Source organism: Sceloporus occidentalis, unplaced genomic scaffold, assembly GCF_023333645.1.
Source record: "Sceloporus occidentalis isolate IW3139 unplaced genomic scaffold, rSceOcc1.0.p SCAF_4, whole genome shotgun sequence".
In the NCBI taxonomy this organism is placed as follows: domain Eukaryota; kingdom Metazoa; phylum Chordata; class Lepidosauria; order Squamata; family Phrynosomatidae; genus Sceloporus; species Sceloporus occidentalis.
In genome coordinates this window covers 114,823,817-114,895,905 of record NW_028316984.1, presented here as the reverse complement: position 1 = coordinate 114,895,905, position 72,089 = coordinate 114,823,817, and the positions used below count along the sequence as shown (strand labels likewise).

General features: G+C 42.2%; 2 protein-coding genes across 10 annotated transcripts in view; both read right to left on the bottom strand.

Annotated features, from left to right (window-relative positions):
* Positions 1 to 12,273: 12,273 nt before the first annotated feature.
* CCDC34 (coiled-coil domain containing 34) lies at positions 12,274 to 45,962 on the bottom strand. Of its 7 annotated transcripts, XM_089521329.1 has the most exons (8): positions 45,824 to 45,962; positions 42,751 to 42,971; positions 36,264 to 36,393; positions 28,953 to 29,069; positions 19,038 to 19,196; positions 18,412 to 18,553; positions 16,544 to 16,634; positions 12,274 to 12,398 (listed from the first exon to the last, which is right to left on the bottom strand). In XM_089521329.1, exons 1-8 carry the CDS (start codon positions 45,857 to 45,859, stop codon positions 12,359 to 12,361), a joined length of 936 nt encoding a protein of 311 aa, XP_089377455.1. In that variant the 5' UTR covers positions 45,860 to 45,962; the 3' UTR covers positions 12,274 to 12,358. The 7 variants fall into 7 exon arrangements, with proteins under 7 accessions (XP_089377455.1, XP_089377450.1, XP_089377449.1 ...); XM_089521324.1 differs by lacking the exon at positions 12,274 to 12,398 and having other exon boundaries at positions 15,013 to 16,634; positions 28,962 to 29,069; positions 45,824 to 45,848; XM_089521323.1 differs by lacking the exon at positions 12,274 to 12,398 and having other exon boundaries at positions 15,014 to 16,634; positions 45,824 to 45,848.
* A 5,402-nt stretch (positions 45,963 to 51,364) lies between these two features.
* The window catches only part of LGR4 (leucine rich repeat containing G protein-coupled receptor 4), a 154,881-nt gene continuing 134,156 nt past the window's right edge, over positions 51,365 to 72,089 (bottom strand). For 2 of the 3 annotated variants that reach the window (XM_089521319.1, XM_089521322.1), the window contains 3 exons: positions 62,067 to 62,188; positions 61,268 to 61,348; positions 51,365 to 54,409 (listed from right to left, as the gene is read on the bottom strand). In XM_089521319.1, coding sequence (XP_089377445.1) covers positions 53,133 to 54,409; positions 61,268 to 61,348; positions 62,067 to 62,188 — 1,480 coding nt within the window. In that variant the 3' untranslated portion in view covers positions 51,365 to 53,132. The remainder of the gene's footprint in view (positions 54,410 to 61,267; positions 61,349 to 62,066; positions 62,189 to 72,089) is intronic. The other variant, XM_089521321.1, reaches the window with a different exon arrangement.

Below are 72,089 nucleotides of genomic sequence, written 5' to 3'. Positions count from 1 at the left end.
GATGCCAGCCATGAAAACCTTCAATTTCACATTATTCAGGAGATTATAACAAGACTATCCATCCTTTTCAGCAACGCATTTCAAAAGACTGACAACTTTGGCATGTTTAGAGTAATTACATCATCAGCAAAATCCATTTCCAGATAAAATACCATAAGTCAAGCAGTGATCTCAATTATTCCAAACCGATCTGACTCATCTTCTCTAAACAACTTACATTATACATTCCTTTCTTCAGTTTGGGTACATTTTGGATTGTACAGGGCAATTGCTGTTATTGAATCAGGAGTTCAGTGAACCCTATAAAAATGTGCCTCTACTGAAAAATAAAAAAGGCTGCCACAAATTCCTCTTCTTCTAGAATTTTTTCTTGGGGGGGGGGGTCATAACATAAGATAGTTTTAGGGTTACAAAAGGCATGGCAACATATTCTTGTGAGAAAGAAATAAATGGTAATACTGTTGCCTTTTAAGGGGTCATGTTTCTCTTTAATACATTAAAAATATAAAAATCCATTGGAAAGTAACATGCTAGGAAAGCAACAAATAATGAGTTATTTTCTTTTTTAACGTAATGATAACACACTAACCTTTGGAAGTAATACTCCAATAATGTTCTCCTACATAGTTCACCAGCAACTCTACACTGAATGATGATATTGTGTGTGTGAATACATAATAATATAGGCTACACATAATTATATTATGCACATTCACATTGATGTTCAGTTGTCTTCACTTTCCTGGGGAAATATGCATCTGTTCACCCTCCCTGTGCTGGAAATGTACAGCCATGTGAAGCACATGGATGGCCACACATTCAATAATATGCATCCTCGTGGATACTCTGGTAAAACTGTGGTTCATTTTTCTGCAGAATTTGAGGAGTCCCCATCCCCCTGTAAATAGCTTGAAATCCTCCTAACTGCATGTGGAGGGATTGCATCCTATTCAAATAGGATGAGGAGTATTTAAATTGTGTAGACAAGCCCTTCAGTAGGACAATACCTGGAAATTCTGCTATAAACCTAACCATTAAAATCTTCACTGAAGGTCTGGCTTTGGATTCCCCCTACATTTGAAGTAAGATGAATGGCTATCATGCCCTATGAAAATTCAGAAAACTCCTATTTTGTTGGCTTTCAGATTCTGCTAGTAGTTGACTACGACTCCGGAGACCAGGGTCCAATTTCCCATTCAGCCATGAAATCCATTGACCTTGGGCAAGTCACATGCTCTCAGCCTCAGGGAAAGGAAGGCAATGCAAACCTCCTCTGAAAAATATCTTGCCAAGAAAACTCCATTATAGGTTTGTCTTAGGGTTGCTGTAAGTCAGAAACAACTTGAAGGCACACAACACACACACAACCAAATATGGTGTTATTTGAATTTGTGGTCTTTATTGTGATTGATTGATTCTGCTGTTGCTTTAATCTATGAGTTTTGACCTATTATGTGCTGCTACTGTTTCTTCCTATACCTTGCTGTCCACCATGAATTATGACTACAAGACTGGGCAAACATATGTCTTTAAGTAGACAAACAGATATGGCAAATGCAAGCTAGATGCGTAGGTAAAAGGTAAAGCTTTTCCATTGAGAAGGTTATCTAGTTATGTCCAACTGTAGGGGGAGGTACTCATCTCTGTTACTAAGCTGAGGGAGCCAGCATTGTCAAAGATGACCTCGTGGTCATGTGGCCAGCATGACAACACAGAACGGTGTTACCTTCCCACCAAAGTGGTACCTATTTATCTACTTGCACTTTTACGTGCTTTCGAACTGCAAGGTTGGCAGATGCTAGGTGCCCCAGAATTATTCTATGTTCATTGTATAATCTAAATAAAACACAGCAGTACAACTAAACATGATTTAGGAGGATATCTAAATACTACCAACTTAATGAATTTTTGATACAAGTTTCTTTTTTTCTCAGTTCAACGGAACGTGCCTCAAAGCAACTATATAGCTCATTTGAACTGAATTCGACAGCACAATTTTGACAAGCATTTAGTGTACAGCAGGAAATGCATCTCTTTATTAACAAACTCCATTCCATCAAGGAGCATCATTTTTTTCATTATATAAAATACTGATGTTACACAACAAAATGATTGTGTTGCTTTCTCTCTCACACAGGGACATAAGCAAGATATTATTTCACAGAATGTGTGCACAAGGGAGTGAATAATGAGAATCAAACTAGAGGTTAGGAAAATGTGCATTTCCAGCAATTAACATGTCTTTCCTCCAGCAACAGGAGATAAGTGCTGCAGCAATTAGAATTGCAAATTAAGCCCATGTTTATATTGCAATGGCCAGTCACACTGCATGCCAAATGCATGTGAAAGAAGGCATGTGAAAATTTCTTTGACTGCTTGAGGGAAGAACAGGTTGCTTACCTGTAGCTGTGGTTCTTCAAATGGTCATCAGTGAACTTCCACAAATGGCTTGCTTATTCCTGTGCAGTGTATCTTTTGGAAACTTCAAGTTAGAGAATTAAGAATTTTAATGGTAGCCACTCCCATCCACAGGAGACATTACATCATTATGTGCATTATGAAGGTCAAGGGCTGGGACTAGAAAGCCCCTTTACAAATGTATTCTAATGGTACACCTCTCAAGAATGCAGTCAATGCTGCCATAGTTGTGGTAGAGTGGTTTTGTACTTGTATTGGGGGCTCCTTCCTCACTAGAGCATAGGCAAGTCTGACTGTGTGTGCAACCAGCTTGGAGAGGTGTTGTGGAAAGAGTGGCAGGCCTCTCTTGCTAGATGAATAGCAGAGGAACAGCCTCTGGGACTTCCAGAAGGAGGCAGTATGGTTCATGCAGAAAGCTGGCACTCAACAAATGTTCAGGGAGTGAAGGGATCATTCAAAGTTGAATGAAGGATTCCGCATCAGAGCAGATAGACCACCTTAGGTATAAAGGCTATGTTGAGCCACAGAACCACCTTGCCTCTGTGAAAGGGGAGAGGACGATAAGCCTGGAGAGCACGTAGTTCTCCCACCCTCCCCACTGACATTATGGCCATCAACAGTGCCATCTTCTAGCTCAAGAGTCGTATGTTACATAAGCCAATGGTTCAAAGAGCTTCCAGGAGAACTGCAAGAAGACTAGCTCAAGGCTCTGATGAAGCATAGATTCAGAAGCAGGTGAATTGATATTTCTGTATCTCCTCCAAAAAATTGGAGGGGATGCAGAAAGCTTGAACATGTCCCAATTGCTGTGTAAGTTCCAGGAGATCTCTGCCAAATAATAATAATAATAATAATAATAATAATAATAATAATAATTTGTATATTTATATACCGCTTTTCCTATAGATCAAAGCGATGTACAGCAGATAAAATGGAGACAATAAAAGATGAAATAGCACATTAAAAACAAATTAACAGACATTAATACGATTTACAATCCAATATCATTATCTAAAAGCATACAATTCAAAAATATTAAAACCAGGGGTATATATACATTGTAGTCCATTTGATGGATGAGAAAGACCCCTATCTGACTAGGACTTGAGGAACTTGATAACATGGGTGATTTGTACCTGAGTCAGAGAGATTTTCCTAAGTCAATGGTTCCCAAACTTGGGTCCTCTAGATGATGTGGACTTCACCTTCCATCATTCCATTTGGACCCATTTCAAATTGGCTTCAGGGCAGGATACGGAGTTGAGACTGCCTTTGTCATCTCAGTCGATGATCTCCATCTGGGCATTGACAGGGGAAATGTGACCCTGTTGGTGCTCTTGGACCTCTCAGTGGCCTTCGATACTATCTACCATGGTATCCTTCTGGAACGCCTGAGGGAATTGGAGGCACTGCACTCCAATGGCTCTGTTCCTACCTCTTGGGCAGATTCCAGATAGTGATGCTGGGAGACAGTTACTTCTTTAAAAAGGAGTTAAAATCTGGTGTTCCCCAGGGTGCCATTCTGTCTCCCATGCTATTTAAGATTTACATGAAGTCGCTGGGTGAGATCATCCAGAGACATGGGGCGTGGTGTTATCAATAAGCTGATGACACCCAAATATGGTTCTCTATGTCTCTGACTGCTGTAGTGACTAAGGATGACATCTCTCCTCTGAATGCCTGCCTTGGGTCAGTAATGGGCTGGATGAGAGAAAACAAACTCAAGCCAAATCCAGAGAAAACGGAGGTACTTGCGATAGGAACCTCTGGCCTGGGGAAGGAAATTTGTCAACCAGTCCTGGACAGGATCACACCTCCCCAAAGGACAAAGTTCACAGCTTGGGAATACTCCTGGACTTGTCGTTACAGTTGTCATTTCAAGTTGATGCGATGGCCAGGAGTGCTTATCATCAACTTCAGTTGATACGTCAGTTGTGTCCTTATATGGACCGAAGGGACCTTGAAGCAGTGGTACACATACTGGTAATCTCTCATCTTGATCTCTGTAACACACTCTACATGGGGCTACCCTTGTGCTAAGTTCGGAAGCTTCAACTGGTCCAAAATATGGCAGCCAGATTGGTCACTGGTACTTCCAGGTTTGACCATATAACACCTGTGTTAAAATCGCTTCACTGGCTGCTGACCAGCTTCTGGGCACAGTACAAGGTGTTGGTTATCATCTTTAAAGCCCTACATGGCTTGGGCTCAAGTTACTTGCGGAGACGGCTCTCCCTACATAATCCTCCCCGCACTCTCAGATCATCTGGAAAGAATTTATTAGATTTACAAACAACCAGATTAGTGATAACTTCCCAAAGAACATTTACTGTTGCTGTTCCAAATCTGTGGAATAGCCTGCTGAAGGAGATCCAACTTATTACTACCCTGAATGCTCTTAAGAAGGCAGTCAAGACAGATCTGTTCCAGTGGGCTTATCCATCTGATTCTGTATAGGACACCCCTCCACTTATTTTCATTCCTTGACAATGTTTATTGTGTAATTCTATTGTTAATACCTGACACATTATGAAAGAGCTAGTTTTTATCTGATGTTATTATGATATTATATTTTAGTGATTGTATTTGTATGTATTTTATTAGGTTGTAATCCCACCTCAATCCACAGGGAGAGGCAGGAAATATAAATAAACTATTTATTATTATTTATTATTCCTGACTGTTGGCCAAGTTGGCTAGGGCTCCTAGCAGCTGATGTCCAAAACAAATGGAGGGCCAAAGACCAAGAGTCACTGCCCCAGGCAAGAAGAAGGCTGTATTATCGGTGTTATATTTTCTATGTATAAAATATGTATAAGTGGCATGGAGAAGTAGGCCTTTGAGCTACATTGATAATTTATCTGTAGCAAGGAGGCTACAGAAAGACTTTCTATGCTGTCAACGTGAGTGTCCCTAAATTCAGATGTCTCACCTTGCCCTACTCTTAGGAGGTCCAGCTTGAACAGTAGTCTCAAGAACTCTGCCCAAGACGGGTGTCTGATGTCTGAGCCACTAAGGAGTGATGAGGCTTCATCTCACCTTGTCTTATCTGATCTTGGCTATCACCTTGGTGACAAATAGGATGAGAGGAAGGCGTATATGATGGAACCCACCTCCCATGGAAGAGGAATGCATTACCTAATAAGCCCCTCCATTGCTGAATGCAGAAAGTCTGGCATTGAGGCAATGCAAGGAGGTCTACAACTGGCATACCTCAGTGATGTGTGATTCTCTGGAGCATGAAATAACTATTGTTTGGTAGAAATGGTGCAGAGACATGGGAGTCCAGCAGAGCTCCTATAAATTGTACTCTCATGAATGGCTTGACACGAGTCATCAGAGCCAGTCATGAACGGATAGAAAGAAAATGACTCCCTGTTGCTGAAGCCAGGCAGCCACCACTGCACTGATGTTCATTTGCTGTGCAAAGGGGAGGATGTGAAACTAGTAGTCCTTTCTGCCCACATGAACTGATTTTGATGTGAAAGTAAGCATCCTTTAGATTGACAGTTGCAAGCTGATCTCCCTTCTGCACTAAACGAAGGATGGTGTTGAGTGAGACCATTCTGAAACATCTGGAGTCAATGTGGAAGTTCAGCCCCCCCCCCCCCAAAGATCCAGAATCGGATGCAACCCATTGTCCTGCTTGGACACTACGAATTAGTGGAAGAAAAATCTCTGCTGGAAATGAGGAGGGACACGTTCAAACTGCTTGATTAAGAAGACAGAAATGGGAGTGCTGTGATAACACGCCTGGCTGATGGGGGGGGGGGGGATGTCCTTCCAGAACTCTATAGCATAACCCCTCTTCATGATGTCAAATATCCATGGGTCTGAGGTGATGGATGCCAAGGCTTCATGGCATCTGGACAGTCTGTCATGGAAAGGGGAAAGGGAAGAGTGCAAGGCACCATGTGAAAGGTTCCTGATGCCACATCCTGTAGTGCTGTGACCTGAAGCTAGAAGAGCCCCTCTTTGTAGGTGAAGGAGAGGAAGCACACAAGCTTGTCTTCCTACACCTGGGCTGTAGGATCTCTTGGAAGATGTTTGTCTCAACCAAGGGAATTGCAGCCTGGATGACAGTTGAGATTGAGTGTAGATGTCTTGCTGCTTCTTTTGAGTGTGCTCCAAATTATTGTCCATTTCAGCATTGAATAATTCTTCCTCGTCAAAGGGGAGGTCTTCAATAGTAGCCTTCAGCTGATGACACAGGCCAAAGGAACAAAGCCAAGGAAGTCGATGCAGGGCAGTGGACCCAGACAGTACTTTGCCACTGAAGATGGCAGCATGATATTCATATCATTCTGTTCGGCAGCCAGTTTGTGTACTTTGAACTGAAGTATCCAGCTACCAGCTGATTTTCATCTGGCAGCTTAACCAGAGTGACATTTTCTCCCACAGGAGTTGCTTATTCCACAGGGCACAGCTCATAATTAGAAATAAGAAATGACAAAGAAGCTGTGGAATAGAAATTACATGATATTGCATCCAAGCTCTTCTACTCCTTGTCCAGTACAGTATCACAGAATCATAGAATTGGAAGAAACCACAAAGGTCATCCAGACCAACCCTTGTCACTGTGAAAGGGATCTAGGAGTCCAAGTAGACCAGAAGTTGAACCTGAGTCCATAGTGCGATGCAGCAGATAAAAAAGGCCAATGCAATTTTAGGTTGTATCAATAGAAGTATAGTGTCTAGATCAAGGGAAGAAATAGTGCCACTATATTCTGCTTTGGTTAGGCCCCACCTGGAATATTGTGTCCAGTTCTGGCCACCACAATTCAAAAAGGATGTTGAGAAACTGGAGCGTGTCCAAAGGGCTGCTAAAATAGTGAAGTGCCTGGAAACCATGCCCTATGAGGAACGACTTAGGGAGCTGGGGATGTTTACCCTGGAGAAGAAAAGGTTAATAGGTGATATGATAGGCCTGATTAAATATTTTAAGGGATGTCATATTGAGGAGGGAGCAAGCTTGTTTTCTGCTGCTCCAGAGAACAGGACCCGGAACAATGGATGCAAGCTACAGGATAAGAGATTCCACCTCAACATTAGGAGGAACATCCTGACATTAAGGGCTGTTCGACAGTGGAACAAACTCCCTCGGAGTGTAGTGGAGTCTTCTTCCCTGGAGGTCTTTAAACAGAGGCTTGATGGCCATCTGTTGGGGAAGCTTTGAGAGTTCCTGCATGGCAGGGGGTTGGACTGAATGGCCTTTGTGGTCTCTTCCAACTCTACCATTCTATGAAAACATACAATCAAATCACTCCTGACAGACGGCCATCCAGCCTCTGTTTAAAAAATCTTCTGTGCTCCACTAATACTCCTAGATCCCTTTCACATTTATTGCCATCAATCCAGGAGTCACTCATCCTATATCTGTGTACAGTGTGCCTGCGTTATACGCGGGCACACTTGTCATGCCCAGCCTGGAGATGGCTTGGAGGACTCAGAGGATGAGCTAGAGCCCCTGGGACCTGAACCTGTAACGGAGGAGCCAGAGGCTGGCCCTAGTTCTGCTGGAGCAGAGTCTATGGCCCCTCCAGAGATTCAGCAGTCAAGTTTGCCTGGTGCCGAGGCTGTGGACACGGAGGAGGATCTGGGCAGTGTGCCTACCTTCAATGAGCGTCGAGCAGAAAGAGAGGGCCTTCGATCTCGGAGGCTTTATCAGAAGCGTCTTCGTAATCAGACACAGCTGAAGGCCGGCTCCTTGCCTTCTTAAGCACCTGGAGCATGTGTGGTTCTTTGCCAGTGGATATCTGACTCTTTTAGAGGAAAGACTCTGTCTCTGGCTCTTTTGGCTTCTTGTCTTGACTACCCGGAAACCTTGACCTTGGACTGCTTTATTGACCTGCCTATCTGTTGCCCTGAACCTCGGACCGTCTGACAATTCTCTTGGTAATCCCTTTGGTAGAACTACTGTGAATCTCCAGGACTGTGTAGCTTACACTGACTTTGCTGTGCTGGGAGGGGGTTTGTTTGTTTGAGAACTAGCTGCCTTATCAGCCCTTTGGCTGCTTTCCCGGACAACACTTTACATGGTCTTGAGTGTAATGTGCTCAATCTGCGGGGCGTGGCACGACACAAGGAGTGGCGTGTCCCATTCAAATGAATGGGCGCGCTCGCCTGTGGCGCCCCGTGCATGAGCCCCATTGTTTCCAATGGGGCTCGAGCATAGGAGGAATTTGCCATATGTGGTGGGGTCTGGAACGGATCCCTCATGTAAGGCAAGGGCGGACTGTATTTCATTTTTATTACCCAAGTGTAATATCCTACATTTCTCTGTTAAAATTCATTTTTGTTAGTTTTGGCCTAGCTTTCTAATCTGCTAAAGTCATTTTGAATTCTGATCATGTCCTCTAAACAAGAATAAAAGAACAAGAAAAGAAATCTAAACAAGAATAAAATAACAAGAAATAACAAGATGGCATACAAAAAGATAAGACAGATGATAAAGATAGAGATATATAAAGTGTTGAATATTAGAATAAAGAGCTCTGTAAATATGTAAAAAGAATGCCAGAACAAAGCAATTGTATATGCATATATAGGAAGGGGGGAGGCTTATAATGTGGGTAAAAAAAAGGAGGGAATTGTTCATTTAATGATGTAATTTCTAATGGTTTCAGACAAACAATGATATGTTATTTAGAAGAGCAACTGCAGAAAAAGATATGGGACAACAATGTTTAATTTGTAATAGAAGAATGTTTAACAGACAGCAATGGTGACCGCTTTGGATTTTGTAAGACCTTTTTTTTAAAAAAAAATGTAGGTGGTGTATTTATGTATGTCTACATAAATCTATGGTTCTGTTCTTGTAGGTGTTTATATGTTTTTAAAGAAATAAAGAATTATAACTGGGGGGGATTATCTTCAAGGCAAGTGAAGAATGGTTGGACATTAGATTTTTGGCAGAGTTTGACTTCCAACAAATATCAGAATAGTTGAAATCCCTCATTATTCTCCTTTCTGAATTACTCTCTCCATCTCTTCTTTCTAATGTGCTCATCCTTTCCAGGAAGACATCATCCTTGGAAATCTGTAGTAGCCCCCTATCACCACATCCCTCTTCTTTCTCTCCCCCTTAATTTTTACCCAGACGCTTTCAACTTGGCTTCCAGGATTTAGGTCATGTATCTCTTCACAGGTGTATACATCCCTGATGTATAATGCTACTTACCTCTCTTCCTGTTTGGTCTTTTTCTCTTAAATAGCCCTGAATTACTACATTCCTATCCTGAGACTCATCCTACCAGATTTCAGAGATGCCTATTATACCATATCTGCTTTGTTGTGCTAAGAGTTCAAGTCCATCCTGTTTAATTCCCATGTTCAGTGCATAAGTATAGATATCTAAAATCATGGGTCATTCACACATCTGCCTTTTAACGTTTTTTTCCCCAACTGTTGTGTTCCTCTGCTATTTGCCTTGTTCTCTGCATAACATTTAGGCTATTATCTCCAGCACTTGATGAACTCCTGCCCTCAAGAATATTGTCTCACTCCCATACATAACTCCGTTTAAAGGTCTCCTAATCATCTTTCCTACTTTTAGCAAAATCGTTCCTGACAACTGCTGTCAGGTGCAACCCATCTCTTTTCAGAAGGGATGTAGTGTGTTCTATGGATCTAGTCCACCATGCCAAGATCATTGCTAATGGTACCAGTGAGTCTCTGGGAAAATTGGTAGCATGCATGTGGTGATAGAGAAATGATACAATCATGGACTGTGAAACCAGGAGCAAACAAGAGTAAGAACCCGAGAGAGACCTAGTCTGACATCAACAATCCCTCAGAGTGCAGGGCTGCAAGTAAGAATTGTTCTTGAGGAGGAGGAACTACAGGCTGGTATGGAGGCGTACATATACAGTGTACAGGCAAAGTGTGAGCTGGGATCTGTGGAGGAGAGTCCAAAATCTCATTATCCCATGCCATGCCAACCAGAGGAGGTTGTGGAAATCACTCCTGCACTAAGGTGTGGGTATCAATTTCCATCTGGACTGAAGACAGTCTGTAGTCCACAAAGACAGGGATAGAGTCTTCCCTGACACAAATTGATGGGTGAGGAGATTCTGCCTGGGCCAAAAACGGAGATTACACCAGATATCTTATTTTTGATCCTCCTCATCCCATGCCTTCTTTTCCTTCTTCTTATTTCCTACTCTGCATCTCAGGTGGCACCATCTTGGTGCTGAGAGACCTTCCTGAAGGGTTGATTCTGAAGGGTTGATTCTTGGACTGAACAGCTGATTCTCGGGATTGAGCACCTAGTTCCAACATGGGCCAATTCATAGATGCTTCAGGCCTCTTTGGCTTAGATATCAACTCTGGGTGGCGGATGTCTCTTACGTGTGACTTGAACTGAGAAACACAAGGTAGTTGTAATTGAAGTCAAGTGTAGAATGGCACTGAGAAGAGCCTAACTGTCCTGTTTTACACAGGCTGGCTGGGAGGGAACTACCAACTAATAATGCTGACAGAGGAAGTGTCTTACAAGCAGCTAGAAAGAGTCCTTGTCTGTGAAAGTCTGTTAAGAGAAAGGCATTAATCAAGCAGTCCAAGTCAAGGAATGCAAATAGGAATCAAGGTCAACATGGTCCAAGGGTTGAGGAAGCCAGGCAATCTGAAGTAGGAAATGCAGGAATCTGGAAGCAAGTAACAGGAATGCTGGCTAGGAAACAGACAAGTTGCTTCCAGCAACTGCCCTAGGCAAACTCAGCTCTTAAATAGCCTGACACTAGCTGGTTCTAATCAGAACTTGCTTGCTTGCTGCTTGGCCTGCAGCCTGGCTGAGGGTCTTAATTCCATCTTTTGTCCCTTTTGCTTGATTGAGGACTTAAGACCACAACTGTGTGCTCTGACTCAGCAGCAGGTGAGTCTTGCCTTTGTCCTGCTGCCTGAGGATCCTGCACTTCCACAGGATGAGTTGGCTAAGACTCTTCAGCAGGGAGCGCTGACTGTTCTGCGACAGAGAGAGTTGGGCTGTTCCCTGGCTGGAAGATTTGTCTGGGTCCCTTCCACAGCCCCCTCATCAACCTCTTCCTCCAGGTCTCAGTTCTGCAACTTCTGGCCATGACACTAACAGAGGCCAAGTTAAGAGTTCTGTTTTTAGCAGCGCAGCTGCGTTCAAAGCATTCTCCCAAAGGAGAGCCTTAAGATGAGAAGTGCAATTTTCACATGCCAGAGGGGTAAATGCCTGACAATATGTGCAAGTCCCTCCACTGTGTCCCTCCCGCAGAGATAACAAGCACTTTGAGTGGCCACTGTTCTTGGGAATCTTACTCCCACAGGATATATACTTTTTGAAGGAGTCAGTGGGCAATAAGAACTAAGGGCATGTGCAGCCAAAAAACAGATCAAATCAAAACCTGCAAGATGATGTTGGAATCACTGAGGTTAAAGCCATAGTATAAAGCCAAGAAATGAATCAAGACACTAAGCCAAAATAAAAGATAAGAGAGGTCAGGTAACTTAAGGTCTGTAAACCGATACCAGAAAAACGAACAATCCAAAAAGCTCAGAAAATATTCCTATTGACGCTGTTCCTGTGGAAGATGAAAATGAACTGAGGGTTTAGTCAGGAAGCATGCTGATCACATGCAGAGGGGGATGGGAGGGGCTACCACCAAAACACTTATTGTCTTGATCTAGATTTAAAAAGATGCACTGTGTGGGTGCAGATAACCCAATTGTGAGCCACAGAGACCATGAAGAAAAACCACATATTTTAAATACATGTAGCTTGATCCTAATACCTAAGCTATAAGTTTTTACTAAATTGTACCCAAAATTTAGGTACAAAGATAAATAATGTTCATGTCACTGTTACTTTCTCTATATTCCATCAATACTACCACTCACTGTATGTTGCACTCATTTATTTCACTGCATGCTATGGTATGGAAAGCAGAGGAGTTAGTGACTATCCCGTTGCTTCTCTTCACTGCCCAAATAGACGAGCTTGGGTTGACATTGGAACTCTGCAATTACAAAGACCAGATAAACAGTGAGCCAGGAGAACCAACACAGTTACTACTCCTGCTTAGCATACAGAATCAATTTCAAAATGGACTTTCCATTATCCCTATCTAAATTAGGTGTTGGCAACAGAACAGGAGCCAGGAGCAATCTTCCAACACTCCCTCATGAACTGCACCCTCTACACCAAAATACTTCAATTTTACGTTCTAAACAGCAACTGGAAGTGATGCTGCATCATTTCCCCCCACTCTTTTGAAGAGGAAATGGAAGAAAATGAAGGTATGGAGGGGAGGTTGTTCAGCATTTGTGTTCCTTTGTGAAAAACTTCACATAAAAAAATTAACGCGCATTACAGACTGCCCGAAAACGGCGGTCTGCCACTGCCGCCAGTTGCTGCGTTTGGGAACCGCAGCGGTCAAACCACGTGGTTCCCGGACGCAACAAAAAGACGCAAAAAGCGGCTTCTTTTTGTGCCCCGGAAGTGGTGCCGCAAGTGGCCAATGGCGCACTTGCGACGTCACTTCTGTCACGGGACGTGCAGACGCTATGCGTCCACGACGTCAAGATGGCAGCACCCGTGTAGAACGGGTGCCGCCATTTTGTACATCCCCAGGATGTACTAGGGTTAGGGGCGTGCGTAAAGGATGCCCTTTCCTAACCCTAGTACGTCCTGGGGACGTACTTTACGCCCGTGCGGAACAAAGTCAGTTTTGGGTCTGCATGAGCCTCTAGGCTACACTTTCTCCATCCCTGATCTAAACAGAGGCATCTTTGAACCTCTGGAAATTCAAACAAACATTACACTGCACAGCACATTCAGCAAGAGTAATCTATTACAACTATGGTTGTGTAAATAATCATTCATGTACATATCCAAGTATGACACATTAGCTTTCAGATGTTTGTAGGGAAAGATATCTATCTGGAAGTAGTGAATAGCACTTCAATAATTCAAGTAAGTAGCAAAGACATAGAGGCAATGTTGACATCCACTAATGTGTGTCAGTGCTAAACATCTTGGGAGAGCAGCAACTCTGGTTCTCCCCTTTAAAAACAAAAAAATATGGCTCTGCACTCATCATAGCAGAAGGCAGGGAAGTCTTTTTTCTTCTTCTCCATAATGCCTTAAACTGATGTTATGTTGGAAGAACTGTAGGAATTTAAACAGACAGGTTGGCTCACTGAGGCTCACCAAAGAGAACATTTCCCAGGTCTCCCCTCAAATCAGAAACCAGCTTTGCACTGGCTTTGTAGGTTCATGTGAAACGAAACACTTTTTGGGATAAAATGGACTGCAAGCCTGCATATAAATTAAAGGACCCCTGAAATCTGTGAATATCTTATGTGAAATTATTCAGAGGCATGCATGGGAGTAGAAATTAAATACAAATGTTATCCATTTCAAAGACTATCCTCTATACTGGTTCCATCTTTAGATGATTGTCCAAATTTCTCCAATAACGACAGTAAACAGGGACAGGTAAAAGACCTGTAGGTATAGCAACAGAAGTATATATTTCCATGTCATTATTCAGTATTATTCAAATCTTTCACCTTATAAAGTCAATGTTTCTGATAAATAAATAAATACTCTGATAGTCTTCCCTCCATATTCATGGCTTTGGAACTCAATTTTGATCATTTGCGAGGTCAAGGCCACCATGTGCACATGCACTCCCTCTCTTCTCCATCCCCTCCCTGCCGCTCTGTAACTAGTCCAGATGAGCCAGCTACAGTACAAGGCAATAGTGAGAAGAGAGGGAAGCTCTTTCTTTTTCTTTCTCCCAAGGCTTTCCAGGGCAGCAGGGTCTGGAGGAAGAGAGGACCCCTTCCCCCCACCCCTGCCGGCTTGGAAGAGCTTGGCGGAGGCTTCTCCCAAGGTTTTCCAGGGCAGCAGCAGCCAGAGAAAGGGAGAGCGAGTCCCCTGCCCTCCTTCTGGTGCTTTAGAGAGCTGAGGCAAGCTCTCTGAAGCATTGGAAGGAAGGCAGGGGAATTTCATGTGCACTTCTCCCTTGCCTGGGGCAAGGAGGAGGCGTGAGAGTAGCATGCTGAGTCCCCAGGCTTCCTTATGATGCCTCAGAGAACTCAGGCAAGCTCTGAGGCATCAGAGGAGGGAAGAGAGTCAAGCACGTGTGCACTCTTCTCTAGCCCCTCCCTGTCATTCTGAAACTGGTTATTCGCGAAATTTTCAAATTCATGAGGGTCCTTTGCCCCTAACCCCCATGAACACGGAGGGATGACTGTATTCAGAAATATTTCAAAGGGCTGCATGCCTTTGCTATGTCACTACTCATTTCTCCATGTCTAATACAAACACATAGCAGTTTCCGAAGGGAGAGGTCCTTATTTTAGTGTGTGAATGTGAGGATTGTTTGTTTGTTTGTTTTCTAAACCACAAGTTTGTGCAGATGTTTAGATCATATGTGGAAATGAAGGCCCTGGGGGACAAAGTTGCCCACTCTGATAAGTATTTGAATGCCAATGTATGTAAGAGGGAAGACTCACTCATAAATGTGAATATTATAATAAACTTCTATCAAATCCCTAAATGACATAACTGTCAGTAAGAGTCATTAACTTGCAACTGTAGAATCAGTTCTATCAATACCTCCCGTTTGCCTCTGAACATCTGATCTTCACATCTGTTTCTATCATCACACATTAGGTTGATAGAATGATAACCTGTCACAGAATCATAGAGTTGGAAGAGACCACAAGGGCCATTCAGTTCAACCCCCTGCCAAGTAGAACTCACAAACAAAGCAAGAGTGAAAACTGGAGAAAGCTCCAGTACATTTAATAGTTGTGTAGAAGAGGATATTTCAGCAGATGTTTTTTATCTGATTACATGACAAACAACACCAACTGAAATTCCCTTTTTTACATAAATAATGAAGGTACAGGAGCCCTCCCCAGTTTTCCATCAAGCAACTCTATCATATACAGGCAAGTGAAATTTAGACAAGATCTAGTTACTTTGTTGCATGTACTTGTTAACGGCAGCAACATCTTCATGCCTGAAAGCCATCAGTTGTCAGAGCTATAAGATTGTCTTGTCTTGTTGATAATTGGCTTTATTCTATTTTAAAGAGCCATTTTTAAAGAATATGCCACAAAGCAAACATTTGAGTCTTCCCAACTCTATGATTCTATAATTCTATGCCAGCCACAGATGCTGGTGAAACATCAAGAATAAACTCTTCTAGAACATGGCCACATAGCCCAAAATCCCCACAAAAAACTATTTCTGAGTCTATTTACAAGTTACAAAATGTCCACAATGGCAAATTCATTATCAAGTTTGACAATAAATGCTGTGACATGATTAGTTTACAAATATACTAAGCATAGATTAACAATTGATACTTTCAACGCCCAAGAAATAGAGACAAGATGATCTGAAAATGCCGTACAACTAAATTATTAGAGTGTCACATTAAATGACCAGCTGTTGCTTAATTCGTAACAGGTCATACATAGTATGTTAAAAGGACCCACGTCACAAATCATTTGACAAAAGGGGTATCAGAAGGTTCTCCAACATCACTCTGCAAATAAGTTATGCAAACAAAGTAAAATTCAAGCCAAGTGTTGACATTAATAGGACCAAAAGGGCTTAAGTCCAAAAGATCATTCTCAGTGAAGCTGTGATTCAAAGCTCTGCTTTCCTTCTCTGTTGAACTGCAATAATATCTTAAGAAACAGCTGTCTAAGTAATAAGTGCTTAAAGTTACATCTGGAAATATAGTATCTTAAATCTACAAAACATTGGGAAAAGATTGAAAATAATTACTTTTTATTATTAGGATATAGCTCAGAATGCATAGAAAAATACATTAAACATTCAAATGTTGTTTATTGTGTCCTAGATGTCTTATTTCAACAAGATACATACAAAGTTATTTACTAGAAGAAATGTAAGAAATCCCAGATACTTACAAAATTTGGCCTTAATTCAACATCTTATAATATCTGGCTAAATTTTAAAAAAATATTAAATAACTAACAAAATGCCCTGTGCTATCTCTGAATTCTGCACAGTGGTCCAATATAAAGATTGTTCTTGGATTTATGAAAATGAACTGAAGATGATCTATATGTGTGACTGGGTATAGGCCTCTTATTTTTCTTCATGGAAACATACTTCTCTTCCTTCGGAGTAGGCACATGGCTTGGTTTCCAAGGTATTGGGTTGTAAAACGTTGGAACTGGATAGACACTTCCATCAGGAATTCCTGAAATGTGTTAGAAAGCACACAAAATTAAGAGCTCAGAGTCAGGACTGAGAGTTTGAAATGTGTATGTGGTATCATGTACTGAAGACCAATTAGTTTCAACATGACTCAAGCCCTACACAATTTGATTTGAATTACAGCCAGTCAAAACTGACTTGACTATTGCTCAAAATTTAGCTCTAAGTGAAAGGATGATTTTATTAACTGATAAAATCAAGAAGGAAGGGGAGAAAACAGAAACACAAGCATCGAAGAGATTGAACATAGGTGCTGGAGAAACAGTTTATTTTGGCATGCCCAATGAGTTTCAAACACCAAACACATTCAGGGAACTGTAAAAATATTCTTAATGAAGAGCATGCCATAATCTTCTATCCAAATCCAAATTTTGTAAACCAGTGCAGAGTAATCTGTCCTTTTTTGTTACATCTTTGCTACTGCAGTTAGGAATAAAAGACCCCTAAATCAGAAAATGATGATGATGATGATGATGATGATAATAATAATATAATATTTATTTGTATCCCGCCTCTCCGTTTTGGATCGAGGCATCTTCAAGACACTATCCTCAATGGCCCTGCTCAGTTCCTGCAACCTTAGGGCAGTGCTCTCTGTGATTGAGTCTATCCACAGGTGTGCAATCTTCCTCTTTTCATACTGCTTTCCCTCTTTTCAAGCATTATAATCTTTTTTTGGCGGGATACAGAACGGCCAAAGCAGGCGGTGTCCCGCTGCCCTACTTTGCTCCGCTGGGAAGCTGCAGCCTCCAGACCGTGGGGCTTTCCTGCGGAAAATGAACCCTTAAAAGTTGGGTTCTTTATGTGGCGTGCGCGTGACGCCGCAATGCACCAATGGCGCACTGCGGCGTCACAATGGCACCAGGACATGCGGATGCTAAGCGTCCACCACGTCAAAATGGCGGCGCCCATGTGTACTGGGTGCCGCCATTTTGACGTACAGATTACGTACTAGGGTTGCAGGGCGTATATAAGCAGCGCCCTGAGGCAACCCTAGTACGTATGCAGGCCAGCGCTTCCACCGGTCTGTGCAGTGCCTTAGTGAGTCATACTTTCTCATGATGTGACCAAAATACAACAGCTTTAATTTAGTCATCTTATATATTTGATAGCATTACATCACCTTTTTGAATTTTGTACTGATTTATGAAATTGTTTTTGTCCTAACAACTCATGGCTGATGCAATAACAGTATATAAAGATAAATCTATTTGGCTGTATTTTTCTTTTGTTTGATAAACCTAGGATTTTATTTTTATGAATCACTATAAACTGCTTTGGTCATAAATATATACGTAAGAGATAGGGCTAATCACTGCAAAAGGTGAGAGAATCCAACTTTTTTCTTCTTCTCAGCATGTCAATATTGAACACTACTGTTCGAACTGATCTTTTTCAAAAGCAGGAGATATCAAATGATTTAACACTGAACTATGGAAAAGCAACACACCAACATACCTTTCAATTTGTAGTCCAAGAGCAGAACCATCAATGGGTATTTGATAAATTAACACGTCTGTAACCATTCATTCAACTAACCCACCAATTACATTTTAGTGTGATCGAGCAACTGGATTTAGACTGCACTCCTTAATGTGGGGTAAAATTTTGTAGTATGTCTTTCTCATCAGCTGTAACTAAAGACTTCTAGATCATGAATATTTTATAAAAAAACCCTTTGAAAATAAACAGGAAAAATACCAGAAATCATATACTGTTATGCAAGTTAAGGAGGTACTGTGTCCAGTACAAATACAAACCAGTTGATTTAACACTGGTGTAGGAATAGACAGCTGATGCGGGGCGACCCTTATTTCTAGAATTTTGCAGCCATTCTTTGAACATCTTCTCTGATTTTTCTTTTTTCTCCTGCAATTCAGCTTCTTGTTGCCTTTCCTTCTCCTTCAAAAGAACAAAAAACAAGCATGTAAAATGTTCTAACAAAACTGCCTGCCAGCAATTTGTCATACTAACATATTTGTCAATAAGTGTGACATCTACTCGATGTAGGTATCTCATGTCCCTCAGCTAGCATATCCCTATTTGAGAAACAAAAACTAGATCCTTTACATATTAACATATGTGTTCATCACCCATTAATGCCATTGAAGCCATCCACATCACACTCTTACACAGTAAGAAGCAGAGACCACACACTATGTCAGTTGTGCCTGCATGATTCAACAAGAATAAAACTAAGAAAATAATGCCAACAAATAAGCCAAGCCACATGCTAAAAAAACCAAAGAATCAATGATCACTAGCCAAGCTGCACAGGAAAAAAAAACCTTATGCCAGATCACGATAATGCTAATGGATTACACCCCAAACAGGAATCTAAAGTCCTCTAGTTTTTCTTCAAATGACAAACTGGAATAAATTATACCTTTTCTTCTTTCTTCTTCTGAACCTCTTCTTTTTTCTTTTTCTTTAGCCATTCCTGATACACTTCTCTTGCTTTATCCTTTGACTGTGCTTTCTTAAGTTCCTTAGCTGCTTTTTCTGCCATCTCTTTGCTGATCTTGCGTTCTCTTTCCTTCCTTTCCTACAGATGATATTGAGTATATTAGAGAAAACTAGCTTGTCAAGAAGAAACCAATGGCAGAAACATTCTCCTGTCAGTTTGGTTATGATTAGTAATAGCTGATATACTTAAGCCTATTTTAAAAAGAATAAAACTCTTTCTTAGCAGACTGAATCTGCAAATTAGTTTTTAATATAACCAGCCTGAACAGAATTGGCTCACAGAGACCTCTATTATTATTATTATTATTATTATTATTATTATTATTATTATTATTATTATTAACCTTTATTTATAAAGCGCTGTAAATTTACACAGCGCTGTACATACAATCTTTTTAATTGGACAGTTATGAAGAACTTCTGTACAGTTTATCTTTTCCTTGCTCTAATGGATTCTAGTAGTCACTGTGATGTGTAATAATGTGATTTCCCAGCCCTCATGCCTTGTCACCAATGATTCACAGGACTTTAGCACTGATTGTATGTCCATAATAGTTACCCAAACAGGGAAATGGCCATGTTGATATAGAGATCAGACAATTTGTTTTTTGTAGGTTCATTTAAAATAATAGCTGGATGAAAAGAGGTTACCTGCAACTCAGCCAAGGATGAACAGTTACAGAAAAAATGTGTCAACCTCCATCTTGGACCTTTAGAACAAAGGATCAGTAGCATAACTGCTTGGTAACTTCCTTGTTTACTATATTCAATCTCAGATCAGTGTAAGCAATTTTTTCTCTTGCTGTTTTATACTGTGACTGTTTATGTTCATAATTAATAAACTGATTTATGAAAGACCACCTAAATTATTTGGCTTGCCTTATGCCCATATTACCCTGAGGGTACACAACAATCAGGCTGGAACGTAAGAGGGTGTCTCGGGACATAGCCAAGTTCTTTTCACTGCTCAGGCTTGTTTCACAGCAGGTGGCATTAAGACTCTGGCTCAAAGTCTGCCTATTTATTTATATAATTAATACTATATCTAATACTGCTGAATGCTATATCTTTTCGTAAACTGAAGATGAAAAATTGTCTTGCATAATTACAGATAATTTTTGATGGAGACGTTAATAAGTAGTTCATAATTTTATTGCATTTCTGGTCTATGTAATTTCATCTCATCTTCATTGCACAGATCATTATTTGTTAAACAAATGATTAGTTCTCATACCTAATACCACTAATGATATTAATATATTTCTGCCACGTATTAATTCTAAAAATACTAGCTATTTTTAGGATGAAAGACTGGTCCCCACTACTCCATACAAGCACATTTCTAGAGATGATACAAAGAAATGCAGTTTGCAGGAATACCCACTGTTACTTTTAGTTCAATGAAAAACTTAAATGGAATATATTATTTCTTAAAGTTTTTTATATTAATTGCTACAAGCAGCAGCACTTATAAGCAGAGCAAAGCATGCACACATTTGGCTACTCTTCCAGTGCAGAATGTTTCTGGGCTTTGATAACAGGGTCCAGTCCATGCAATATAGCTGCAGTCATACCATATCTGCACAGAGACCTGTAGCTAATGAGCACAGGCTGAGGACAATTTTTGTCCATGCTGACACAGACAACTACAGACTTCTGTACAGTTATGGACCAATTATGCTAGTGAAGGAAGCAACATGAGATGGCACCCAAATAAAGTAAGATTAAATTACAGCACATCCTTGCTATCTGCGGGGATCCATTCCAGACGCACACACACCCCGCGGATAGCAAAAACCGCAGGACCTTAAGTCCCATTCTTTTCAATGCGTGCGCGCTCCCGTTTGCATGCATGCCCACTGAAAAAGCCAGGGATGCCATCCATGGAAGCTCAAACAGTGGATGGCAAGCCTGCCATTGGTACGGGTGTGCTATAGTGGGGTTTTTTAGTTGTGGCAGGAGAAGATAAAAGTTTAGAGAAGATTTCCATTGTATCTCTCTAGTTGAAACATGAAAATGTTCCACAAGGTAAACAGACAATATGGAAATGCCATTAATATATCTAGGCTATGCACCAGGCCCCTGGTTTACTTCAGAGTCCAGTTTAGTCAATCTAACCTGACCAGATCCCATATCAAGATTAAGCAATGCAGACCATCATTTCTCTTCCACAGTTTCCACAGGCTTATACTGGAAAATCAAAACTAAGCTATAATGTCTTTGGTTTTTCACAGATCTGCTCACAATTCATACATGTGGTAAACCCTTAAAAGATACTAGTCAAATTGTAGGCAGGTAACTTGACTTTCCCCCTTTTTTCTGTGCTAGGCACTATAATCTTTGCTGGTTTTCAAACAGACAAAAACAGGAAATAACTTCTAAAACTATTAATTGTTTTTCTAATCCATGCTGCTTTTTTCCTAATCTGTGCCTCAGCAACTGGAACACCTTACTATAGCATCTTGGAATCCCTGATTTCTGGAGTTGAAGAACTACAGCACAGCAGAAGAAAGGGACTGTAGTTACAAGACAGGCAGCAGCCCTTGGTAGAGGTAAGCAGGAAGGGACAGATGCTTCTTGCGTGAGGATGGCAAGCTTAGTGCATCAGTTAGCTAAATCTATTAAAGTTAATGATCAGATACACCTTGCATAAGTATTCAGCCCCCTGACTGTTCTGAATAAAAATATTTTGCACGTTCACACTGTTCCATAACTTGTGTACCTAAACTGGTTAGCAATAACAATTAAATTGATTTCAGTTCTTGGATATTACACAACAAAACTGTTGTCCAAAAAAAAAGTTAAGGGGGTGGCAGAGAATACTTATGTAAGGCATGTATGGCAATGATGATGATAATGAAAGCCTACTTGAGGTGAAAGAGCTTTAGCTTTATTATAGAAGTGCAACTTGTGTGATTCAATGATGCAGGATAAAAAGTAGAAGGGGAAGAAATAATGCTTTACTAGCAATTAGCTTATGAGAGCCAGCACAAATTTCCCTACTCCCTGTTAAGACATTTGGTGATCTGGACTAGTGCTAGAAAAAAAGCACAAACTAGGGGGAAATCTGAAAGCTGCTGTTGCTGAGGGATTCAGCACACTTTGTTCCTACCCTGCAGTTTTTTCTCCAGTGCCTGCATGGAGGAACATTTCTGCCTGTGTTCTGAACAGGACTGCTTTGTGCTGCCTCTCAAAATGCAGGAGGGGACTACTGGTGCTATAAAGCCCTTATAATTTATGCTTGCCCATCTGCTACCTACTGGAAGACAGCTATCATGAATTGTACTTCCGCTTCAAATTGGTCTCTGTCCAGCACCACAGTCTAAAAAGGGTGTTGAGAAGCTGGAGCATGTCCAGAGGAGGGAAACCAAAATTGTATGGGTCTGGAAACCAGACTTAGGAAGCTGGGTAATGTTTAGCCGGGAGAAGAGAAGGTTAAGAGGTGAAATGATAGCCTTGATTAAATATTTGAAGGAGTGTGATAATGAGGATGGAGCAAGCTTGTTTTCTGCTGTTCCAGAGACTAGGACATGGAGCAGTGGATGCAAATTGCAGGAAAAGAGATTCCACCTCAACATTAGGAAAAGCTTCCTGGCACTAAGAGCAGTTTGACAGTGGAATACACTCTCTCAAAGTATGGTGGCGTCTCCCTCTTTGGAGGTTGGATGGCCATCGTCAGGAGTGCTTTAACTGGTATCCCTGCATGGCAGAGTGTTGGACCAGATGGCCCTTAAGGTCTCTTCCAACTCTATGACTCTGCCTTGTGCCTGCTTTACATCTTAGGGGCTGCTACTTCCCGTTTGCGTCTGATCATCAGGCACAAATTGGCAGGAGGGGAAACCAGTCTGCTCCTGTTGTCCACAGGGACACTATGTACATTTATATTACAGAGTATGCAAAGACATCTTGTAGCACCTTTGAGACTAATTGAAAGAAAGAAGCTGATAGCATGAACTTTCATAGAATTGAATCTACTTCCTCAGACACACGAAGTGGAGGGAAAGACCTATATAAGGAGACTGTATAGGAGAATAGCAACAGAAATGCAAAACATGTTGGTATGGAGACAAGGTGACAAGTTCAGCTTTAATGATGCTGATCCTTGGAGACAAAGGCAGGAGGAAGGATGCTGCCTAAAGCCAAGGTGAGCAGATAACCATATGAATGGTGATAAGAGTACTGGAATGCAGTGTGGAAACCAGAAAGGAGATGTTGGGAACTGGCCACAAGAGCCTTCATGAAGCTGGAGGCTTAGCTAGTGTTATGATGTGTATATAGTATGCCAGGCAACTATCGTCTCTGTTCAATCCACTGCTAACAGACCCTCCACTCCATGCATCTGGGGAAGTAGACTCAAGACTACGAAATATCATACTACCAGCTTCTTTTTTTTCAGTTAGGTGCTACAAGATCCCTTTGAATGCTGATTTTTTTAAGACTAACATAGCTATGCCTTTGTATATAACGGAGATTACTGATGCTTTATAATACAAAAATGACTTACAATTAAATTAAATGTGGAGATGTAGCAGTAATATTTCTTAAAACTGTAAATGATATGTAAGTGCAACTACTGAAAAGATCTAAGGGAAATTGAAATTAGTGGCTCACTTGCTGGTTTTTTTTGTGGTTTTTTGTTTTGCTTTGCTTTACAACAGTGGTCCCCAAACTGTTGTTTTTTAAGAGATTTTGGACTTCAGCTCCCAGAAACCCAGACTATTGGCCAACATGGCTGAGGCTTCTGGGAACTAATGCCCAAAATCTCTTAAAGGGCACAGCTTGGGGCCCACTGCTTTACAATATAAATTAAAGTAAAACCACCAACACAAAAATATCATACATTGAGATTTTGGCAATGTATTCATAACAGGGGAAGGGGAGTTATAACCCTTAAAATTCATGCAGGATAGTTCTGCCAATGGCTATTAGTAACAACGTAAGCTGCTGGAAAGCAAGAAAGGGAATGCTGGACAAGATGGACCTTTGGTCTGATGCAGAAGGGTCTTATGCGGTTGTTTTTTCCTGTGTTTTTAAACCAGCTCAACCTTTTCTGGACTTTTAGGGTATCATGTGAAAGCGATCCCAATGTACGCTTTGCCTATAGAAAAGGGATTTGCTCTACTTGAAGCAGAATGAAATCAAACTCTTGGCCTTTTTCAACAAAGGTGGCAGAACTATTATTACACTGATTCCTGTATGAAAAGTTAACAGAACTAGGGAGTGCCTGGTTTAGGATGAATCATCCTTGTAGAATGATAGTGAAAATGTTTTCAACTACCCAGAAGGTAACAGAGCAGAAATGGCTCACAAGCAAATTACAGAACATGATATTCAGTAAATGGAGCCAAAGAAGAAAATGTATGTGCCAGCCATATCTTTAAAATTACACCATATCCCCCTAAACTAGGGGTGGGCAACTATCAGGGGCTCTTGGGACAACTTAAAGGCTGCATTCCTCTTGGGGGTGGGTGGGGAACATACGTTTTTGCCTCAAGCTGCCCTCTGGTGGCATTTTACCATGTTGGGCCCTCTAGGCCTTTTTTTAGCCTATTAGAGGCTGTTTTTGCAACAGGAAGTGACCCAGAAGTCACCTCCTGCTCACAGTTTGTTTTAAATAAAGGTATCTCTTGAGCCTAAAATGCCTAGGGTATAAAATGTGGCCAAAAACATGCCCCCTATTGGGAGCGATAAAATAAATATGACCCCTAGATGGGTGGGGGGCAAACTTTGCCTACCTCTGCTTTAGATTAATGCTCTTCCACATCAAGATGGGTAAGTTGGGGGTAGTTAGTTTTAAAGGAAAGCATGGTGACTTAAATTAGCAGCACCTAGATGAGATAAATACATGTTCCAGTCATGACAAAAAGGTAAAATTTCCAGCCAGTGTAAACTAATGTAACATCTGATCAGGCAACTGGCTAGAGGGGAGGTGATTTAGCATTTAATCCTAAAAGGTATCAAGGTCCAAGTGAGAAATGTAAGTGTAGCTGAACTACTGAAGCAACTAAAAATCTCAGAGCACAGAAAACTGGTATGAAGATGGTTTCTACCAGGCAGAGAAAAACTAGTTCTAGCAGGTTTTCAGGAAAAAAAGCAATTCCTAGAAAGGATGAAATGCTGGCAACAATGATCAGAAGGCTTCTTATGGCAGTGTAATTCAAACTCTGGCCATTAATTTCCAAGAATTATTTATTACAGTTTGTTATTGCTAAGATTGAGGAACACAGATTGAGTGTCCCAAGAACTAATCTTTCCCCACTGCTTGAGAGACAAGACTCTAATTTCTTTATGGAGAAAGGAACTCTATGTAGAGCCTGTGCTGCTACCGTGATCTGTGTGTGGCCGGCATTTGAAACTACATGGGCTAACAAGTTACATCTGCACAGTAGCTTCCCTACATAAATCATTTTGATGCAATATGAAAAGACTATACTAGCTGTGCTACGCGTAAAAGACAAGGAAAAGGCACAGCACTGTAAAAAAAAAAAAAAAAAAAAAAACAAAGACAACCTTTTCCACAGCTCTCTCTCTCCTACATACATACTCTCATACAACCCCCGTTACACAAAGGATGAAAAATGTGACCTATACTCCATGCTTCTGAAGGAAGCAATCAATCATGTGCCATACTACCATGCAGGAAACGAAAAGGCAAGGAATCCTCAGGACAGAGGTACACATAAGCAGAGCTCAATGTCTTGGTATTTTGTTTTGATCTCCATTTTGCCTGTTTTTCTACAGCCAGTGATGGCAGAGGTAGCCTCAGCAAGAACCACTCTTGCTGTTTCTTCATTACTTTCCAAGGGGTATTTCCTTTGGCAGGCTTCCTTTTGGTCCTGTCTTGCTTCCTGCAGAGAAAGTAAATCCCTTCCTTTCTAGACAATGAGCCACTTGGCAAATGAGGTACAAAGTAACCCATCATCTCTTTACCAGCTCAGGAATTTCCATGCTGCCTAATGAAAAAGGGACTTTTATTTTGTGTGTACAGTATTTTTGAAAAGTACAGTGCGCCCTTTTTTTACGCAGAGGATCCGTTCCGGCGCACACCCCATTATTCTTAATGGGATGTGCCACCCTTTGTGCCTCATGCGCTCCCTAGCAGCTTTCAGCATATGCTGAAAGCCGCGTATGGTGCGTCCGCGTATGATGCGGACACACTGTATATCTTGCCTACTTCCTTGAGAATGAACTTAAAGATGCAATCACAGAATCAGTAATATTTGAAGCAATCAATACAACAAAATTTTCTAAGAATTTTGTAAGAACTGTAGGGGAAGCAGGGAAACAAAATAGAGTGATGAAGTACTACCCCAAGGAACAGAGCACTATGTGGTGCCCCAAGGAATAGAGGATAGAAGGATGGCTTTTACTAGTCCCAAGGAACAGAGGTCAGCTGTTATGACTGCAGACGTAAGCTGCCTGGTTTTAAGGCTGGGGAAAGTGTTTATTGGTTACCTTTTGCAGCTTGATAGGAATATTAGCCCATCTTTAATCATAAGGTGGGGATTATTTTTGCCTACCCTGCACTGAGATAAAACTGGCACTGAAAGACTGACTGAGGTGGCATCATTGCAAATAGCTGGTCACCTGTACTGGTGTGGGATAAAGAAAATGTGAAGAAATGGTGAAACCCCTGTGGGGGGCCCTCATTAGAAGAAAAGGTGTCTCTAACTTCATTCTTATATCACAGGGTTGAAGGGTGGGGATGGAGACTATTTTAAGGGCTGTCTAGAGGCATGCCCCCCTTCCCTTTGAGTCATGGAACCTGAGATGGGGAGGTCACCCAGAAGGCCTTCCCCAGGCAATAACAGCATACTGGCTGCAATCTATTTAGTATGGCTAACAGTGTCTTGCCCTTTGATTCACTGAAGAAGAAGCAGGTGGAACCTCTGCCACAAACAGAGTCAATTAGGCAATTCTCCCTGAAGATCTTCTTTAAACAGTTAAATAAAGTGGCCCCAGTTGAATCTGTGCCTGGTCTCTTTTTATTTCCAGGTGGACCAGTATATTGCTGTCTTTCACCTGTTCACCAGCTCATCTGTATGGAACTGCATGCATTTGTGTGAACATTAGATTATAGTGGCTGTTTTCCATACCACTGTCAATATTCTTCAGTAGTTGCTGGTGTTAGCATGGAATGCAACATTGCTATACCCATCCACAAAGTGCTTCTTCAGAAACACTGCTTTGGTGTTAATAGAATGGATAATTCCACTAAGGTTTTACATATTCAAATATGTATAGCACCTTTTTACACACTGCCCTTGGTGACTAAAACCTATCAGTATAAAATTAAGAAAATGTTGTTGCATTAATTAAATTGTGGTAAAGTATGGTAATATATGGTAGATGTAACAGTATGGTAATATATGGTAGATGTAATCTGTTGGAAGGGGGTGAGACTATGGAATGTTGGAAGTGACCAGTGTTAGACTAACTATCTTAGGAGATTTTTAGAAGTCTGGGGAGGGGCAGGGAGAGTTGAGTCTACCAATGTTATAAGTTAGGAGTAGGAATTAGATGTTAGTAGAGTTAAGATCATAGGTTATCAGTGAGAGATGTGGATTTGAGTTAGTGTCAGCCAGGATTTATATGTATTGAAAAAGTAATCTTTAATTATACAAATCAAGTCTCTCACAGGAACCACAAAGGCATCTAGAAAATCCCTAAATTTGATGCCATAGCATTGGGACAGGTGATTGCCCTCACATTGGTGGGAAAAGGGGGGGATAAGTGGAGGCCTCACACAACACACATCTTGTTTTTCCATTCCTTCTGAAACTGAGATTCTGCTTTAATATCTTAAGAGTTTCTACTTTGTAGGTACCTTGTTTTCAAAAAAATATTCAGGGTTGTTTTTATTTACCCTACAGTGCCAAAACTGGATGACACAGTGGCAATTTTGGTGGCTGCTCAACAAGAAAAATAGTCAGATGTATGTGGCCCAACTATTTTCACCTCATTTTTCTATATTCCCAGCAGGAGAACTAGATAAGACTCTTAACCAAGCAGAAGTATTTCAGTTATCTGTTCCATTACTAAAATGTATCTGAATAAATAAGAAAATAACAAAGGCAGGAATCCTACAATCATTTATCTGGCAGTAATCCTAGCGAATACATTGGGACGTACTGCTAAGTAGACATAAACAGGATTGATCTGTTAACTCTCCTCTATAATTAATAGAATTAGTGTCACTGAAAGAACATGGGTCAGAATTTTTCCTAGAACTATGTAAACAATTAGGGTGTAGGTACATGCTGTGAATTTTCATGCTTGGATAGTTGGAGTCATTTTTTCCATTCCTGTCTAGTCAGTTTGCATGTGACGAAAACCTGGTGTTTTTGTGGATTGTTTCTCCTGTCTGTTCAGAGAATGTAGGAAAAAATCTTAACCTGTGCTTTCTCATGTAAGGGAGCTAACACAATTACCAGTTTGAGGGTTGGATCAGGACTCCATGAAAAAAGGTTCAAATATTTGTTCAACTTGGAAACCACTTGGTGACGTTAAGCAAGTCACAATCTAGCCTCAGAGGACAGCAATGGTAAACTGCCTCTGAATACATATTGCCAAGAAAACCCCATAATGGGGTCACCTTAGGGTCGTCATAAGTCAGAAATGACCTGAAGGCACACAACAACAAACTATGTAAGAGATTCGATTTTGGTACACTAAATTATTTATGAAAAATAATGTCATTAGCACTAAAAACGTGTTGGATAGGTTGGTAACCTAGCATGTTATTTTTAGCCCAAGTTAACTATTTTAAAGCAGATACAATTCAACCTGTAAAACACATGAATGAAACTAAGACATTAATGAAATAATTCTTCACCCGTTTCACCTCTTCATTTTTTTTCTGGACCCATTCTCTGTGCTTCTGTGCAGCAATTACTTTTTTCCTTTCACGTTCTTGTTTTTCCTTCATTTTTTCCATTTCTTGACGCATTGCCTATAAAGAAGGGAGGAAACTATTTGTGATCTTGATTGTTTTAGCTGAAAGTTCAGTAAGTTTGGATCTCAATATTTTCATACTAAAACTTCTTGGAAAAAATCATTTTAAAGCAACAAAGATATGATTATTTCTAGTTGCCCCCCCCCCTTAAATATGCTTTTCTGCATCAGAAAGATATTAGTAACATTAATATAACTCAAAGATTATAATGAAGTGAATGTAACAAAAGAAGGATCAATGTGTGACTTGAACTTCTAGTTCTGTCCACATAGAAATAACTATGCATCTAAGTATGTAATTAATGGATGGCTTGTGGAGTTTAAGACTCATGTTCAAAGGACCTGACCAAATGCTTCTACAGAAACACAGTTTGACAGACTAAGATGCGTGCAGCTCTAGTGATGCTCTTATTAGTTATTAGGGTGGCACATAACATGTAAGCAACCAATGGCAGGGGGAAGCGAGAACTCTCGTACATGCAATATCATTTGCACTGTGTATGTAATATTTACAAAAATGAGGCATAATGATTTCAAAAATTCTTGTCATGGTTATTTTTCAGCATATCTATAGTATTTCCCATGAAGAAGTGTTTTGCAATTTTTCTCCTTGTGTGAAAAGATGAAAGATTGTGTTTGCTCTTTTCACCAATCTGGAGCTTCTGCTCCTTCCCAGACATCCATTCACAGCTGTAGGGGGATGGCAGAATGTAACCTACATGTGCAAAAACCAACAGAGGCAAGCCAAAAACTCTGCAATTAACACAGTTTTCTTAAGATATCAACTGCATAAGTCAATGTTCTGTAACATTATGGCCCAACACAGATGTTGCAATGGGTGGGAGAGATATTCCAGTGGGCAAGGGAAATGATCATATTTTCATTCCATTCAATACAACAGACTGAATTGCAGGGAGAATTGTTTCAATTAGGCCAGAGATTTTCCTAAGGCTACATGAAGTAGCCTTCATGGTGATCCATTTTGGCAAATATAATCTTTGGTATTTTTTTTAACATTAAGGCGATGTATTAGAATTTAGCAAAGTACTGTAACAAGGAAGACATTTTCATTATGCTGCTAAAACAGTATTCTAGCAATCAGGACTTTCCAGTGCCACATTTGATTGCTGAATTAATACAGAGCAATATCTACAGTGCAGGCATTTTATGACAATGCCACATAAATTGTATAAACCAATGTCCTTGAGTTTCAACTAAAGATGTAAACTTTCCAGAAAGTTTGAAGCCATGGAAAAAAAATTGTGGTTTGGGGGGTGGTGGTGGTGGTGGAAATTTTGGGGAAAATTGAAAAAAAAATGCAAAATTAGCACTTTTACAGATTGAAAGCCACTCTATTACTTAAGGAACATAGAATATAAATACTGTATATACTCATGTATAAGTCTAGAAATGTAAGTAAAAAATTGACCTCAAAAACCTTACTCGACTTATCCATGGATCAATGTAACTATTGTACCTTAACTCTTATTAAAAACAGGAACTACCCCCTGATGAAAGGCAAGTGTGTAATCTTTCTTGGAAGCACTGACATCCCTCTGCTCTCTTATTCATCCAGCCTTTAGTGTGACCACAGTTATGCCTGCTGGAATTTTGTAACTTCTTTGGCATTGTCTTCCTTTTCTTCATCTTTTAGATGCTTTGTTATATGCCCCTAAATTTTACCTTCAACTTATCCATGGGTCATATCAAAATTTATAATTTTGGTCCCAAAACCTGCCCTCAACTTATGCTTGAGATCGACTTATAGTCATGTATATACGGGATGTACAATTTGATTTGACATAAAATTATTACAACTGATATAGTAAAATACAGTGTATTCAAACAATTATTATGGACAGAATTTCCTTTAATTTTTAAAAAAATATATTTGTAACAAGTGGAGTAATACAGGTAATCTCTTAAACTTTGGTTTTGGTAGTTTGTTGAGAAGACAAAAATAAATAAATAAATAAACAAACAAAAGAGATTGTCAACATTAGTTGACAACAAAGAAAATTATTTATATTTCCTCTCCATAGTATTGAATAGACATAAAGCACCTATTCTTTTAGAAAAAATTGAGGGAGGAAAGTGTGTGGAAGGGAGGAGTGACTAAGATTCAATTAATATGACATTTAATCAGACTCATTTTCGGAGCTCTGGGCAGCATCCACACTGCAGAAATATTCCAAATTGACACCACTTAACTGTCATGGCTCAGTTAGGGAATTCTGGGAACTGTAGTTTGTTGTGACACCAGAACTCTCTGACAGAGAAGACTAAATGTCTCATAAAACAAGTTCCCAGAATTCCATGGCACTGAGCCATGGCAGTTAAAGTGGTGTAAAACTGCATTATTTCTGTGGTGTGGATGCAGTCCTGGTTATCAATTTCTGACGCGTTACAGACGGCCCAGAAGGGGCAGTCTCGCGCCGCTGCTGGTTGCTGCGTCCGGGAACCGCAGCATCCAAACTGCGCAGTTCCCAGACGCAGCAAAGAAGGAACGCGAAAATCGCACTCCTTCCTGGGCCCCGGAAGAGACGTCGCGAGGCACTAGTCGCCCACTCACGGAGTCACTTCCGCCGCACAACATGCAGACGCAGAGCGTCTGCTACGTCAAAATGGCAGCGCCCATCCGTATGTGGCGCTGCTATTTTGACGTAGTCATTACGCGCGATGGGGCAAGGCACGTCAGGAAGCGCCGCCCCTCGCACGTAATGACAGCACGATGAAAGCGCCTCATGGGCCCGTCTGTAACGCGCCTCTGTCTTTGCTTCTGCTTCATTATGTTTGCAATCATCACAGTTATCATGGACTTCTAAAAACCGAAGGTGTATCTGGATTAAAAAAAGCTTCTCTACCATTTCACATGTCAACTTATTTCTTTGACTTTCTTCCTTTTTTCAATTTCAGAAAAAAACAAAAAAACCTTCATGAAAAAAAATGGAAAAAACTGGTTTCCCCCCCAACATTTTCTGTTTTTTCCAGGCCTTCCCATCTCTAGATTCAACTACTTGCCTTACACAGGTTTAATTTAAAAAAAAAATCTGTACTAAAACAGATAAGACAAAACCAGTCCCGACAAACCTATTCCAATGAGAAGTTGAAGGTGTTCATGGCCAGCATCCATAGTGTTTTGTGGGTTTTTTGGGCTATGTGGCCATGTTCTGGAAGAATTTATCCCTGATGTTACACCAGCATCTGTGACTGTCATCTTCAGAGGGTGGTGGTATGGAAGTGAGTGGGGTATATATACTGTGTGACCCTTGGCTGGGAGGAAGTGATTTACATGTTAATCTGTGTTGGTCTGTTGTTGAATGGCAAGGCCTCAGAGTAGAAGGATTAAATAAATTAGCAATCCACTGTCTGTGGGGAAACCCCCTGACCCAGGGTGATATTCATTTGCATGTGTTAAATCTTGATTTTGGTATTTTTCAGGACTGGTAGCCAAACTTTGATTCAGATGTAACAAATCATTGTTTGCCATTATATGAATAAGATGTAGCAAGCCTCAGGCTCATCCATGCTCATCTGCCTGTGCATTGGAAACCTTGGATATGTCATATTGCCAGTTCAAACAGCATTAGCCTCCCCCCCTGATAAATGAAGTTGTGTATGCTGATGCCATTGATTCCCTGCCTTACCTTGCTGTATGACTGTGTTTTAAATTTTGTATAATTGGCTTTTTATCTAGAGATGTTTTGTAACGGTTTTTTATGGTTGTAATGGTTTTCTACGGCTGTAAACCGCTTTGATCTGTGGAAAAGCGGTATACAAATAAAATGTATTATTATTATTACATATAGTCTCTTCTTTCTTCCAGAGGCAGAGCAAAAGCAAGTTGTGGGTTCATTCCTTGGCTTCCCTATGCATAGCATAAACTTTTGTGTCTTACTAGCTGTAGTTAGTAATGAAATGAGTGGTTCATACTCACTGTGATTAGTCATTCTAAAGGAAGCTGAAGGAGCAATCCACAACACATGAGTTAATCCCATGTGCCAACCTGACCAAGGCAGCATCTCCAAAGTTCTAAAGGGTTACAACCATTACATTTCCACCCTTCTCTCTGTTCTGTTATATAGCCTTGCTGACTGCTCCAACAAACTCCAGAAATAGAAGCAGCTTTTTTAATTAAAAAATTCCCTGGGTGGGGGTAAATTGTTCCTACAGCCTCCACAGTGCGGTTTTCTGGCTATGCGGCTGTGTTCTGGAAGAGTCTATTCCTGACATTTCACCAGTGGCTGACATCTTCAGAAAATGCTGGCATGGGAATGAGTGGGGGGTGTATGTGTGTATACACACACACACACGCACGAACACACACACTGTGTGGCCCTTGGTTGAGAGGAAGTGATCTACATGTCAATCTCTGTGTTGGCCTGTTGTTCAACAGGAAAGAAGAAACCTTTAAAGTAAACAAAATTTGGCTACCAGGCCTGAAAAATACCAAAATCAAGACCCAGCCCATACAAATGAAAACCACCTAGGATCAGGGGGATTTCCCAGCAGACAATGGGTCATTAATTAAATACACACCTTGAGGCCTTGCAATTCAATCACAGAACAATACACAGATAAACTGAAGATGCCAGCCGCAGATGCTGGTGAAACGTCAGGAATAAACTCTTCCAGAACACAGCCACATAGCCTGAAAACCCCACAAAAACTATAGATTCCAGCTGTGAAAACCTTCGACTTCATATTCACAGTGCATTATCAACATTCATTCTCAGTGAGGCTGAAGGTGCAATCCACAACACATAGGATACACCCAAGCCAGAACCTTCAGGGAGGATGACTTTCTGCTTCATTCTCATTTGGTGAGAGAATTTTTTTTCTTTAACAGTGACTGCATTCCTGGCTCAGAACCATGTCACTTATTCAGCTGCTGGCTTAAAATGTTCAACTATATAGTTGGTTTCGCAATCTGCAATCTGCTTACTCACAGTCTTGGGGGTAGGTAAAGTTATTGAGTCTCCTTCCACCTGACACCTTCATTCGTCAGAAGGCAAGCAGTCACTCTCAGAAATTTCCTCCAAATCTTTTTGCATTCTTTTCATATTTAACAAGTCAGACGACATAGCTTTTTAAAATACTGTTGTTATTTCATTTTAGAAAAGCATAAAATGTTTGACTGGTTGGTAAAGCAGGAATTAAAAAACTGAGCAAGAAAGGGGTGGAAGTACAGTGCGCCTTTTTTATGCGGTGGATCTGTTCCGGACCCCCTGCATAAAAAACACACGCATATGCTCGAGCCCCATTGAAAGTAATGGGGCTTGTGCATGGCGTGGTGCAGCCCATTACTTTCAATAGGATGTGCCGCCCCTTGTGCCCCGCACACGCCCGCATGGCTTTCAGCATATGCTGAAAGCCGTGTATAGTGTGTCCGCGTATGACGTGGGCGCACTGTACAACTGTTAGAATGTTTTAGAATTTTAGAGATCTTATTTGACCAGGTTGGCACAAGGGATTAACCCATGAGTTGTGGGTGGTTCCTTCCAACTCACGGAGATGGCAGTTTTCTCTTCTGTCCACTGCTGCTAGTTAACAAATAAGGACAGATCAGTCCAAAGAACCATATATCAGTTAAATATACTGACAGAGGAGGGGAAAACAGTGATGCCTGGGCATTTAGTCCCTTCATATACATACAAATGGCTGCAGTTCAAGCAAGTGAATCAGAAAACCTCAACGTCATGCTTTAACATCCCACTTTGTTCCACAACTGGAAACCTTGGCTATGTAATATTGCCAGTTAAAACAAGATCAGTACTACATATAGTTTCTTCTTCTTTCTTCCAGAGGCCGAAAGAAAGCAAGTTGTGGGTTCATACCTTGGTCTACCTATGAATAGCATAAACTGTTGTTTCTTAGTGCTTAAATACAGACATACATGACAATGGCAAAATAGAGGCTCCAATTTCTTGTCTACCTTATTCTATGCCAAGAGTGGCATCAGGCAATATTATGAAGACTGGAGCCTGGTACAGATTGTCACTTTGCTGAAATTAGGGCTGGGGTGCGCGGAGTGTCTGCACACTCCGTGCTCTCCTGGCGCCATTTTGGGGTGCATGTGTTTAGATGGTGCGCGCACCGATGATGTGCCTTGTGCGCTGCCTCAAAATGGTGCGGCACACAAGAGAAGTCACCACACCGCTCCAGGACGCTAATGGAACCTTAGCAGTGACATGGAAAGGAGCTGCATTTCCAGCTCCTTTTTGGAGCGCATTGTTGCCAACACCGTCTGGTTGCCATGGCAGCGATGCGAGGGATAAAGAGGCGGCCTCTGTCCGCCCCTTTCCCCTGTCTGTCCAGCCCCTATGTCTATCAATATTCCCTTAGCCATGATGGTAACAATTTATACCATACAACAACTGTGGTGGATCACCAATGGCCAATTTTCTGCTGCTAACATCCTTCAGGGGCCATACATATTGCCAAAAATTCCACTACCATCCCCCCAAAACAGAAGTGGACACAAGTATTTTAAAAATGAATTCCCGCTCATCAAGACTTCCAAGAAGCAATTCATGTTTTTGGAGCACCACAGAAAGATCACTCAGGTAATTGTGGAGGGGCCCACAGCCACCAAAACATACTTGGAAAGCCCCAGGGCCACACTTTGCCTGCCTCTGCCCTTGCCCTAGAAGAATAAATCAAATGCAATGTATTGTACCCAAAGTTTTTATGATTTACCACATACTTCTGGTTACCTAATCATCCTGTTTTAACGCTTAGTAGAGCCAGGATGGTGTTTTGGCTTGGGTGTGGGACTACAACTCTGGACACAGGGTTTTAAATCCCTGCTCAACCATGGAAACCCACTGGGTGACTTTGGACAAGTCATATTCTCTCAGCCTCTGAGAAAGGCAAACCCCTCTGAACAAATCTTGCCAAGAAAACACCGTGAAAGAGTCACCTTAGGGCCATCATAAATCAGAAATGACTTGAAGGTACACAACAACAATACTTAAATACTGACAAAAATAAACCATACATTTCCAATTACATTAAAAGTGAAACTTAAATCATTACTAGAGCTAGATAAGCAAAAAGCAGTTACCAGTTAAGTAGAACACATAGAATATATACACTTGCAAACAAGAAAGGAATCACAACAGAACGGGCAAGTGAATAAGCATCTATAGAATCATTAAAATATAAGAAAACTAGTAATTTAAGTATTTACCGCCATAGCTTGTGCGTGTAAGCGGGCACGTAGCTTTCTTTCTTTGCAAAGGAACCATTCTTCCCATGGTGAAAGGGTATTTTCCATAGATGACACATCTTCCCTGCTTGAATCTGTAATGTGTTCAGCACTGTGGAGTAACACTTTATAAGTTAGATGCAATAGCTTAGGTGAACACTATTATAGAAACATCATAACATTATCTGTCTTGGGTTGCATAATGGAAAAAGATAGGAAATAAATTAAATAAATAAAAACAATACAACACATTAAAACATCAGAACAGGATTTAAACCATTACTCACAATTTAAAAAGCCCAATTTAAAAAGTTGTGTCTTAACAGCTTATTAAAAGACCTCTCAGCTCTGAAGTGAGAGCATCCCACAAAATGGGAGCAATGCTGGAGAAAGCTGTTTACAGGATCTGTTTAAAGGATCTCTCCCTGATAACCATGTACCTTGCCTTTGATGACTGAGGCACCTACAGAAAGCCCTTTTTTGAAAATCTTAGTACAGGTATATGTATCTAGAGACAGGTGATCTTTTCAAACCATTAAGGACTTGGTTAACTAGTCCAATACATTGAATTAAGCCCAGAAACAGACTGAGAAGCAGTACACTGGGCTCAGCACCCAAATAATATGGCTCTGTTAGTAATCTAGTCACCAAATTCTGAACTTAAGCCAACTAGTCTCTGTACCGTCTTAACACCACACATGTGCTGTAATGAGCAATCTTCAGCCTGACTTTTAAATGGAAAGCACCCTTTAGAAAGCTGAAACCAGGAGCCACAGACTGAGAATGAGTGCAGAGAAAGGGTGGCTTCAATATATCTGCAAAAAGAAATTTCCCCAATAGGTGAAAAACAACTGGAGGAAATTATATTGAAGTCTCAGGCAGCAGGGAAAGAAGATAGTGCTCCTCCCACCATTCATCTAATGATTATATCCGGTTTTTTTTTCCAGTAACAAAGAGAAAATTCCAATTAAAACAAATAGCATAGCTTGACCCTAAGACATATTTGCCTCACTGAATGAAAATAACCATGCTAGGATAACTCTGCCAAAGAACCATCATATGCTCAAGAACCTACATTTCATAATTCCATCTGTCCATTATTATCAAGAAAGGCCAGCCCATATAATATATGGTATAAAATATTAAATTACTAATATTCTCTAAATATTAAAACTGAGTTTACCCAAATAGTTTTATCAAGGGTTTGTGCCAATATAGTGCCCTTGTATGATCTACACTATTATACTCAGAACAGTCTGAGTCATGACTTTCAGACTGGAGGCTTTGTGACATAGCAAGAAATGGGGCAATCAGAAAAACTGTTAAAGGAGCCATTGTGTGAGGGCACATGATGCTGCCACTTTACAATAGCTAAGCAGATGTAGGGGTGATCAATGCTTCAGCAGGAGACTGCTTGGGAGCTGTGTTAAGTGACATGGTGGGAAGAAGGTGGGATATAAAGGCATACAGCTGAATAAATACTGATTGACAACATAGTCACTTAATACATAATGACCAATGAAGCAGCATTTTACACTTACATAATAAATGTATTCAAGATCATAAAGTTATTACTTGCATTACTAATTGTTTATAAGACCTCATAAGAGCTATAAACATGCAATGATGGACAGAAGGAAGTGTGCTCAAAACAGAGAGCCCAAATACAGCAGTTCTGGCTACTATGGAGGCATAGTGTGCAGATGACACATGCCCCCGAAGTGGCCGGAACTTGATCCGAGGCTGTCTAAGGCAGCCCAAACTCACCAGCAAAAGGAGTGGCAAAAAACCGCTCCTGCTGGGATCTCATTTGGGACCGCAGTAGCAGCCCACTTCAGAAGCAGGCCATCCTGTAGTCATGGTCCCAGGTTGACTGGGGCCCAATTGGGGCTTGAGAAGCCAGAGGTTGCTCCTAGCCATCCATCTGCTTCACCCCTTAGTTACTTACGGTGAAAACTCACTTATCTAAGGTGCATAAAAGTAGTCTACACTGTGGATTAACTCCCCCACTGCCAGAACAGAGTGATGAGTTGCATAATCTTCCAGAATCCACTTTCCCTCTTCTAACTCAAAAGAGCAAGGCCTGAAATTAAAAACCTAACAGAGTGGAGTCTTCAAAAAGATTCTGAAAGACTGTGTAACTCCTGGCTCTGGCCTGGCAGTTCAAGGGTAACCCACTCCACTTCATCTGCCAGAGAACTGATGTTTAGATAAGTATGCTGGCATACTTTCTTTTCTCAAGATACTGTTTGCATTTTACTAATATTTTTCCTCTTGCATTAGTTTTAAGATGGGTAAGAGAACTGCCATCTCATACCCTAAATTTAGATTTCTGTTCAACTTCTTCCAGATAGGGAGAACAGTCAACAGATGTTATTAATGGAGCCTACTCCTGGATAAAGGTACTTCTACATATGGTGTTAATAACTAGAATTATTTAGACTGGAAACATTCAATTTTATTCCCAAAAACAATGACGAAAGAAGCAACAGAAAAAACTGGCAGAAGAGAATAATCAGGTTGTTTCTGCAGTCCAGCCTTGAACATCCTTAGATATGCTCTACTGTATTTGGTGTTTCATACATACACATACATACTTATGTATATATGAGTCAATGTTTGCTTCAAACAAAGCTTAATGTGGCTTAGTAAGAACATATACTTCTTACCAAAATTATCCATATGAAACTTTTAAAATACTTTTATTCATACATATCTTTTGCTTTTGCTCTATATTTTTATAGAGTTTTTTTGTTTGCTTTTTTGTTTATGCTGTGCTTGAAAATTCATGAACGGTTGCTGTTGTAACAGCCTCTTGAGATGCACTAAGCTAAAATCACAACTTGTTTAAATCCACAGTGAACTGTACTGAAATCTGTGATACTTCGGTTGTGAATACAACAAAATCCAAAATCGCAACGGTTTTCTGTCCAGTTACATCTGGAAAAACTTTTAGGTGCTGTATAGGTAAAACTTGCCAAACTGTAGTCCGAATGGAGAAATTCAATGTTTTCACTTTGAAAGGAGCAGTTAGCTTTACACAGTACATAAACATCTGGCTCTCAAGAGAAGTTACTTTTCTGTTGCTAATGGGAATTTTTTTTACCTGTCTTTTATGACTCTTTGTCTCTAGTCCTCACATGGCCAATAATGGGAATGCCCTCTGTTTATACAGTGGGCCCTTGATATCCACTGGGTTTTGGTTCCAGAATCACCCGTGGATACCAAAATCCATGGTTGCTCAAATCCCATTAAATACAATGGCGTAGTAAAATGGTGTCCCTTATATAACATGGCAAAATCAAGGTTTGTTTATTGGGATTTGTATATTTTAAAAAATATTTTCAAACCACCATGGATGCTTGAATCCGTGGATAAAAAATTGGTGGATATGGAGGGCTCACTGTACTGAAAACTCTCAATACCATCTTGCCTCACATCATCTCAAACAGACTCTAACTGCTGTTACCCGCCTCAATCCTCAAAGGGGAAGAGGTGGGATATAATTAATAATAATAATAATAATAATAATAATAATAATCAAACATCATCACCATGTTTCTCTTGTCTGATATTTAACATCTTTGCCTGATGAAGAAGCAGTGAAGCTTTGAAAGCTTGCATAATAAATTTTATATTTTGGAACTGGCCCAAAAAAAGTATTACTGGTTTGGAATTTTAATTTTGATGTATTTTGCTGCACAGCCAATGTAACTACTACATATATATATTTTTCAGTTGTGAATGTTTATAATAAAGCCCGCAGGTGCCAACATATGCATCTCTTTGGAAGTTTGAAGACCATGAATACCACAAATTTGGCATATGTTCATTTAAAAATAATCAGAATCCCCCCCACACACACATTTCACATTTAAAAGTATGAGATTTCACATTAATGTCTTGTACTCAGTCTCCCACATCCCAGTAACAAAATGGGAAGGCAGAATCACTTAGCAAGAACTTGCATTTGCCAAATCTAACCCTGTTAAACTATACATTCCCACAGAAAAAAATCAAGTTACTTGAGGCTTTCGTTTATATTGGCATGGATAAGTTCAGGTGGCCTTTCCAGGAGCTACACAGAGTGCCAAAAATCGAGAAAAGCAAACAGGAAATGGCCCTGGGTTTTTTTTAAGATTTAATTTTTTTTAATTCAGCAGTTTACAAGGACCTTGCAACTTATTTAAAGGTGAATGCTATTTCTGATGGCTTCCAGGAGAGGCAATTCACCTTTTTTTGTCTTGAAAAAAGTAAATCACAAGTCAGAGGTTTGGGGACTGCAAAACAGACATGGCAGGGCTGCACTTTATCCATCCCTGATTTATACTACTAAGCTTCACTTTGGTCTAATCTGCACTACAAAAATAATGCAGTTTGACACTACTTTAACTGCCATGGCTGAGTGCTATGGAACCAGGGGAATTGCAATTTGTTGTACACCAGAGCTCTCTGACAGCGGCTAAATAGCTCACAAAACTACAAATCCCAAAATTCCACAATATGGAGCCACGACATTTAAAGAAGTGTCAAACTGCATTATTCATGTAGTGCTGATTAGACCTTTTCCTCCTTAAGACATGAGTAAGTTGCCAGGAACTGCTATAATGGAAGAGTATAACTGTATAAAACAGGTTTGGTGCTGCTGGTGCTAATGGATCAGTCAACGCATGGGTAAAACAAATTTACTCAAGTCAGTAACAACAGGATTTAGGCTGTTGTTTCTGTGGTCTTTTCCCTATAGGATAGTGATTCCCAAACTCTGGTCCTCCAGATGTTTTGATCTTCAGCTCTCAGAACAGTGGTGTCCCTAGAGTGGGTGTCGCTGGGTCAGAGTGACCAGACATCCTTTTTTTCCAGGCCATGTCCTTCTTTTCAACCTTCTGTCTGGGAATTCCAAAATCCCATCCATTTTGAGCATGAATAAGAAGCATGAATTTATAGTTGGCCCTACACATTTGCGGTTTTGATTATTCATGGACTTGATCAATATATTATCTCTAGGAATCTCTAGGTCTTCCAGCATGGCTCTATTGTCTCTGTCAAAAGTCACACTGGAGGACCTAGATATTTCTAGAGATAAAACATCTCTAGGCATTTGTAGGTACTCCAGTGCAATATCACGGTCAACGTCTGGCAGATCATGACCACAGAATTGCCCTGGAGGACCTAGTGGAAAAAATAGTGTTTTTTTATTTGCAGTTTTTCCACTTTCACAAAGGTCCTGTGCCCCTAACCCCAGCCAATGTGGAAGGTCCACTGTATTTTAATGTTGTAATTTTAATGTAAATGTAATTGATGCATTGTTTTGATGTTTTTACGATGTTGTACACCGCCCTGATTGAATAGAAGGGCGGTATAGAAATAAAATTATTATTATTATTATTATTATTATTATTATTATTATTTATATTAGTGTTTTTAACCTTTATTTTCTTACATTTTTGGTGCCTTCTCCTCTTTTGCAGTTAGGAGAACTTGTCACTCTTCACCTAGTGTGTGTGCGCGCGCGCAGCATCAACCGGCCACCCTGGCTGCTCACTGAGACCAGCCAAGGCACCAGGGAAGGTGGGAGGGGCTCACTCACCCCTCTTTCTCTGCTGCCTTGTCTCCCACAGCTGAGAGAGCTAGGGCAGCACTGCACTCCTCCGCAACTGAAGAAGGGCCCAACTGGGTGCCGCCTGTGCCTCAGGTGTCACCCGGTGAACTCCACACACCCCAGTGTCACCACTGTCCCAGAATTCCTGACAGCTGGCCAAGCTGACTTTTAGGAGTTGAAGTCTAAAGTTAGTGAACCACTGCTTTAGAAGAAAACAGTAACTAGGAGAAAGCAGGAAGCTCCTGACCAGTCATCCCACAAATCTTTACAATCAGGGTGACCAGATGTAATAACTACAAAGGAGAAGGCACCACAAAATGTAGGACATTGCAAAATAAAAGTTACAAACTCTTTTACACACACACACACTCATGCTTCTCAGTCATGCTTAAAATGGAGATATTTTGGAATTATTCCTATACAGAAGGTTGAAACGTAAGACATGTCCTGGAAAAGGAGGACATCTGGTCACCCTGCTTACTATGTACCCCTACTGCTAGCTTGCCCAGCTATGCACAATACAAGAGGCATATACAGAATGCTTTCCAAGGTGGGGCGAGGTACTTTTTGAAGGGGGCCCTTTGCTCCGGGTACTTTTAAGCACACTTGGGCTGCCTCAGGAGCTGTCTGCACTGCAGAAATAATCCAGTTTGACACCAGTTTAACTGCCATGACTCAATGCTGTGGAATTCTGGACACTGTTGTCTTGTGAGACATTTAGTTCTGTCAGAGTACTGGTGCTACAACAAACTACAAATCCCAGAATTCCCTAGATTTAGCCATGGCAGTTATACTGCTGTCAAACCGATTATTTCTGCAGTGCAGCTACAGCCTTGGAGTAACTCAAGAGGCCACCGGTGAGGGCCTTACCGATATTTTTTCAGGCTGTCAGGGATGCCGGCTGATGTCAAGTCCTCCTCCTCTTGCTCCTTGGGATGGAAATGTGGTGAAACCAGGGACAAAGGGGAAGCTTGGCTCTCCCTCTCATCCTCCTCGTCGTCGTCGGAGCTAGCAGGGGAGGGCGGGGTGGAATGGGCTGCCCCCCATGTGCTCCTCGGGGGCACAGAAGTGGGCATGGTGGTGAGAGGGACCTGCCAAGAAGGAACTGAGCGTCAGTCACACGCAAGTGGAATCCATTTCTCTTTGAGCAGTGCAAGAGCCCGAGTGGCGTAGTGGTTTGAGTTATTGGACTATGACTCTGGAATATCCTACAGAATGATAATCTGTCCTAGAGTTGGAAGAGACCACAAGGGCCATCCAGTCCAACCCCATTCTGCCATGCAGGAACTCACAATCAAAGCACACCCCGACTGATGGCCATCCAGCTTCTGTTTCAAAACCACCAAAGGAGGAGATTCCACCTCATACCAAGGGAGTGTGTTCCACTGTCAAACAGCTCCCACTGTCAGGAAGTTCTTCCTAATGTTGAGGTGGAATCTCTTTTCCTGTAGCTTGCAACCATTGTTCTATGTCCTATTCTTTGGAGCAGCAGAAAACAAGCTTGCTCCATCTTCAATATGAAATCCTTTCAAATATTTAAACATGGGTATCATGTCACCTCTTAATCATCTCTTCTCCAGGCTAAACATACCCAGCTTCCTAAGTCGTTCCTCATACGGCATAAGGCATGGTTTCCAGACCCTTCACCATTTTAGTCACCCTCCTCTGGACACGCTCGTTTCTCAACATCCTTTTTGAATTGTGGTGCCCAAAACTGGACAGAGTATCCCAGGTGAAGCCTGGCCAAAGCAGGACAGAGTGGCACTATTATTTCCCTTGATCTAGACACGATACTTTTGATGCAGCCTAGACTCACATAGGCCATTTTAACCGCCACACCACACTGCTGACTCAACTAGGACTCCTAGATCTCTTTCACTCATAATCTCGTTGAGCCAGGTGTCCCCCATCCTATATCTATGCATTTCATTTTTTCTGCCTAAGTGCAGTATCTTACATTTCTTCCTACTGAAGTTCATTTTATTAGTTTTAGTCCAGTTTTCTAATCTATTAAGGCCATTCTGAATTTTGATCTTGTCCTCTGGGGTATTAGCTAATCATCCTTATTTGTCATCTGGAAATTTGTAAAGTGTGCCCTCTATTCCTTCATCCAGGTCATTGATAATGCTCTAGCATAATTCCTACTGAGACATTCGCAATGAAAAACACCACCTGGCTGCTGCTGTTTCCTATGGCAGGAAACTCCAAGTTGCCTTGTACTGTTGTGGCACAAGACAAACTTTTCTCCCTACCTTCCCTCAAAGTCTCTAGCTCCTCACTCGCTTTTGGGACCCCATGAAATGGCAGGGGGACATTTGGCTCAAAACCATAGAGTTTCAAGGACATTTATGCAACTGCAAGGGTGGAGTGGGGGGGCTGGATTATTCATGTCTGTTTGTTTAATTGTAGTAATTCAGATGAGGTTGACTTGAGGACGTTTAACACATACAGTACCTACTTACCTGTGTTTACTCAAGAGCAGTGATTCCCACACTTTGGCCCTCTGTATCTTTGGGACCTCAGCTCCCAGAATTCCTAACTGTCAGCTGAGCTGTCTGGGCCTCTGGGCATTCATTTATTTATATTTCATTTGTGAAGTCCAAAAATCTACAGGACCAAAGTATGGGAGCCACCGCTCCAAAGCTTTTAAAGCAAATGGCTGAGGATAGGAATAGCCGTGTGCCATGGCTCCATGCTAATCTGGGGTATGTACCCTACTCTGCCATGCAGGAACTCTCAAGCAAAGCATCCCCTGTGACAGATGGCCATCCAGCCTCTGTTTAAAGACCTCCAAGGAAGGAGACTCTATCACCCTCCGAGGGAGTGCATTCCACTGTCGAACAGCCCTTACTGTCAGGAAGTTCCTCCTAATGTTCAGGTGGAATCTCTTTTCCTGTAGCTTGCATCCATTGTTCCGGGTCCTGTTCTCTGGAGCAGCAGAAAACAAGCTTGCTCCCTCTTCAATATGACATCCCTTCAAATATTTAAACAGGGCTATCATCATATCACCTCTTAACCTTCTCTTCTCCAGGCCAAACATGCCCAGCTCCCTAAGTCCTTCCTCATAGGAATGGACATGCTCCAGTTTCTCCACATCCTGCTTGACTTGTGGTGGTCCTCCAGGTATCTTGGACTTCAGAATCCCAGAAGCTGCATCCTACTCTGGCCAACTCTGGGGCCTGGGCAGCTGAAATCCAAAGCGTCTTGTGGGGGGGGGGGGGAGGGGGCAAACTCTGGGAAACACTGCAAGAGTGCGGTGGTTCCTAAACCTTTTCCCCTTTGTTTGGGCTCCAACTCCCAGCAGCCTCAGGTAACTCAGCAGCAGGGACCCTGGGAGCGGAGGGGCCAAACACCTGGAGGCCAGAGTTCAGTGTTCTGAGAGCTGGGCTCAGAGCCTGGAGAGCGGGGTTCCAATCCGCCCCCCTGCGCCAGCGACTCTCTCTCAGCCCCAGAAAAACCCATGAGTGGTCGCCATAAGTCCGAAACCTCCGCCGCCGCCTCCGCCTCCTGCTGCTCAGGGCTGCTCCCTCAACGCCCCCGCCGGCCTCCCGCCGGCCTCCCGCCTCCCTTGGCCGCCCCGGGCCTCCCGCTCGAGGAGGGAGCCGTTCTACCTGACGCCGCCACTTTGGAAACCGCAGCGCCGCCCCCGCCTCGTCTGCTCCCGACTCTCCCCGCGGGAGGCCCACCAGCCCCGCGCCCCAATCGCCGCCATGGCAACGGGCGCCATGGCAACCGCCACGCCTGCGGCCTAGTCAGGCCCAGGCCCGCCTTGCGCGCATGCGCAGTTGCCCCAACGGAGCATTTGGAGAACGCAGCCCCCCTCCCTGCTCTTCTCCTTCGGCCCACGGCCTCCTCCAGACGTTTCAACATACATATACACACATATATCTATGTAACGTCCGCACTACTGTGAGCAGCCCCGAGCCCTCCCTGACTGAATTACCTCAACAATGCCGCCCTTTCCGTCACCGCAGACCATTTATTCCATCATATTTGAGACGTCGCTGGGCTCAGCTGCTTAGCAGCTGTAATACATCAGAGGGAGTAATGGGCCAAAACCACCTCCCAGGGTATTCCAAAACACTGTAAGCCTCGTAGGGTCGCCATAAACCAAGAGGCAACTTGTTGGAGTCTGCATCCACAGTGGGGAAATAACCCGGTTTGGCACCGCTTTAACTTGTTGTCTGGCTCAAGGCTATGGAATTCTGGGAGTTGGAGTTTGTTGGGGCCCAGAGCGGAGCCCCACAACAAACTCCAACTCCCAGAATTCCATAGCCTTGAGCCAGAAAAGAGTTAAAGCGGTGCCAAACCGGGTTATTTTCCCACTGTGGATGCAGCCTGAGGCAGGAAACATAATTTTTAGCTTCAACTGAAAATATCCACACAAGAAAACCTCTCCTGGATCTTGTCAGTTGTAGACCATGCTAGAGACCTATGCTAGAAGAAAGGGATACACACACCCCTCAGTAACCTGGCCCCTGCCCAGGCCACAATCCCCTGCAGAAGGTGAGCTTGAAGGTGTCACCTGTACAGAATGTGCATTCACAAACCTTTCTTATACTTACTCAGATCACATTTAAAACACATTTCATGGCAAGGGGTTAAACTGGATGGGCCTTGAGGTTGCTTCCAGCTATGAAAATAAACCTTAAGTGCTAGAAAGGAGCATGGAAATATGCAGGTAGCTTGGAAATGACTAACAAGATTTAAAGCTAGAATGACGATTTAGATTATAACTCATCCCTCCATATTTGTGCCTTTGATATTTGCAGATTTGATTATTCATGGATTTGATCAATATGTTCTCTCTAGGAATATCTAGGTCCTCCAGTGTAACTCTGTGGTCAGCTTTAACTAAAAGTTGCACTGAAAGATCTAGAGATTCCTAGAGAGAATATACTCTACTAGGCCTTTGTAGCTCCTCCAGCCCAATCCTGTGGTCAGTGTCTGTTTGGATGTTGACCAGAGTTGCACTAGAGGACCTAGAGATTCCTAGAGAGGTGTCCTCTCAGGTAAAAACATGATGTTTTTGTTATTTGCGGTTTTTCCATATTCACGGGGGTCTTGTGCCCCTAACCCTAGCGAATATGGACAAGTGTATTTAATTTAAGGAACAAGAGCCTGAAATATTTCACTATTCTACAAGTGTACTCTCTCCTGTCAACCTTCCCATCATTTTGTAATCATACACCTAATTTAGATATATGTTATTGTTTTTCACTTTAAGATTGGTCTCAAGTGGCCCATATCATTAATTACCAAGACTACAGTATATAACTTCCGTTCTTGATATTAAAATCAGTACTTTGTAGCAGGTGTTTTGACCGGACTATAGTTTTCATGGTATGCAATACCATCACCCCTCCTTACTCGCAGATCTGAGATCCGTGCCCTTGAATATCTGCAGAGGGGTGATCTCTGCTATTTTCAATGGCACACTGAAATAATAGCTATTGATTGCAGGCTTTCTTTCATCATTCAGTTAAGAGTTGAGAGAACTCTTATTCTGAAAACCGGTTTTTGCAAATACTGTTAATGATCCCCATTTCCCGAAATTCTGGTTTTATGTTGTAGTTTTTGGACATTTGCAGTTTTATATCTTCTTCCAAATACAGAGGCCAACATCTCCTATAATCAAAAGACACACAGTATGTAGACAGATCTTGTAGCACCTTTGAGACTGAAAAAAGTTGGCAGCATTAGCTTTCATGGACTATGAAAACTCATGCTGCCAACATCTTTCTCTCAGTCTCAAAAGGTGCTACAAAGTCTCTCTACAGTCTGCCCTCCCCATACACAGAAGATCTGTTCCAGACCCCCCCCCCCCCATGTATGGAGAAAACAGCATATGCTCAAGCCTCATAGAAAATAATGCGGCACATGCTCATGGTGGTGCAGGTATGCACATTAGTTCTGCCAGGGCTTGAAAAAATTATGCCAAGAAAACCCAGGGATAGGTTTACCGTACATTAGGGTTGCCATACAGAAGTCAGAAATAATTTGAAGGCACACAGTAACAACCATCACATTTAGTTGGTTGTATCTCTTTTCCTAAACCCTTTCAGTGTCTAGCACAGACCTGCACAACTTGGAAGCAGGTAAGGGCCAGAATTAAAATAGGATAAAGTTCTTCAGGTTGCAGATAGGTTTGCAGCAGCTCACTTCCCAAGTAAAAGTGTAATTAATTATTAAACTATTTTGCAAATAAGCCATATCATAAAAAGGGGAATTTTCAATTAATATCAGTAAACTACACTTATGATTTTTACTTATCATGAGATCACATTAATATTTTAAAAATTACTTTGCTAAGTGGTACAAGTTTTAATACACTTTTAAGGTTTCTTACTGTTTACAACAGTTAGTTAATAGGGCACATTACACTTCTTGTCAGCAATCAGTTTATCATTCTCCAGAATCATATTTGAAATTGGTGTTTTCAAAATATCTTCCATGTGTTCATTGGCTAGGTTTGATCATTACCAAGTTATCAAGTGTCTACAGCAGGCACGCATGGTTGCATAGAATCTGAACACTTTACCTGTAATCTAGGAATTCTGATTGGAAAGGGGGGGGGGGAGATAATATTCATATGGATTACCAGGGATTTTTTGGAGAATAAAAGTTATGAAAATGCCACAAATATCACAATAAAAGGAATCACGAATTAAATTTTGCCCACTTCTCCATCACATATGGTATTTCCCTTTAAAGTACAAATAATAGGAAATTAGACTACCAAAAATGGCTTCTTAAATTGTTTTTTAAAAAAATACAAGGCCTTGGGCAGCAAAGTTCCTTTTACAAGTGTTTTTTAATGCCTGCCTTCTCATCCTCCATTTAAATGGAAGGGCTTTTTAAAACAACACCGGCACTGGGATGGTGGAGAGCTCTGGAGTAAGGCTAGGATACAGTGGTGAAGGCTTGGGGGGGACTGTTCCTCCTTCCTCCTCCTCCACTGCCAGCCTCTCCTCAGGAGTAAGGTCAGGCTGTAGAGAAGCCTTGCCGAACAGGTTGGTTGGCTATTAGCAACCAGCTACTACACAACCCACAGGAAATGGGCTGCTGGAAATCGTTCGGCTGGCCGCATGCACCTCCCCCCCGGGCCATATGTTATGCAGTCCTGGTCTAGTAGGAGCTGCAAGAAGCCCTGGTGGCACAGTAGTTAAATGCTTGTACTGCAACCATTCACTCACTACCCACAAGGTTGTGAGTTCGGTAAACCACTTAGTACATCAGTAACCAGTATAGAAATAAATGTACTTGCTATTGTAGTCATTTTTGCATTATATGAAGACATCCCTCCAGGGCTTTTAAACAGTCTACAGTTTATGGTCTGCTCCTCTTGTTTTAAAAATGTGTCCTAATTGTATGCAAGGAGTATCGTAAAGTAATAATTATAACCTGGAAGTTATTATGGTATATTGATGAAATTTTGCTAGTGTCATCATTGATCCCTAAGTGCATGATGTTGAGAAAATCAGCTCATTGTGTCCTTTATTTTTGGTACAGGTTGTGCCAGAAGTGACTAAAGTGTAAGATGGAGAAGATTAAGGCTCACAGCGGGATAATGTTCCTGCATTTGAAGGGTAGTAGTGCCCGGCAAATTCATGATGAGATTATGGTAGTTTATAGAAACGATTGCCCTTCTTATGAAACTATTGTGAGGTGGAAAAGGAATTTCCAAACTGGTCACATGTACCTCACAGACAAGCCAAGATCTGGAAAACCATCATTGACAGATGATGCGGCAACAGTGAAGACAATGGAGTGTTTAATCCTCAAAGACAGATAAGCAACCATCCAAATGATTATGAATGAAACTAGTCTGAGTTATGGTAGTGTGTGGGAAATTATTTATGACGAACTGCACGTCTAAGGTGTCTGCACACTGGGTTCCACGTTTGCTAACCCCTTTCCAGAAACGAACACGATGTGACCTTTCAAGACAGATGTTGGCACTGTTAGAACAGGATGAAGAGGATTTTTTTGGTTGTCTGGTAACCATGAATCTTGGATCTATCGGTATGATCCAGAGATCAAAACCATGAGCATGGAGTGGAAGCATGCCGATTCGCCTCCCCCGCCCCAAAAGGCAATGGTGCAAAAGTCAGCAGGGAAAGTCACGCTTTCAGTTTTTTGGGACTTGTTGTGGAATCATTCTCAAAGATTACCTTGCAAAGGGACTAACCATCACTGGCACATACTATAGCAATCTTCTGGACAAATTGCAAGATGTTCTGAAAAAGAAATGCCATGGTATGCTCTCCAGAGGCATTTGTCTCCTAGCAGACAATACACCAGCTCAAGTTGCAGTTAACAAAGCAAAGGCATGTGGCTTTGAGATTTTGCAGTACCTGGCTTATTCTCCCGACATCACACCAAGTGACTTTTTCTTGTTCCCAGAAATGAAAAATCAACTGCGGGGTTGCCAATTTGATAACATAAATGACACCATTAATGAAGTGGAAGAGTGGTTCAAGGTGCAATCTGCAGACTTCTACAATAATGGTATTCGTAGGTTCAAGAAATGCTGGGGGAAATGTGTAAACCTGGATGGGGACTACATAGAGAAAAGTTAAGAACTACAAATCAGAACAAAATTTCTGTCAATTTTTTAAAAGGGATAATTAAAACTTTACAAGACCCTCTCGTATACTATACTACTGCCTGCCACAAGTAAGGAGCTTTTTGAGAGTGCACATCTGAAAAAAGTCAGTATTCTGGATTAAGGTGAATAGTTGTGTCATAACTCACCTCTAAAGATTAAGACAGTGAGGAGAAGGTAAATTGCCAGAAATCTGCAGCTCCTGATAACGAGGTTCTGAGTCTGAGAAACAGGTTTGAGGTACAGGTAGAGGGGAAGTTACCTAGTAGGAGGCTGCAGACGCTGAAGAGTGCCATCATCCACTAAACAAAAGAGACAATGCTATTCCCAGAGGTTATTAAGTAAGAGACACCAACTAACTGGGCACCTGAGGTCTTGAAACAGCTGCCTATAAATCCCCGTCACGGCAGTTTATTGCTTTCAAGCCTCGCTTTCCTGGTACCTATTATTACTTTCTGGTGTGTTTTTGACCTTCAACTGGCTACAATTTATGATCCTATTTCACTTCTTGTTGGCTTTGCTTATTTGGACTACCGACTTGCTGAACAACCTGTGGGCCAGCTGATGACCACCCTCTTACATCTCCCTTCATCCTGCTGTATACTCTGACTGATCTGGAATTAACAGCTCCACAGCTCTTCTATTCTAACCACATGATTCCTGGGACAGTTGCTTACTGGAGCATAGCACAATAGTTTTGACTATTATGCTTTCAGTTTTTAGTACCTGAAGCACATTTCTATAGGCAAATCTTGTCTTTATATATTTACAGAAAAAAGTTAGCATCACTATGTGACACATAGTCTGTAAATTCCATTTAAGAGATGCAAGTATACAAACACAACACTTCAAGATACCTCTTCTCTTGTTCTCAAATTTCCATAGATTTTACTGCAAATGATTTAGGCTTACAAAAATACAGTATACAAGAATGATAGCATCCCATATTTTGTACAAGCTAAATAATTTTGATATACAAAACGTCTGGTTTTATTACAACAACAATGTACAACCAATGTTTATTTACATTGCAAAAAAGTATATAAACCACAATTTAAACATTCTGCTACTGGCAGCTGCTCTATTTCAGGAGGTAGCTTTAATTAACAAAATACACTGAAGCCACATTTCCCATCATGTGTTTTATCAAATAATTTACAATACAGAGAAAAAAATCTTTTTATACACACTATGTACAATTTAATTTTCCTAAAAGCAATCTAGATTAAATCATTTAGCAAAAATTAAGCCAGAATTTCTGGTATGGCAGTGGAATTACAAACAATATAACTTCTTTTTAAAATATTATGATTTAGTTTTATCATGAATTCATAATTTTATGCTGCTCAAACGTCACACTAAAGGCAACAAGGATCACACTTGATAAATAAGAATCAATGAGTGCCTTAAAATGCAAGAATTAACCTTATCCCAACCTTTGGTTTTAATTGAAGCCCATTTCCACATTACTGTAAGGTAGCAGCAAAATAGATCCTATGCAGTAGGGAAATTTACATGTTTTACTTCTGTGTCTATGAAGATCATCATTTTTAATGCTAAATAAATGTGCTATGTTCAGGCCTATTATACCTATTGCAAAGCACTATGTGCTGCAGTTATAATCCAATTACTTCCTTCTCTGAAGAACATTTTACCTCATGACAACAGTTTATGTTGATACACAAGGTAAATTTCCACAGCCCTTTTTGCTGTCACAGGAAACACAACACAACCCAAAAATTCATACGTTCTTCAAGTGCTAGTTTTAGCTTGAGTGACCATGGAGAAGAAGGTTAAAATGCTCTGGGGATGCATGACCCCATTTGTGGGCAGCTCCATATGCACAGTGGAGACCAGAGAAATCACCATAACTACAGAAACCAAACACAGATTTGAAGATCAGAGAAAAAGCACATTGAGGCTACAAAGTAACATAACATGAATTTGGCTAACACGGTTTTCCATACTTGGCTAGCAAGTGAAAGTTCCAAGTTCCCAATTGCTGTCAGGCAGAATTCTGCATCCAGAATTCATCATAAGGGGTGAAATTCTGTTTAAGAACAATAATTCTGTAAATCCTGTATAACAGACTAAAATAAAAAGCATATTCCAGACAAATTAAGCCACTGAGTTATGAAAATATGTTTTGCCTATATTTGTCTCACAGTTGCACGCAGGAAGAATACTCCCATATTTTGGCCCTGCAGTAAATTGTCCTGAGATTGAGTCAGAAATGCTATACAAAAGTTAGCAACAGCTCTCCCTCCCCACCCACCTCCCTCAGCTACAGCTCTCTGTTGTATTAATGGGAAAACTTGACAGAATTCACATTCCAACAGAAGCAGTAAGTTACAATTGCATAACAACCTGAAAGAATATCATAAGAACATAAACATAATATATAACTACTTGCCAAGAAAAAAAAAGTTACAATGATTATATAAATTTTGGTTTTCCAATTATTTACATTAAGAGCAACAGCTCTTATTTTAAATGATAGCTCAAGATATTTACTGCTTACATCCCTTGTTTATAACTAGCCCCAAACAATGATTTTAAAAAGTGCTTCCAGGTAAAAAAGTTGAAAAAACCCTCAATGTCTATATGAAGCATCATGTCCTTTTAGCACATGGTTTGAAGTCTTTCAGTCTTTACTTCTTGGGATGTTGTAGGCATAACGAACCAAAGGGAAACCTCTGCTTTGATAAAAACAAGCACGTCCACAGGCTTGTACTTGGTCTGAACTATCTGACACAAAAGAGTCCTCTTCATCAGCATAATCAGAATGGGCAGATTGAGTACCACAATCTGACCAGTAGCCATCTGCCCTTTGACAAGGCACTACTGTCAGAGCAGGACAACTGTGGGATTTTATTAAGTGTTTACATGGTACAGGCTTGGATATAAGCAATGATTCACAGCATTCACACATGGTAAGGTTGCCCTGCAGATGTGTGTACATGCCACAGTCATAGTAAAAATCCTGTGTCCCACAGCCACCTTGTGTATTGACAGCAATTGTTCCAGTACCATTCTTCTTGGTGATGTGCCATCTTAATAACTTCCAATCTTCTTTGAATTTGGGATTGAAGAACACATACAAGACCGGATTCAAACATGCAGGCAATGGGAAAAAAATTAGAGTGACAGATTTCATGATCTCAGGGCTAATAGAGATTGCAGTGATGAGTGGTGCAAAGGAGAAAAATGCCACAGGGCAAAAAAAGATGCAGTTGGTGAAGATTAGCCAAGCAACATGTTTAATCATGCTGGCCTGGGTGTTCTCAGACAGGTCTTCTTTTTCTAAATTACAGTAAAGTTTGGTATAAATAATAGCCATCAGCAAAAAGGCTAATGAGTTTAGGAGCACTAAAGTAACTGTAAAGCCCAAGGAAGGCGTTTCTCCAGTGGGAAAGGGCAGGCAAAGGGGTGATGCAGAATACTCTCCCTTATGGAAAAGTGGCAAACATCCTGCTACCAATGCACAAAAGAAAGCAAGAGTGGCTGCAATTCGAAACTGTTTTTGATGATTACTTCTGCCCTTTTTAAGGATATCCTTTGCAGATAAGCTCCGCTCAATAGCAGCTAGCATTAGGAACAAAATGGCACTTTCTGACGAGAAGATTGCAAGAAACCCAGCAACTTTACAGCCACTGCCTGTCTCCCACCAGATGCCATATTCAGCAAACCTCCCCCAGGAGACTGCATCGAGGAAAGTTAATATCCCAGTATAGATCCCCATAAGTAAGTTAGATATAGAAATCAAACCTATAAACAGTTTGGATGATGGCAGTGAAGTACAAGAAGTAAATATAGTTAACATGACAAGCATATTGAAGAACAAAGCAACCAGAAAAATAAACCAGACTGTAAGACGAATCATCCAACTTCCAAGTAAGTATTCACAGGGCTTGAAAGCACCTTAAAAAAAGAAGAAAAACAAAGTGTTGGTTTAATGCAGTAAAAAAACACATGTGGCCAGTTATTAACATGCTTTATTGGTACAGGGTAATTAAAAAATGGTGCAAAACTGATTTACCTTTGCACCATTCCTTTTTAATCACCCAGTATTGGGACATGCATTATGTCTGGAATAAACATTTAAAGCCCTACACAGGGTGAGATGAACATAGTGATATGCAGGTATGGTATTATTAATAAAATGCCCTTGAAAAGATAATTATTCAAATAAAGGAGCAAGAGGGAAATATATAAGATTTTAATGAGGCTTCAGCTAATCAACTAATTGCTGTACTTTTACAGCACATAGGCACAATTAAACCCATAAGGCTTTCTCTCACCTCCCCCCCCCTAAAAAAAAGGTCCCACATTCTGAATTTCACTTTTAAAACATGATTTATTTCTGTTTTTAATCAGCCTTCTTCCACTAAAATCCAGGTTGTTGTAGGATGGGCAGAAATATTACTTGAACAGAGATATAATTAAAAATATCCTTCATAAAAGGAAAATACTAAAAGACAACAAAGCATTACAAAACTATAGACTGTAAAACCAAAGCACACTACTGCTTAAGTCAGCCAGCCAGATACACACAATTTTCTATTACACACACACACACACACACACACACACACACACACACACACACACAGTTTCATCTTTTCAATATTCAAACCCATTTGGGATATTTTTATTCTGATTCTACTGTAATGGTACATGCACTTGTACCATTGCCAATACTTCCCTCTTCCAAGCAGCAAAGATGGCAGCTAACCAATACAAATAAGCCTTATTAAGCCTTGTATTAGACATCTAGCAGCTGTGAACACACACAAATATTAACATATAAGAATATAACTGTATATGCTTATGGAGACAAGATGCCATTAGAAGGGCATGCTGTTGTTGTCAACTGCCCTCAAGTCAACCATGGCTCATGACAACCCTATTAATGAGACATCTCTTAGACTCTCTGACATCCACTGCTCTGCTTAGGTCCTACAAATTCAGGCCCGTGACTCCCTGATTGAGTCTAGCCATCTGGTGTTCAGTCTTCCTCTCTTTTCACTACCTTCTACTTTTCCTAGCATTATTGTCTTTTCTAATGAGTCTTGCCTTCTCATGATGTGACCAAAGAAAGACAGCCTCAGTTTGATCATCTTGGCTTCCAGAGATATGTCAGGCTTGATCTGTTCAAGGATCCATTTGTCTGTCTTTTGGGCTGTCCACAGTATCTTTAGCACTCTCTGCCAACACCACATCTCAAATCAGTTGATTTTCCTTCTTGTCTGTTTTTTCAGCACCAAGAATTCACATCCACACACGGTGATGGAGATTACAATGGCTAGGATGATTCTAACTTTAGTGCTCAGTTGGGTATCTTTACACTTTAGAATCTTGTTTCTTTCATAATTGCCCTTCTCATTCTCAGTCTTCTGATTTCTTGGCTGCAGTCTCTATTCTGACCAATGTTTGATCCAAGGTACAGGATGCTTTAATTTGATTTCCTCATTGTCTAGGTTGAATTTATGTAGATCCTTCATGGTCATTATTTTTGTTTTCTTTATGTTCAGCAGTCAGTTTGCCTTTGAACTTTCTTCGACCTTCCTTAGTCATTGTTCCAAGTCTGTGATGTGTTTGGCTAGTACTATGGTGTCATCTGCTTATTAGATCACTGATGTTCCTTCCTCATATCTTCACTCCTCCTCCTTCCAAGTCTAAAGTTGTTCTTCCTATAATATTTTTAGCATACAAGTTGAACAAATAGGGTAATAAAATGCCTGACCATTTTGCCAATTGGGAACCATTCTGTTTCTCCATATTCTGTTCAGAGAGTAACCCCTTGTCCTAAGTAATGACTTCTCATTAGGACTGCCAAATGTTGGAACTCCCATGTCTATAAGAACCAGCCATAACTTTTTTATGGTCTTTGCAGTCAAATGTTTTGCTACAGCCTATGAAGCATGGGCTGATTCCCCCCCCCCCCCCAGAATTCCTTTGTACACTCCATTAGCCATCATGTGTTTATGATGTGGTCTCTAGTGTCTCTGCCTTTCCTGATCCTACTTGCACCTCTAGGATTTCTCTCACTATGTATGACTGCAGAATTTTGAGCAAAAATTTGCTTGTGTGGGAAATGAACATTATCGTCCGATAGCTATTGCAGTCTTTGGTGTCTCAATTTTTGTGGAAAGATCTGTATATTTCCAGTCTGTTGACCACAATTTTGTCTTCCATATTTGTTGACATTTATTAATACTAGAGTTGATTTATTTATATGTTGTTTACATTTTATTTAAGAAACTCATAGATTGTCTTATCAGTTATAAAACAATTCTCATGGAATATGACAATACAAGAAATATTGTTTTACAGCACAGTCTATTTTTAAATATTGGTTGAGTCTCCAAATACTCCAAAAACCAAAACACCTTTGCTTTCTCATGGTTCAATGTACACCAACTTTGCTTCTTGCTTTCTCATGGTTCAATGTACACAAACTTTGCTTCTTGCTTTCTCATGGTTCAATGTACACAAACTTTGCTGCATGCACAAAATTATTTTTAAAATATTATATAAAATTATCTTGAGGCTGTGTGCATAAGGTATATATGGAACATAAATGAATTTTGTGTTTAGACTTGGTTTCTATTTTCAAGATGTACATGTTAAGTACGTATATGCGCATACAGGTATTCCAAAATAAAGTTTTTTTTAAAAAATCCAAAACATTTCTGTTCCTGAGCATATCAGATAAGGGATACGCAAATCTGTAGCATCACATGGCTTCTATCACTACCAGGGAGGAGATTATTTGAAAATAAATACTTTACTTTAGACACAATTGATTAAAATTTAAGTCAAAGCTTATAATTTCCAGAAGTCCAAAGCCTAGGTTGTGTGTGTTGTAAGACTGTTTAGTTTCATTGTTTTGTTTTGTTTATTTGGCTGACAACTCAGTTCTACTGATCAAAATGTACATGGTGAATGAAAGTACAATGAAAAAGTGCATGCACATGATGTTGGGGGTGATGTGCCATCCAGACAGATTGTGTAGGGAATACTGGACAAATGTCTGTCAGGTAAAAAAAAACCCAACAACCATGAAAAACAAGTTATTATGTTCTGGCTCCAAACTGTAAAAAAAGTAAAAACTCATTAGCTTAGTGAGTTGACTTTATTGCTATGAATAGCTACATATCTCCAAATATTAAATAATGTGACTAAACATAGCAGGGATTTGGTGAAAATATAGTGCCAACAGCTTTGACACCACTAAGATAAGCTATTTTTCTTTTACCCACATGACATTTCAGTTTGGACATCATAAGACAGTTTACCTGCCAAGTTTTTGTAACTCTAAAATTTCTAGCTCTGCAGTCAGTAGAGACAGTAAAAACTAGCTTGAACATTCTCCCCAAATCATGAGAACAGTAATCTTCTGTTGGAATTTATGGGACAGAAGGAACTGGGGTGTCTAAACGTGACAGCAATATAAAAAATTAACCAAACGGCTTGAGGGAGAAGCAAGCAAGCAGCTGCTAATAAGGTTGAAAGTACAATTGCTACATGTGATGCAATCAGTTGCTGTATACAGCTGGTAATGAAGAACTTGCACTAAATGCTTGATTCGCTTGAGAGCAAGAGAAAAAAGGCTGAAGCTTAGAGGATAATGACATAGGAACTGTGTTCAGGCTGGAAAAAAAGAAGAATATTAGAAGGAACTTACAGTCCAGAACAGGCAAAGAACTTTTTAGAGAAGCTATTTCAGAGAAGCTAGCTATGTCAGGTGCATTTAAGAAAAAGTATGGTTCCCAGATCACAAAAGTTTTTACTATCAGAAATCAAAATGATCAAGACTAGAGATACAAAATTTCCAGAAATTTTGAAGCCATGGGGGGGGGAAACAGGCTTTGGGGGGGGTGTTCCGGAGAGAAATGGAAATTTTTGGAAAAGTTGGAAAAATGCAACACTAGCACTTTTTACAGATTGAAAGTCACTCTGTTACCTTAAGAACATAAAATATAACTATGAAAAATTTGATTTGGCATAAAATTATCACTATTGGTATATTAAAATACACTGTATTCAAACAATTATTACAAATGGAATTTACTTTTATTTTTAAACATTTTTATTCGTAACAAATGGAGTAATAATCTCCTAAATTTGGTTTTGCTAGTTTATATGGAGCAAGATTTAAAAAAATATAAAAAAAACCAACAGAAGAAATAATCAACATTAGTAATAAAGAAAATAATTTATATTTCCTCTCCATAGTATCAAATAGACATAAAGCACTCATTCTCATAAAAAGAATTGAGGAGTTGGGGGAAATGTGTGGAGGGGAGGGGGGGCTAAGATTCAATTAATAGGCATAAAATTTAATTAGATTCATTTTCTAAGCTCTGGGCTGCATCTGGACTGCAGAAATATTCCAGTTTGACACCATTAACTGTCATGGCTCAGTGCTAGGGAATTCTGGGAATTGTAGTTTGTTGTGGCTCCAAAACTCTGACAAAGGTTGTCTCATAAAACTACAATTCCCAGAATCCCATAGCACTGAACCATGGCAGTTAAAGTGGTATCAAACTGCATTTCTACAGTGCAGATCCAGCCATGATTATCAGTATTAGTTTCAGTCTCTGCTTCTGCTTCACAGTTATCACGAACTTCTAAAAACAGGAGGTTTGCCTAGAGTGAAAGAAGCTTCTCTACCATTTCATATGCCAGTTTATTTCTTGATTTAGTATGGCGGTTCTCAACCTGTAAGTTGAGACCCCTTTGGGGGTTGAACAACCCTTTCACAGGGGTCACCTCAGACCATTGGAAAACTATTTTTCCAATAGTCTTAGGAACAGAGATACCACAATTTTATGGTTGGGGTCACCACAACATGAGGAACTGTATTAAAGGATCACGGCATTAGGAAGTTGAGAGCCACTGATTTAGTGTGTTTCCAAACATAGACCATATTCTTTCAGTGCCCCCTAAAGGAGGAAATGCATCTTGCTCTTGCACTGGAGAGTTCAATTTGTAACCTAGGACTTGCTTGTCCTCCTCACACAGTGCACAGAAATTACAATAATCTGATAGTGTACACAGTTTTTAGAAATGATTTGGAGAATATATTAATATTTTGTCTTAAAGATATTATTCATCATGCTAAAATAAAACATCCAATAATTGTTTTTCTTCCTTTTTTCACTTTTTCCAAATTTTTTTTTTTTTGGGGGGGGGGGGAAGGCTTCAGGAAAAAAAAAAGAAAAAAATTGTCCTGTCCTGCCCCCCCAAATTTTTCCGTTTTTTCCCCAGGCCTTCACATTTCTAATCAAAACTAAATCATGACTGACTAACGTTGGAACTTTCTTTAATAGAATTACTAGTTTTGTAGATCATACATAAAATAAATTTCATTTCCAGTAAAGTATTTCACAAAGCATTCCATGATATTTTTGTTGGCAACATGCTAAATTGTAGGCTGAATGATAGAGGATCCACTACAGTCGTCCCTTCTCTTACGCGGGGATCCATTCAGGACCCCCCCCCCCCGCGTAAGGGAAAAAACACGGATGCTCAAGCCCCATTCATTTGAATGGGGCTCGTGCCTGCGAAGGCACATGCCATGGGAGCACGCACCATTGTTTTCCTCCAGCGCATGGCTCCCTTCATTCCAGCACGGAACACGGGCTAGCTAAACAACCATAAGCAGTGTTTGTTTGTTACTGGCTCTGTATGGACCAGGAGGGATATCTCAAATGGAATGCCTCAAGTTTATGAGGGGTTCAACAATTTTGTAAAAGACTTTGACAAAGGAGTAGAGGGCCTGCTTACCAAACAGCTTATAAAGATATTCAGCATCACAGAAGCCAAAAACAAGACACAAGATACAAAATGGTCTTGACAAGGTGAAATGATGAACTAAAACCAACAAGATGAACTTCATCAGAGATAAATTTAAAGTTCTACATTTAAATATCAAGGCATACATATAGCACTGCAAAGACCAGGCTTGGCAGCTGTATGCACAGAAATTATACAGAAGTCCTAGGTAATTGTAAACCAGAGGTGGGGAAAGTGCATGGGAAGCCCCACTGAACTGTTTGTGTGAGCCATTTTTTCAGAATTGTCTCAAAAAATTCTGTTTTGTCCCCACAAGCTCTTGATAATGTTCGAACACCTCCCCCCTGCAATCTCCCCTGAAAATTGGCCAAAAACAAAACCAGCAGAGACATAATCATACTTCAGGTCACACTGGATGTGCTAATACTGCCCCCAGGGAGGCATCAGACAGAAAAATGGCCCCTGCTCCTTCTGCAGTTGAGATGCTCCCTGATGTAAATTGAACTGGAGAAAACTGTCTGCAAATGATTTTTTAAAAAAAGTTAATCCAAACTTGGGCTATAAAACAGGCATAGTTCCATTCTAGCCTGTATTATGTCATTCTGGGCACCTCATTTTAAAAAGGGCAGATGCTGACAAACTGGAGCACATTTGGAGAAAGAAGGAAACCAGAAAATGAGGGATCTGAACAACTAAGTCCCATGAAGAATTGCTGAAAGATATACAGTAGGTATGTCTAGAACAGAGAGTAGAAAAACTAAGGAGAGCCAATGTGGACATTTTCATGCCCTCTGTGGCTCCAGAAAACACGTCTAGATCCAATGGCTGAAAATTGCAAAGGAGCAGATTTAAAGTCTGTTCAACTGTATAACAGACTATCTTGGTAGCTGATAGTCTCTACTCCACTTGATCTGCTAAGCAAATCAAAAACTTGGCCTCATTCTGAGCATAAATGTAAACCTGGAAGTACTTTACCTGTTGTGGGGGTACAGTGAATTACTGTTTGACCAAGTTCTTCATTTTCATCACTGTTTAAATCATTTGTATCTGATGTACCTAGATTAAGAACGACAATTAGTCTTGGAGAAACACAAACTATGGAACTACTTCCAAGTTTTTAATTGTGAAAAACAAATAGGAAACCTAGTATCTGAAGTTTTTCCTACACACAAAACTAAAATATCTTTAATAATTTATTTATTTGAGGATGTTGAAGAAAAAGCTTGCAAAATTCTCTCACACAAAAATTTTAATCTCTAATATGTTATCTACAAAAAACTGTAAATACACTTTATATAGTAATGCAATGCAGCCCCTCACTTGAGTTGGATGCATGAGAGTTCACAGATCATGGCACAAGAAAACAATAATAAACATGTCCTCCAATTCCAGATTCAGAATCAGGGAGTAGGGGTCTGAGTCTTCTAACACAAGTCAGCAGCTTCAGAAAATGGACTTCCCTCAAGCTATTTTAATCTATTCCATCTGAGGAAACTAGCAGCATAGAACTTTGACAGCCAAGTAGCTGTACACAGGAGGGCATAATGACTGTGTCCACTTCAGTGTTATGGAAGAGTTATTCTTCCACTGAGAATTCCTAGCCTCTTGTCTGCCTATCCCCATTTATTCTAATGGACTGGCCATTCCTATAGATTCCAATTAAACTGATAGCTCTTCTATTTATTGCATTAGCTGAATACCTGAAATATGACAGAGTTATCTAAACTTCAAACTCCCTACACATACTGTTACTACACAGTACCAGACCACTCACCCTGGTCATGTGCAACTGACCAACTCTGACCTTGGTGGCTGGAATCTTCAGTGTTGGAGTTTAAATAAGAGTCACAGGCCCAGAAGGCACAACACTGATAGGCATATGGAACGGATAGAGATCTAGAAAGTCAAACAAGAACAGCGAAAAATCTTAACTGATAGCTTTCCTTTCTGTTTAAACAATCAGCATCTCAAATCTACCATCCTTTACAAAATCCCTCCCCCAAATGAAGGCAAACTACAGATTTGAAATAATTACAGAATCTCTTGAAAAGTTTTTATAGCAGAGGCAGAAAGACAAAAGAGAAATTCTGACAACATTACCTGTACTACAAATCAAATTTCACAAAAATTCAAAGATAATTAGATGGTCCCTGTGGTCCCTTCCAACGCTAAAATTCTCTGGGTCTATGAAACGCTATAATTTTAAGGACAGCAAGATGTTAAAAGCAATCATGTTATTACCAATGTGTACTAAAATGAATATTTATTTTATTTTATTTTATTTTATTTTATTTTATTTTATTTTATGCTGCCTTTCTCCCAGAAAAGGACCCAAGGTGGCACACAAGATAAAAACATTTTGCAATATAAATTTTAAACCAATTAAAATCATCTACTTAAAACAGCATAAAATTAACAGTAAAAATAATAAAAAAGTTAAAAACATAACTAAAACACACACTTCATAGAAAAGCTACCCTATAGTGATTTTTAAAAGCCTGAATAAAAATGTTTTTGCTTGCAGGTAAAAGGAAATAAGGACGGGGGCATGACTATTATTTGTTATGCATGACTATTATTTGTTATGTTACATTTTTAATTTGTTGCCTGCCTCACTTTATTAAACCCTTTCCTGTATTGTTATGTATTATTTATATGTATTACGCTATTACATCTTAGATTGTACGCCATGGGCAGGTTTACTTTTATTTTATTGTTTGTATGTACAGCACTGTACAAATCTACAGCACTATATAAATAAAGCGTAATAATAATAATAATAATAATAATAATAATAGGGGGGCCAGCCTGAGGAAGGGCATTCTAGAGGATGGGAGTAGTCACCAAGAAGGCTCTCCCCTCATGTCCTTACCAACTGAGCCTTCTCCTGAAGATCTTAAGGTTTTGACAGGTTTGCATGGTGAGATACATTCTCTCAAATAGTCTGAACCTAAGCCATATAGGGGCTTTATAGGTTATGACCAGCACTTTGAATTGTGCCTCTGCTGGATGGGGTTACACTCCCCCGGTAATCTCAGTCTCACAGCTTGAGTTTTCTCCTGGATTCAACTCTGATGCCCAGGATTCGGCAGTGGCCAGGAGTACATTTTCACAGATAAAACTAGTGTGCCAGCTGCATCCATTCTTTGAAATGTCAGATCTGGCTATGGTGACACATGCCTTAATTACGTCCCATTTGGAATAATGTAATGCACTCTATATGGGGCTGCCTTTGTTCGGAAAGTTCAATGGGTCCAGAATGCTGCAGCCAGAATGCTGACAGTAGCCAGTTATGGGGAGCATGTAACTCCCTTGTTGAAGCACCCCAAAACTCCAGATGACCTCTCCTGGTGGTTTCATGCAGATGTTAAATGACATGGGGGACAAAACAGAACTCTGTGGGATTCCACAGGCCAGTGGCCAAGGAGGCAAACAGGAGTCCCCCACACTAGCTTCTGAATTCATCCCTCCAAGAAAGGCCAGAACCACTGCATAACAGTGCCCACAAGTTCCATCCCAGAGAGGCAGCTCAGAAGGATACCATGAGTGATGTTATCAAAAACCACTGAGAGGTCCAGTAGGACCAACAAAGACACACAACCCCTGTCCAGTTCCCTGCATAGGTCACCCATCCCATAGCCAAGTCTGAAGCCAGATTGAAATGGATCTAAATAATCTGTCTCATCCAGAAACCCCTGGAGCTGGTTGGCCATCCTTCAATCCAGAACCTTATCCAAGAATGGAATATTAGAGACAGGCTGATAGTTATTCAAAATGCTGAGATCCAGGAAGATCTTTTTCAGTAATGGCCTCCCCCAGCCTCCTTTAGGTAGGATGGAAACCTCCCTGCAGTGCTGCAGTGAGGCAACCACCACTCCCTTTATCCACTTGGCCAGTCCTCCTCTTTCAGGTGCTTGCAGCAGCCAGGAAGGACAAGGATCCAGTATATATATGGGAGCCTTCACTTCTCCAAAGATCCTGTTGACATCCTCAGGCTGCACAAACTGAAACCTATCCAATAATACAGGACAAGCAGGTGCTACGATTACATCCACTGCATGTGGTTTCAACTACAACATCCAAGTCAGAACAAATCTGAGCAATTTTGTCTGCAAAATGTCTTGCAAATTCTTCACAGTGAGCTGTCCAGTGGTCTATTTTCTTCCTGTGAGCCAAAATGTAAAAGGCCTCTGACCACTTGGAACAGCTCCTTTGGATGAAACTGTAAAGATGCAATGGTGGCAGAGAAGGACAGGTTGCTTACCTGTAATGGTATTTCTTCGAGTGGTCATCTGCGAATACATACAAATGGGTTTCACTGCGCCTGCGCAGTGCTGTTCGGAAACTTCTGGAATCACTAGGCAAAGTTCACTTTGCAACATATAGAAACTTTTTGGCAGTAACTCCACCCACCCGTTATAAGGCCCCTGCCTTCCCGCTCTTTCCCCAGTTCCGCAATTTTTCCGCCAAGCAGGCGATGGAAAGAGCCAATAAGAGCAGGACACTGAGGGGATGGACGGGTGGGATTTGTATGTATTCGCAGATGACCACTCGAAGAAATACCGTTACAGGTAAGCAACCTGTCCTTCTTCTTCGTGGTCTCTGCGAATCATACAAATGGGTTTAGACTTACAAGCTAAGGTATGCGGCGGAGGGAGTGTCCTGAAACCAAAGCTATGGTAACCAAGGTATATTATTGACACAATAAAAACCTTGAACCATAAAAGAGTCAGTCTTTGTTTGTGCACAAACACCTCAACACAGCCATAACATTGCAGAACCTGAGAAGGGAACGTAAGGTCATGCAAGACCAATCCCATGGCAATTTGTGCAAACCAACATTCAACAGGAATGTAAAAACAGTGGCATAATTTACATAACCTTGTAAACAAACATCATCAGTGGTGCAACCAATGCAACCCTGAGACCAACACAGCCCTCCCGAAAGCTGCGTCTAGGATGGCCCTGGTGTCCAGCCTGTAATGCCTTATGAAAGTCAGAGGCTGGGACCAGACAACAGTCTTGCAGACATCCTCTAAGGGAATCCCCGACAGGGATGCTGAGGATTGTGACACTGCCCTTGTGGAGTGGGACCGAGCCCTGCCAGGGAGTGGTTACCCAACAGTTCATAGCAGAGGTGGATGGTACCAGCCACCCATTGGAAAAAACTCTGCGCGGACACAGGCAACCTCTTCACTGGTTCCGAGTAGCACAGAGAGGCTCTCTCGGACCGACTGGAGGCAGTGGTTATGTCCAGGTGAAAAACCAGCGCCTTCCTGGCATCAAGAGAGTGCAGGCTTCACTCTGCATCCAAAGTCGGGCTGGACGCCGGAGTAGGCAACACAATGTCCTGGCCCATGTGGGAAACAGGCAGTACTTTGGGCAAGAAAGTAATGTCTGACCGGAGGACTACCTAATCCTTGTAAACCTAAGGAAGGGCTGGTCCCTCCGCAAGGCACAGAGGTTGCCCGCACAGCGGGCGGAGGTGATGACCCCAAGGAAGGCAGTCTTCCACGTCAACAATCTCAAGTCCATCGTGGCCATCGGTTCAAAAGGCTTGGATTGAAGAGCGGACAGCACCGCCTCCAGGCTTCAAGCTGGTAGCAGTACCGACCCAAGGGGGCGCAGGTTGGCACATCTCCTAAGAGGGTGCAGGTTGGCACATCTCCTAAGGAACCTCTACAAGGAAGAGGCTAAGACTCCTCCACTAATGGCATAGGACCGCTGGGTGTATGGTTTCTGCATAGGCAGGGTCACAGTCCTCACCGCATCAGGCAGTGAGGCTAGGGCTGGATTCTCCAGACCACCAGCGGCAGGCTCTCGATGTCCGGGTGGAGGATCCGGCCGTCCTGGATCGACAGCAGGTCCAGACGGAAGTCGAGGCGGAGGGAGCATCTCTTGGAGGTGGAGAAGAGACGCGAACCAGGGCTGCCACGGTTACCACGGAGCGATCAGGATCACATCCGATTGGTCCGTTGTCATCTTGGACACCACCCTGATGATGAGAGGGAAGGGAGGAAAGGCGTAGAGCAGCTCTCCCGTCCAAAGGAAGGCGAACCCGTCTCCGAGGGATCCGTCCATTCGCCTCCCGGAGCAGAACTGGGGACAGTGGCTGTTCCATTCGGTCGCGAAGAGATCGACTGGGGGGGGGGGTCCCCCACCGGTCAAACAGGTCGCTGACCATCTCCGGATGGAGCCTCTACTCGTGGCACCGGAGGAGATCTGCTTAGGCAATCCGCCAGGTCGTTGTCCTCTCATGGCAGGTGAATTGCGTAGAGGAGCATCTGTCTCTGGATGAACCAGCTCCAGACGGGCAGAATGAACTCAAGCAGGGTCCTGGATCTGGAGTCTCCCTGCTTGTTGATGTAATACATCACAGTGGTGCCGTCTGTTCTCAGGAGGACCACCTTGTCCGCGACAGCGGATTTGAATGCCCTCAACGCCTTGTCGGCTTCCAGCATCTCCAACGTGTTGATGTGGAAACATTTGTCCCGGGCGGACCACTTGTCCTTGACAACGAGGTCGAGCAGGTGGGCGCCCCAGCCTTGCAGGGGAACATCTGTTGTCAAAGTCAGTTGAGGCTGGGGTTGCTGGAAGGGCATTTTGATGGAGACGTTGAAGCAAGCCAACAACCATCTCAGAGAAGTGGCCATTGGCCTCAGTACCGTGAGATACCTGGTCGGGGAGTCCTCCATCAGTCTGAAGACTGAGGGGACTGAGAGGCAACAGGCCTGAAGGGGTCAGAGGCGAAGCCTTGCCCACGGCGTCACGAACATTGTCAACGCCATGTGGCCTAGGGCTACCTGGACGTCTCACCTTTCTGTGGGAGATGCAAGGCTTAGTGAAGCTGCCAACGCCTGAAAGGGTCCGGAGGGGGAAAGGCGGAGCATCCTTCGGAGTCGGGGATGGCCCCGATGAACTTAGCCTGCCTGGCTGGTGTGTAGTGGCTTTTCCTCGCAGGCAATCAGGCCGAGGGGCGCCCAGGGTGCAAGGCGAATGAGACTGTCTCCTGGTAATCCCACTGTGAGTCGGCGGCAACAACAGTCGCTGAAGTATGAAAGACTCTGTAACCCCTCTGATGGAGGTATACCACCACTGGAGCCATGCACTTTGTGAGGGTCCTCGGGGCCATGGCTAGGCCGAAGGGAAGTACGTTGCAGTGGTACGCGGTGAAGCCGACAGCGAAGGCGAGGGATCTCCGGTGGGACTCTCGACTTCCGATGTGGAAGTGGGCTTCCCCCAGGTCGAACATCGCGAACCACTGGCCCTGGTGGAGTAGAGGCAGAATAGAGGCCAAGGTTACCATCCGGAACCGGCGGTAGTGGGAAAGCCTCAAGATGTCCGAGAACCGGAGGGGAGGGAGACGAAGCGCGGAGGAACCCCTCGGGTTCTCTTCTTCCCCCGGTCGGTATCCTGATGGCGGGACTTCCGATACCAGTGTGTGTGTGTGTGTGTGTGCGTTGCGACAGCCAGAGGAGGAGGAAGACTGAGAGGGGTAACGCCACCTCTGGGAGTCATGCTGCTGAGACTGTCGGTCTTGCTGGAAAGACCGATGCGACCGACCTTGGGGCTGCCACGGTCGCTGTCTCTTCCGGCCGGGCGAGATGGAGGGGGACGACATCCCGTGGTTCTTGGCCGCTGCCTCCATCCTGAAATTGCGGTTCAGGCGCTCGTCGGTCTCAGCGTGACAGAGGCCAGAGCTGTGAAGTGGCATGTCCTCAATAGCTGTCCTGACGTTGGTGTTCAGGTCAGATCAACGCAGCCATGCATGTCGGCACAGAGCCATCGATGCCGCCATGGCCCGTCCCGCGCAGTCAGCCACATTTGTGGAGGCAGTGATGAGCTAGCTCCCGATGGAGCGGGCCTCATCTATGATCTCCACCAGGCGCCTCTAGACATCATTCGGGACGTCAGGGATGAATGGCAAAAAAACCCTCCATCGAGGTCTGGATGTAAGCCCCCATGTAGGCGTTGCCGGAGGCGTCGTCTGTTTGGGGATGAAGGTCTGCTGTGTCCCTTCGACTATCGCCGAATTTTGTTTGGGGTGGCCGGTCAACCAGAAACCGCTGGATGGAGAGATCTGGTACAGGGATTCAATCCTGCGAGACGATCTCACCAAGGAGGCCGGCACGTCTCAGGGCCGCCTGACGAAGGTCTCCAGGGACGGCAGCAGCGGGATGGATGGCGGGGACGGTACACGGCCGTGCACCCTGTGTTCGACTGGGTCGTGAGCTTTCTCCTTGGGGAAGGAAAGCCCAATGTTCAGGGACCTTGGCATCTTGATGATGTGCTCGTTGAAAGAGCGGCCATCACCGGTGGGAGAAGAAGGCTCGGGGTGGTGCAACCTCTGAGGAGAAGCCTGGATGGAGGCCTCATCGTCTGATGGGTCCTCCGAAGATGACAAGATTTCTGGCTCAGAGACGGTGTCTGATGCCAGTGGGAGATCCGGCACCCGGACTCGCGTGGGGGACGCGTCGGAAGCTGAAAGCTGCCGATTCCAGAGCGGGCCGCTATGGCTCGGATGTTGAAGCCCTCGCATGCGACACCGGGGGCTTCCCTCTCTCAGGGGCCATAAGACGGAGATTCAGCCTCGTGAATCTTCTGAAGGATCCTCATCAGATGGTTCATCCTCGCCTGAGTGAAGAGTCAGAGGGAAGGACGCCCTCCATGGAGGTCTGGCCGTCTCCGCATTGACGCGGACAAATTCTACAGTCGAAGGCAGCGGGGAGTCGATCGTGGAAACCGCATACAATGCCGACGACTCCTTCGGGCGAGAAGAAACCGGAGTCGGAGTCCTTTTGGCTGGAGAGCGCATCTTGTGCGAAGCGCGCTCCTCGCCTTTGGAGGACGCCACTGACTCACCTGGTACCGAGTGGATTTGGGCCTCTTGGGCATGGAGTCGTCCTAAGCCCCCTCAGAGTGCCTCTTCTTAGAGGATCCCGGCATCTTGCCCCGCTCCTCGGGGAGGGGGGAAGGGATTGCCCGGCAAGTCTGACAGGACAATGATCCCTGAAGGCTGAGGCTTGGTCGCCTTGCCCTCGTCCTCTGGTGCGGCGTTCATTGATGGCACCCAGGGTGCCCCCGTCTCGGGCGGCTTGGAGGCGTGTTGGGACGCCTTCGATGATGCCTTCAACGACGCCTTGGAGGATGGGACCGGCACGGCCAGGGCCTCCGCATCCGCTCGTTCCTTCGAGCACGAACCCTCCGAGGATGCCTTCGTCCCGGACGTGGCCTTGGGCTCGGAACCCTCAGTCCCCGACGTTATGTGGGGGCGCTTGGAGGGTCTGTTGGTGGCGCTGGGTTTGAATGAACCATGGGCCACATCTGCTCGATCCTTCGAGCGCGAGCCCTGCGAGGACGCCTTTGTCCCGGACTCCATCCTGGGCTTGGAACCCTCAGTCCCTGACGTATGTGGGGCGCTTGGAGGGTTTGTTGGTGGCACTGGGTTTGAATGAACCACGGGCCACATCCGCTCGATCCTTCGAGCGCGAGCCCTCCGGGGATGCCTTCCTCCCGGACTCCGTCCTGGGCTCGGAACCCTCAGTCCCCGATGTTATGTGGGGGCGCTTGGAGGGTTTGTTGGTGGCACTGGGTTTGAATGAACCACGGGCCACATCCGCTCGATCCTTTGAGCGCGAGCCCTCCGGGGATGCCTTCCTCCCGGACTCCGTCCTGGGCTCGGAACCCTCAGTCCCCAACGTTATGTGGGGGCGCTTGGAGGATTTGTTGGTGGCACTGGGTTTGAATGAACCACGGGCCACATCCGCTCGATCCTTCGAGCACGAGCCCTCCAGGGACGCCGTCCTCCTGGACTGCGTCCTGGGCTCGAAACCTTCAGTCTCTGACGTTTTGTGGGGGTGCTCGGAGGGTTTGTTGGTGGCACTGGATCTGAATGAACCACTGGCCACATCGGCGGTGGTGGATGATTCAGCCACTGGTGGGCAGACACCACGCTGGACACGCTGGCCCGGGAAGAAGAAGCAGGCGGCGTAGCCGAGGGAGCAGACGATGAAGAGAGGGGCCCCCCTCATGGGTCTTGCCCTGGTTGATGGCTGAAGTCAGCCAGGACTCACAATTCTTCCGAGCCTGCGAAGAGAGGGGCTTGCAGAGTGGACAAGTCTTCAGATCGTGGTCCTTTCCCGGATGGGCACCTTGTCTCCGCAACGTCACACTTTGAAAGGTGCTGGAGACCTTCTTCCGAAGAAACAAAAGCGGAGGGAAAGTCCAAAATCGAGGTCAACAAGCTGAGAGTCCGAAGTTATCAGGGGACAATGAATGGTCAAAAACACAGTGATTCCAATCAAGCTAAAGAGCGAGCGAAGTTCCCTGAAGCAGCTAGCGCGGCGGAAAAAAGGAACTGGGGAAAGAGCGGGAAGGCAGGGGCCTTATAACGGGTGGGCAGAGTTACCGCCAAAAAGTTTCTATATGTTGCAAAGTGAACTTTGCCTAGTGATTCCAGAAGTTTCCGAACAGCACTGCGCAGGCGCAGTGAAACCCATTTGTATGATTCGCAGAGACCACGAAGAAGAAGTATAATTTCTTTGCTTCCACCATCACCATGAATATTCATCAAGGTGCCTGGAGAGCAACACTGCTGTGTGAATAATTTCCAGGTGAACATAGAACAGGCTGCTTACCTGTAACTGGTTCTTTGAGTGGTCATCTGTGCCCTCACACAACTGGACTTTGTGCCTGTGCAGAGTCCTAAATGTAAACTTCTTGAGCTGAGTATGTTAAGGTATTAAAGGTTAAAATGTTCAGATGTGGCAATGGTTGCAGAAGCCTAGATTGGCTACAGAGTAGCTTGGCAGGATCACCCTCACCCCTTGCTATTAACACATATGTCAGAGCCCACCAAACTACTTACCTCTTCTCAGTTTCAAAGTCTGCCATATAGACTTAAAAGTGGGGAGGTAGGGCAGGTTTGTGTGAGGACACAGATGACCACTCAAAAAACCAATCTGTTCTTTTTATTCATGGTCTCTGTGCCTCACACAAGTGGGTGACTGTAAAGCTTACAGATCAGTGACATACAGATGAAAGTACAGCACGGTCAAAGCTGGCATCAGGGAGCCCTGCTAGCGGAGTGGTTAAATGCCAGTACTGCAGTCACTCACTCACAGCCACAAGGTTGTGAGTTTGATTCCAGCCAGGGGTTCCAGGGTTGATTCAGCCTGGCATCCTTCCGAGGACGCTAAAATGAGTACCCAGCTTGCTGGGGGCAATTAGCTTACACTTTGTAAACTGCTCAGTACATCGGTAAGCAGTATAGAAATGTACTTGCTATTGCTATTGTAGTCATTTTTGCATCACATGAAGACATCCCTCCTGGGCTTTTAAACAGTCTAGTTTATGGTCTGGTGCTAACCCCCATTTTCTTCGCAGTTAGCCTGGCCTTACAAAGGTGGTTCAAGGCCTCATCAGTCTTTGCACTGAACAGGGCCTTAGCATCGAAGGGGAGATCCATGACCCTGCAGTAGGTGTCCTCTGATAGGTCCATTGGTCACAGCCAAGTGTAACGGTGTAGAGCTACTGCATCAGCCATGACCTTAGATATACAGTTGACAGTGTGGCGTGCTGAATTAATCTGTTGGGCAGCTAGAGCCTGTGCTTCCTGGTAAAAGGAGAGGGCCACATTTCTTTGGTTTCAAGAAGACTTGGGATAAAGGCCATCATCTTGTTCCATAATTTTTTTTGATGAGTAGACATACAAGCCTGCCTGTTACCTACCTTTGCCATAAGTGAGGCGAAGGAGTAGAAATGGTGACGAAATGTATCGAGGCATCTGCCCTCTCTG

Excerpts from the sequence above, each read along its gene's own strand:
- CCDC34 (XM_089521323.1), bottom strand. The coding sequence starts at position 42,956 with ATGCCCACTTCTGTGCCCCCGAGGAGCACATGGGGGGCAGCCCATTCC. Across the intron at positions 36,394-42,750 it reads GACAGCCTGAAAAAATATCG|TGCTGAACACATTACAGATT; the intron begins GTAAGGCCCTCA and ends GTTACTCCACAG. Across the intron at positions 29,070-36,263 it reads TACACGCACAAGCTATGGCG|GCAATGCGTCAAGAAATGGA; the intron begins GTAAATACTTAA and ends CCTTCTTTATAG.